Consider the following 72,089-nt stretch of genomic DNA (forward strand, 5'->3'; position numbering starts at 1 on the left):
GACACATGGTTGTCACATGCAGGATATCTATCACCTTGTGTCCCCAGGTCTCTTATTGCTCCTGATGTACTTACTGGGTTAACACCTATGTGGTAATTTCTGGCCATGTACTGTGTTTCCACAGGGGTTGACTATACACTATTCTGCATTTAGCTTGTTGACATGGCTGTGGCACCACTTGTGTGTTTCCATGTGTGCCTTTTGTAGGTTGCTTGTGTCAGCTGGAGGGTCCCATATGGTGGCCAGTTTGTAGTCCTCTGCAAACCTGTTCAGACAGAGTCCGTCCATGTTGGCCTGTACCTATGTGACATATATAGCATACAAGAGAGGTCCCAGGACCATGCCTTGTGGGATGCCAGTTGTACCTGGTTTGCAGTCTGCCATGGCTACAGCATGTCTGCCAGGTCAGTTCTGTCCTTGAGCTGGTTTGCAACCCATCTACTTGCATAGGGATTTATAGTTAGGCTGGTGAGCTTATCTGTATCACCAACTAGGGTATTGTATGGAAGGGTTTAGCAAGGTCCAGATAGGCTGTGTGATCAACATTCCCCACATCAATGGGCTTGGTGCACGTTTCACATGAGTCAGACATGTGTAAGGGGCAGGATCTGCCCTATGACAGCCACACTGGGTAGGGTCCAATGTCTGTAGGTACCCAATCTCGTTATTCATGGGATCCATGATCATCCTCTCCATTACTTTGCCAACCTAGATAGTCGGGGTTGAGGGGTGATAGTTTGCAGTATCCATTCAGGCACTCCCTTTGTGGTGTGGGACCACTGTTGTTGTACACTGCTCTTTGGGTACATATCTTGTGGTACGACTGATAGTGCGCAGTAATGCTATTTGCTGTTCCATTCTTCTTACAGTACTTGTTGGACACAACCCAGGACACCATCTGGTACTATTGATGCTGTGTACTGTGCTTTGTGGATGCTGGCTGTTACCTCAGCATCTGCAATGTCAGGGGGCCAGCACTCTCCTGGGATAGATATTTGGCAGTTAGGTGCTGGTGGGGAGGTTGGAAGGAATCTGTTCAGTAGGCTGTTGGGAATGTGTGTGGGTGTGGTGTATTGTTTGTGATATTAGAGTGCTGTAGAGCATATCTGTGGATTATCACCATGGTTCCTACCATCAGGTAGGACAGCTGTGTGATAATCCTTTGTGTCCTGCACAATTTGTATCATCATAGGTTCATACTAGGCTATCTGCCCTGGCCTTGTTTGAACATGGACAGACTGTGTGTGGGTCTCAACACCCCTTGCAATGTGCATATTATGCCCACGTAGGGTTTACTTTCCTAGATGTGACACAGGGATGGCCCCCAGTGTACACCTACTATCTCCCATGCACTTCACCGGATTTCTCTTGTTGAGTTTGTGTGTGGAGCTCAGCCTATCATGGACTTGGATTCTATTCCAGAGTGTCAGGAGCCTCTGGGTTATGGATCTGTCCCTCCAGCACATCCTATTAATCTATGTGTGGAGGTTCAGATATCTCACTGTGGTGTGTCTGCTGGATTTGGGGTTTCTGCAGTGGAGCATGTCCATTCATTCTGGATTGGACATGGCCTTGTACATCAGGCATACATCACCTCTGACTGTGCAGTATGCTTCTGAATTGGGCTGTGGTTTCTTCAGCCAGGCTGCAGATGTCCAATGTTTGGACCCTTTATCCTGTTGGTGGGGTACATTTGGGGTCTTTCTGACTGCTGCATGTGTAAAGTAAGGTACATCCGAAATGGGGCATTGTTGTCACGTATGGGCCTGATAAGGGAAGAGTATGGGGGCACAGTGACCTCTGTAGCTCTACATGTGCATCCTTTCATATTAAGGTGGGCAATATAGCAGGTCTTCCTGGCCACCTTGGCAATGTGAGTGTCACATGACAGGTTACCATCCACTTGTGTCCCTAGGTCCATGATTACTTCTTCCATACATAATGGATTGCCACCTATGTCATACTTTGTGTGTGCCTTGTTTGGTATTTGTTGAGACATTTATACTCTGAAGTGTCTTCAGGAAGGCTGGCTGGGGTACCTGGGTTTGTGTGTGTGGTCTGTAGCAGGCTTCAAACAGGTACACAGTTTGAGACAGTGTTACTTGCCCGTGGATAGTCCATGCTGCTTCTTGCTGTGGTACCAACCTGGGGTGTGGTTATTCTTGATAATTACTGGTAGCCACACTCCTATTGTCATGTGTTCCATGTTTTGGAGCTGTAGAGCATGGTATGAGGCATAACCTGGTAGTATTAGGGTGTTCTTCTGGGCCTTGCCCAGGTTTCTGTTACAGAACACATATTACCATTCTCCATGCTGTGGTGTGTTTGGTCTGCATGCACCTTGCAGGTTAGACTTCTGGCATTGGGTAGCATTACGTCCAGGTTATTATCCCTTGTGCTACCTATGGTGGTGGGTTTGTGTTTCCAGACTTACCTATTCCAGGCACAGTGGGGGTGACAACAGCCTTTGCCAGTATCTACACAGCCAGGTGTGCTGGGTGCATACCATCCCTAGCAGGTGGGGCATCATGTTTTGCTCGGCATGTCAGCCCAGGCTGTCAGCCATGTGTTCCCCCTTGCTAACAGCAATACCTCAGCCAATTATTGTACTTGATCTTGTTGTCTTCATAGTGTGGCATCATGCTTGGTGAGGGTGAGATGTTAGGTTGGGTCTTCATGTTTGCATATACTAGATGGTGTTACATTGCTTAACACATGGCAATCATGCCTCAGGTGGTGCTGCAGGGCTGCCTCTGTCAGATGCACATACTACACTCCCTGTACATGTTTGAGAGCAGGTTGTGTCATGTTAGGCATCCCTGCTACTATATGAGTGAGTCAGAGAGGGGTATCATTCCCAGGGTTCCTACTGAGCCAGTGTATGTGCTATGCGTTGCCTCTTTGCCAAGGCCAGGGCATACTGGGCATGCCTCCTTCTGCCTACTGGGGCAGGCTCAGGTTGTTCCTCCTCCGAGTCACGCTCTGCCTGTGATGGCCTTGGCAATGGTGGGGGGCTGTTTGTCCCGGCCCTATGCTGGTCCTGCTGCAGCTGTTTTCGCAGGATCATATTATGTAGCATAGCACATACCATGACAATTTGGGTACATGTAGTTGGTGAGTACTGCAAGGCTCCACCAGATGTGTCCAGGCACTGTTACCGTGACTTGAGCAGCCCAAACACATGCTCTATTACATTACATGCTTGTGCATGTGCCTCATTATGGCGTTCCTGTTCAGGTGTGTGTGTGTTTCTGATGGGTGTCATCAGCCACGGCTCCAGTGCATAACCTGCATCCCCCACTAGGTGACCATGTGGGATGTCCCCATTGGCAAATGTCTGGTACAGCTGTGTCAAATGCCAGATATGGGAATCATGGTAGCTCCCAGGGCAGCCAGCACACACATTCATTATTATGCCCTGGGCATCACACATGACCTGGCAGTTGATGGAGGGGAAGCCCTTGCAGTTAATGTAGGCCCTACCCTGCTCACCAGCTGGTGCTTTTATGCGTATGTGCGTGCAGTCTATTGCACCCACTACCTCAGGGTATTCCGCTATTTGCTGGAAGAGATGCATATTGCTGGCCAATACCTCACGGGCATTGGGGAAATATACATGCTCACTGACATGTGCTGACATGGCATCCAGGAACTGGTGCAGTACCCTGGAGGCTGATGCCTGTGATATCCCCATCATATCACCAGTTGGTCTCTGGAAGGTACCTGTTGCTAGTATTCTTAGGCCAACACATACCTTGGTTTCCACTGGGATGGGTTCCCCTCTGTTGGTTCTGTGTGTGAGGTGTGGCCTGCACAGCTCAACAATTTGCTGCAGGAGGTCTCTGTCCACTCTATAGCGCTCCACTATCTCCAGCTCATGTAACCTCTGGTAGGTGACCCTGGGCCTGTACACTCTTCTCTGTCTCCTCACTGTGGGTTGTCTGGCAGCATTTCCATTGTCACCACCCTCAGCAAGTCTCCTATGTTTCCTTATAACAGCTATGGCAGCCCCTAGCATGTTTGGTCTGAGTGCAGCTTTTTCAGTTTTCACTTCTACTAGCTTACTCCTGTCTTGCAGTGTCTCTTGAGAGAAACATACTGCAATGCTGTTTGCAGTGATTTAAGTGCTGGGCTGGGCTTGTATTTTGCCTGTGTAATTGCCTGCTTCTAATTGTTTTCACCTGCTACTTCTACAAGTATTCCCTGCTAGTTTCCTACTATTTCTTCTGCTTCCTTTTTCCTCTTTGTTTCCTCAGGGGGGAGCAGTGCGCATACCAGCAAAAACACGCTCACAGTGGCTACGACGCGCGCACACATGCTTACATGGGCTAGAATCTGCTTATTCGGGTTAACACGCGTGCACACCAGCGCAAACAGGTTTACAGATCTTTAAACAGGCTCCTAGATGCTTACTCTGCCTTACACGCGCGCACTCTGTCTTACTTGCGGCTCCCAGCGCGCACACACGCGCATGCACGCACAGCAAGAAACGTTGGTGTTGGCCACAGTGTACACCTTCCATTTCTTGACTTTCCCATGCTTATCTGTTGACACTCCTCTTTTTATGCTGTGTGATTGACATCTTTCACATACCACTTTGCTCCAATGAGCTTGATTTCTTCCTGACATTCCCCCCTGTGATGTCACCTATCTCCTACTCTGTTACTCCCCCTTATCTAACTCTTACACTACGCGGAATGTGTTCATTTGCTATGTGACAGTGTGATTCACTATCCTACCACTCATTTACATAGGATTGCCTACTAATGCTTAGTTACATGTCTTACACTCAGCTTCCCCCCTTAGCAACCACTAGACGGTGGCCATATTGTTTTTGGTCTGCTAGTCCCTGCATTGCAAATCCATGCATTACATAAAACCCACATTTGTGGGTTTCAAACCTTTATTTTTCTGTTTTATATAGCGCAGCCCATTTGCGCGGGGCTGCGCTGTGTTAAACATCGCCGATCTCCGAAAAAAAAAAAAATTATTTAATGTTTGCATCGGGTTAACATGCCAATGGCCACATATTTGGCCATTGGCATGCTGACTGCAACATTTCCACACTTTATTTGGAGCTGTCATGGCTCCGTTGTATTATTTGCAGTAACGTACTCAGTTGTCAACTGAGTACATTTCTGCACCTAACACAACTCTTACACGGGCTGGTTTCAGCTTTGTGGATCGCTAATCTACCTCATTTGCATGCCTTTCGGCTGCAAGTGGGGTGATTAGCATATCCACGCCCTGCCTGTGTAAGAGTCATTTTAGCTGTCTCTTACACAGGATTTCGGGCTGTTCCTGGATCGCGATGGCTGCATAGAGTCTTACACGACTCTCAGACTCCATGCAAGCCATCGTGAATCCTGCCCTCAGTCTTGAGTAATTTTTTTTTTTTTTTTTTTTTTTTACAAATTGAATAAAAGTTTGCAGCACAGTCAAATTGACAGGTCTTCCAGCTGTTATGTTGTTGATCACAATTGAGATCCATGTAACAGAAGACACGTAGTTGTATCTTCATTTTTACATTTTATAGGAAGAATGAGAGATCAAAACTGGGTCTGGATTAATTATCGGAAGTTGGGGTAGTTGATTTCTACAAAGGCGCGAACACGAACTGAAGTAGTTAAAGGATCAGTCGGTAATACGTTTTGGTGGTTATTTATTTTTTTTTTTGGCTTTTATATAGATAGACATACACTTAACTGCACTGTCGATTACTGGCATTCTAAAACTGAAGGACAAAAGTTTTGTATGTCAAAGTTCTGTACATGTACCTGCTTTTGGGTCCGCTACTACCAATAACCTGGTAAGCAACAATATATTAATCATTTATTAGGTTTTGTCTGTGTTTTTTTGCCGAGTATTCCTGTGGAAGGCAGTGGTCTGTTGTGTCAAGCCTGTTGTATCTTTTTTATTTATTTATTTTTTTAATTATTATTCCTGATTTCTGTTTGGAATTAACTAGTGCTGTCAGTGAAGCAAGGTGTGCCGGCCTGGTATCGGGAAGCAGGTGCTAACACTAGTGAGCTGTGAGCGGCAGATGTCTTCTGTGCATGGTCCTCCTGAAAGATCAGGCTGGGAATGGATGGTTGGGAAGCGTTAAGTGCTGTGACATATTTTATTTAGTGTATCTTTAGGGAAAAAAAAACATGTATGTATGTGCATATACATGAAAGAAGAAATGGTGTGTTATACTAGCTAAACACAAAATTCTAATGGCAAAGCAAAACGATATTTAGACTGACGTGAAAGGTGTCGCTAACAACCAACAGTAATGAGGAGGGTTTACGAACAGATAATCTTTGGCTTGGTGGCTAAATTATTAGTGGCATAGATGCATTGCATTTTATTAGCAGTGTGCACTGGTTTTATGCAGTAAAGTTTTTTTGTGGGACTTTTTTTAAATTGAGAACCTATGTTTAATTCTGCATTTCTGTACACCATTGACTAAGCTGTGCAAATCCCACAAGCAAAGGCTGGTAGGAGCTTGGAAGGCATACTGCTCTGTGTGGTTTTACTGGTAAATTTTGCTATGAGCTCAAGCACCTCATGTCTTGCCTTTTATCATTGCTGGTGATTGGCGAATGCTTGATTCTGACAGTTCTTCCAGCCTGCAGCAGCTTCTGCATGCTTGAGTGACAGTGGGCAATTACACTCATCATTTCCAACTGGCTAAGTAAATAATGAAAAGCTCCCCTCTAAGTGTGCAGAGCTTCGTTTGATTTAGCTTGGCTTGAGTTCCTGATCTGCCCTATGACCTGGGCAAGACAAACGTGCTTATGCTGTTGTTTTTAAAGTTTCAGTTTTATGTATTTTTTTGGCTTTCATTTGAATGAAATGTCACCGCAAGAGTGTTACCTAGGCTTGGCCTGTGTAGTTCTCTTTCTTGTTGTACAATTTTAAGTAAACAAGTAACCTTGCGTGTGTCCATATGTGCGTGCTTATGTTAATTTATACATTATTATACTTGTTTGTTTATGATAAATTAATTTAAGTCAGGAAAAACTAGCATACCACTATCAGCCAGAGTATACATGTTCTACAAATAATATAATTTAAATCCCTGGACCATTGAGTATAGCAACATGAAGAAGAACAGTTATAATTTTAAAGCAGACAAAGCATAAACAGTGTGGTATAGCTATCTGACAGGCTTCTCTAGGCTTTCTAAAAAAAGAAGCAGGCAGTGCATTTAACAGCAGTGTCAGGTGCTAGCCATGTCTGTCGATTTCTGTATACCCACATCATTCCCTATTGCAATATTACTACCTTATTTTTTAATGCAACATAGGCAATTTATTCATCAAGAGCAACAGGCACTTTATTTGTAGATGAAACCATGAAATAAAAAGTTGTTTGCTAGCAGCTACCAATTCATTAGTTATAGATCTCTTTAATGTGGAATTATTTAGATGACTTTTACTTTTACAGAGATTATACACATTTACTGGTATTGGTGGATTGTAGAAGTTTGAGTAGACTTTTAAGATGAAAATGTTCTGAACTGGGCAGTTTTGTCATTATTGGTTCATACATTTTGTTTCATTGCTTACTTGAAAAATGTTCATCATAATAAATTTAAAACACGCTCTAACAAGCGTGCTGTATTATACAAGGCATATAATTTAATACAGTCAGGAAGGTGTATCAAAGAACACGTATGTTTTGTGTGCAAGAGCCTATGATTTGAAAACAGCCCAAAGGTAATTATCAGATGCATTTTCTTTGAATGTGGGTTTCAATGCTGTTTCAATGATTGAGTTTCAAGGGCAAAGAAATTGTAATTTTAAGTTTATTTTCATTGTGAGACTGTATTGCAGATGTCTATTAGTGTTTGCGCTATAAAATGTAAAAATAAAAGTTTTAAATGAAATGCAAATAATCATTGCAGAAGTAAAGCAGTATGCACATTAGTGTTTATAGTAAATGTGGCAAAATAGCCAAGTAATGGGACATTGGAATGCTGTGCATGGGGGGCCCCATTCGACCATGATTTTGTGAAGGGCGGCAAACTCAGAGAGGTCAGGGCGACACAAACTCTAGCTACGTCACTGATCAGTATGCCATGGAGAATGACTTTAAGAGGTCCTACTAGCAAACTATAATTCTTTTGCTAAGATTAGAATATTGCCTACCATTAAATGCCATACTTTTATCTCAAAACCCACATACTGTAAGCCACCAAAAACAAAATCCTAACGTTCATCAACTTCTCCCTCCCTTCTCAGTGAACATCATTGCTACACGTTTCAACAAAAAAAGTGGTTACCATTTACTACAGAGTCTGGGCCTGGGGCCATATTTTAGTTGTCTGTTTTTCAGTTTGTATTTGAAAGTTGGTATCCCACAATTCCATTGGAGTGGGTGGGATTACATAATTATGCATGCAAATTTTATGTTAATCAGCATATAGATTTGTACCTATTTTTATGGGCCTTTGTCCAGATTTTAGATGTTTCCAGGTTGAGAGGTATGACCCTGGCCTTGCAAGGCTACAATGCCTTTCATATCTTCAGACCACAAAATGAATATGTGAGAACCAAAGGAAGTGTTTCTATACATATATATATATATATATATATATATATATATATATATAGTTCCCTATCAGAAGCCTGAAACACTATAAGCCAGAAAATCAAAATCCTGAAACCAAAAGCCTGAAAATTCAAAATCCCGAAAACCCAAAATCCTGAAACTCAAAATCCTGAAAACACAAATAATGCTAATATGTCACTATAAAGACACTAATATCCACCAACTGACCCTAACCCTAACCCTAAGGTCCGTCACTATCGCACACTCACCTGACCCGAGCCCTAACCCTAACTCACTTAAACCGCCCCTAACCCCAATATTTGTCACTATTGCATACATGCCTAACCTGTGCCCTAACCCTAACTCACTTAAACCGCCCCTAACCCTAACATAAAACCAACCGCACACTTACCTGAACCCAACGCATGACCTAACACCACAGGGCTAACAATAGCAAAGCCACAATGACGTCAGTATGTCCATTTTGTGTTTTCAGGATTTTGAGTTTCAGGATTTTGGGTTTTCGGGATTTTGAATTTTCAGGCTTTTGGTTTCAGGATTTTGATTTTCAGGCTTATAGTGTTTCAGGCTTCTGATAGGGAACTATATATATATATTTATATTGGAGACAACCTCACCATCCATCTAGTTAGACTGGACAACTCCATGGAGTTACTCCAAGTACAGGTTAACCTGGGTAAAACTCCCATTCAAGTCATAGCCTTTTATAGACCCCCCCCTCCATGGATCATGATGCACATGAAGCCTACTTGACCAAACTGGAGTCAATCCAAATATTTCCAAACATGCTGTTTATGTGGGATTTCAATTATACCACCATCAACTGGGAAACCTACACTAGCCATACCTCTAAACCGTCCCGAATTACTCATTTTTTACCGAGTTTTGGGGTCCCAATAATGGGGTGCCACGATTTCCGAGTGGCACCCCTTTATTTCTGATTTTTTAATCTATTCTTTTTTAGAATTCGTGCTTTCAGAGCCGATGTCATCATGTGCGCGATTACATCAGCTCCATCAGCATTAGCCGCGCATCTGTTTGAGGGCGCAGGATTTTGAATATTAAGCCGTGGGTCCTCTAAGTGCAGGATTTCTGTTTGCTGTAATTGCCACGCATCTGTTTGAATATTAAGCTGCGGATCCGCTGTTAGGCCGCGGATAATTTAAAGCAGGATTTCTGTTCTGGGAGGACGACTGCCTGCCTTGTAAGTCAGAACGACGAACGCGGTCGATAAGGTACCTAATAGAGCTAGCTGAAGGAATGTGTGTGTGTGTGTGTGTGTGTGTGTGTGTGTGTGTGTGTGTGTGTGTGTGTGTGTGTGTGTGTGTACCAACCCCATGGTCACACTTACTCGAAGGGAGAAAAATCTGTAAAACGTGAATTACTGCCAGAGTACATTTAGAAGTTGCTCTGGCAATGTTTTGGAGAAAAGTATTTGGCCTTATGCTGTTTGACTTCTTTTTCTTTGAGCTTCTGAAGGTCGTAGAGTTTCCTTCAAGACTGTGTAGGAAAATCAAGTTTCAAATATTGAATTTTAGTTCATTATTATATAAAATTCCTGCAGAGCCATTTTCAATAATTTTTCTCATTTTGAAACCATCACTTGTTATGGTACATGCAAATGCCTGTGTATAATTCACTATGATGCTGTCCATATCAAATAAAGCTGTATTTTTTGACTCCTCAACAAAGCGGGTACAACATGGTCAACAATGTATTTACAAAAGATTCCTTATAACCTCTTTAAACGAGCCACTTTATCAGAATGTACTTCATTTAGAAATACCTATTTTATATATGTCACTTTGACCCTTGGAAAAAAAGACTCTGTCATGTTTTTTTTGTACTAAGAGATGAGAGCTAGTACTGTTCACATAATTGTTCACAAATATAGCCTTCTTAAAATATTGACTGCTTATATTTTGTTTTTGTACACATCTTCCTAACATCTGATTGTGCACCTTTAGACTTTGCCCAGAACCTATAGCCATGTTCATGCACACAGATTTACCTTGCAGTTAATAGACTCCTTTTTGAATGTAGATTCTAACATTATATTATCCAATATCTAATTTATACACAACAGTGTTGACATTTTCCTGTAATTCCCTAGTCCATTCAGTTAGTGAGTTGCTTGGCATTTGTTACACTTTGTGCCCTCTGCTTCTACATTTAGTTAATTTTGCATAATATTCACAAAATGCACTTCTGCTGAACTGAAAGACATCTGTTTTTGGCTACTTATTTAGTTCCATGTTATTTATATATATATATATATATATATATATATATATATATATATTGTGTGTGTAGAAGTAGACTGTTATCATGGAAATGTTCTGAATAGGACAGTTTTGTCATTATTGGTTTATGCATTTTCTTTCATTGCCCACTGGAAACATGTTAAAAAAATAAATTTAAAATGCAATTGTGTGTGGAAGTAGACTTTTATGATGGAAATGTTCTGAATAGGGCAGTTTTGTCATTTTTGGTTCATGCATTTTGTTTCATTGCTTACTGGAAAAATGTTAAAACAATAAATTTAAAATGCAAGGGAAGTCTCTGTGTATATCAGTGGCAGTGATAAACATTGAGCAGCCTGCCTGCCCCTGTGGGAGTGGTTACTGCCTTGAAACTGTAGTTTTATTGGCCATTTTGGGTCAAATCCAAACTCCTTGATCTCCCTCTCTTAAAACCCGATTGCATCGTGGTTTTGGCGTTGTTTCGGACTTGTTGGCTGTTGGAGAAGCACCCACCAAGAGGAGAAAATGCTGAGTGAAGAAAGGAGCCACTTTTGAGATTTTAAGTATTTTGCTTCAGATTATTTGTTAAGTTTTTCTGCATTGTCGCCTACTTTTGAGCATTTTCTGGCTTGTTAAACTTGATTTCTGTGTTGATAACTGTATTTAGAACACAACCTAAAGCTGATTACTGAATTTCCTGCCTGCACTTATTTTTAAAATCGTTTTTTTTCTTAAAACTTGCATTTTATCTGTCTCTGGCCTAGCACTCAGGTGTGGGGTCATTTACTGCACTGTTCTAACTTGTTGATACTTGTGAACCTCTGCTTTCCTTAAAAAAAAAAAACAAAAAAAAAAAAAAATCTTGCTTTTTCCCACTTTTCTGAGATTTAAAAAAGTTCAGTTACAGATTTGCTGTTCTGAACTGTTTGTAAGTTTCTTGGAGGCCATTGTTTGCTTGGGCTAAAGGGAAGTCTCTGTGTTCATCAGTGGTAGTGATAAACATTGAGCAGCCTGCCTGCCCCTGTGGAAGTGGTTACTGCCTTGAAACTGTAGTTTTATTGGCCATTTTGGGTCAATTCCAAACTCCTTGATCTCCCTCTCTTAAAACCCTCTTTTGCGCGTTTTTGCGCATAGCGCAACATCGGGCAGCGCCACCTAATTGGGTTTAAACTATTCCTGGCTCCACAAAGTCTGCTCTTCACTTTTTCCCTTAGAACTGCTCTATCTCAGAAAATTAAACACCATATTCTCATTCTAAGGCCCCCCCCCACTGGTCCAAATAAATAATCTTACACGTTAGCACTAATAAACTATAAGCACTACTTACTCTTATACTCTCTACGATTACCTTGTCCCCTATTGGTCCTTTTTAAATCAGTTCCCTAGATTTCTCTAGCATGTCCAAAGGTCAGTCAATGGTTTCCTCTCCAGTCCAGCTGGTGAATCTGGGAATTTTGAGGCAATGTTACAACTGTCTCATGTACACGGACAACCCTCTCCTCCTCCAAACAGGTTCAAATATATGTGAGAAATGCAACCATATAGCCAAACTGGAGGCTGAGCTCTCTCATCTCAAAACTGGTGTAACCAGTCAGGAGGAGAAGGTAACCTCACACAACACAATTCCAGTATCACATAGTCCCACCACAACAGTGAACCAAACACATAAAAACACAAAAACATACTCGGAGGCTCTAAATAAAAATCTACCTAAGCAACAGAGACCTCCAAAGCAGACATCCAAGCAAATGCTACCCAAAAACAAAACACGTACAACACATAGCACACAAAGTCAGTGTGCCAAGCAGTCACAGCCCTTAAGGCTGAATAACACACCTGATACTCTTGTAATAGGTGACTCTATTGTCAGACACACTGACGTCCCGCTCACCAGGATGAATAAAGAGAAGGTCACAGTGAGCTGCCTGTCAGGCGCTAGGATCCGCCACATAACACAAGCACTCAGGTCACTCCAAAGCAAATAAAAATATGACTCAGTCATTGTACATGCTGGCATGAATGACCTGAGAAGTACCTCCCTCGACTACATGAAAAGAGACATAGAGGAGCTCTCTAATCATGTAGCCCAGGCCGGTATGACCCCGACCTTGAGCAGCATCTTACCCTCACCTAGAATGATGCCACAGTATAAAGACAAAATGATCGATTTTAACAATTGGCTAAAATTTTGGTGTCATTCAAAGGGGATCCAGTATCTGTCAGCCTGGGATGACATGCTTGACAAGCCATGTTGCCTCATTAGGGACAGCTTTCCCCTGTCACCCCTGGGCTTTCGGATATTGGCAAAGGCTCTTGCCACCCCCATAGTGCCTTTTTTAGGCAAGGCTCAAAAGTCAAACCCACCTCCATAGACAGCACAAGGAACAAGAAACTAAGGGTAATGCTGCTAAACGCCAGAAGTCTTAACCTCAAGATGCATGCACTCGAAGCTCTCCTCAGTATGGAGAACATCGATATCTGTGCAGTGACAGAAACCTGGTTCAAGGCTCCAGAGAGCACCCCAGCACTACCAGCTTATACCTCATATCATGCTTTTCGGCCCCAAAACCCGGACCGAACCACAAAAGGAGGGGGAGTTTCCATATTTATCAAGGATATCCACACCTCCAGGTTAGTGGCATTGCACGAAGTATCGGAGACCATCCATGTGCAACTGACAGTGGGCAAGATTGCTTTTCAGTTTATAGCATCCTACAGACCACCGTCTCAAAGTCAGGAATCCCACTCGGCTTTCCTGAAAACATTGGAGAACATGAAGATCTCTCTGAACACCATTATATTGGGCGACCTCAACTACCCAAACATAGACTGGGAGCATTACTCAAGCCCCAGCACCTTAGCCCAAAGGTTCCTGGAATTTATAAACTCAAATGATATGGAACAACTAGTCACCACTCCCACAAGAGGGGAAAACATACTAGACCTGATCATTACCAACATGGGGACTCTATGCTCCATACCAGAAGTATATCCCTCATTGGTAAGATCAGACCATAAATTAATTTCACTGGATATCCACATCCAGACCCCACCCCCAGCCCAGAAAACCACAGTGAAAAACTTCTCAAAAGCGAATTTCACACTTCTCAAAACCAAAGTGGAATCCTTCAAGGCCCCAGGGCCAGTGGAAACTATGGCCCAAACTGCAGAATCCTATATAAATGCATTCTACGGACATCTCCAGGAATGTATGGATCATGCTATCCCAAACAAAATCAAGACCCAATCATCCAAAGGCAGGCGTCCAGTCTGGTGGACCCCAGCCATAAATAGACTGTACAACAGAAGGAGGAAGCTACTACATGATAGAACAAAATCCCTAATAGGGAAGGCATCTCTGATCAGTACTAGCAAAAAATTACGATCCCTCATAAAATCCTCCAAGGCCATCTTCGAGAGAAAAATTGCACAGGACACTAAAGACAATCATAAGGCTTTTTTCAGTTATGCTAGGAACCGACTTGTTCTGAGTTTGTTTTTAAATGACAAAAAATACACTGAACCCACAGACATCGCCAATATTCTGGCAGACAGGTTCAGTGCAAACTTCTCCACCCCCCGCCAAAAGAGCAAGTATCTATCCCGGCAGAGTGCAGCCTCCCAAACATCTCTGATGCTCAGGTGAAGGCCGCCCTCTCCAAAGCAAAAAAACACTGCTTCCATGGGACCAGATGGCGTCCCGGGTGGCGTCCTACATGAACTCCAAGAAGAAATAATCCCTCAAGTAAAACTGCTGTACAATCTCAGCCTCACTACAGGATATGTGCCCAAAGAATGGTGTACAGCAACAGTGGACCCACTCCACAAAGGTGGTGCCTCTGCGGACCCTGGAAACTATTGCCCCATAAACCTGACTAGCCTAGTCTGCAAGGCTATGGAGAGGATCATCATGGAACTCATAAAAAAAGATATTGGGGACCTACAGACACTAGATCCTACCCAATTTGGCTTCATCAAGGGCAGATCCTGCCTTTTGAACCTGGTCGACTTCTTTGAAACAGTCACCAAGGCCATAGATGAAGGGAAGGTAGCCCACACAGCCTATCTGGACCTTGCAAAGGCATTTAACACAATACCCCACTCAGGCATCATAGATAAGCTATCCAGCCTAAATATAAACCCCTATGTCACAAGATGGGTAGCAAACTGGCTCAAAGACAGAACCACAGAGTCAGAGTGGCTGGTGCCATGTCAGACTCTAAACCGGTCACAAGTGGCATCCCACATGGTTCTGTCCTGGGACCTCTCTTGTTTGGTATTTACTTTTCTGAGGTACAGGCCAATGTGGGAGGACTATGGCTCACCAAGTTCACAGATGACTGCAAACTGGGCACCATAATCGTCTCTCCAGCTGACACAAACATCCTTCAAAAAGGTCTCGCAGAGATGGATAACTGGTGCCAGAACCATGGTCTAAAGCTAAATGCCAAAAAGTGTATAGTCATCCCCTTTGGCAAAAACAATGTGCCCACAAATTACCACATAGGTGGTAACCCATTAAGTACAGAGAAAGTAATTAGGGATCTGGGGACCCAAGTTGACAGCAATCTCTCCTTTGACAACCACATTGCCAAAGTGGTTAGAAAGACCTTCTACATAGCCCACCTCATCATGAAAGGATTCACATCTAGATCAAGAGAGGTAATCATGCCCCTTTATTCATCCCTCATCAGGCCCATCATAGAATACAATGCCCCCTTTGGGATGTACCTTACCCGACACCTGCAGCAATTAGAAAGACCCCAAAAGTACCTCACCAGGAGGATGAAGGGACTCAAACAGATGCCATATGCTGCTTGGTTAAAAAAACTCCAGCTCTACTCAGTTGCATACCGCCTACTTCGAGGCGATCTATGCCTGACATATAAAGCTATGTCCAACCCAGAATTAATGGACATGCTCCACCTCAGTAAATCTAAATCCCTTAGAGCCACGCGTTTGAGGGACTTGAACCTCAGCACAGAAATAAATAGAACATGCTGGAGGGACAGATTCATAACCCAGAGGCTCCCTTCGCTCTGGAATAGAACTCCAATTCATGTTAGGCAGTGCACCTCACTGACTCTCTTCAAGAAGAATCTTGATGAGTGGATGGGGGATCATAGGTTTGTCCCGGGGATTACTTCCGTGTCACTATTAGACAGAGGCACAGTAAACTAAACTTTAAAAAGGGCACAGTATACTCAAATCAAGGGGTGGCGTAAGCCAAACACAATCGGGCTAGGCTTATAAATGCCCCAGGGCAGATAGCCTAGTATGAACCTATGAACTGTGTGTGGAAGTAGACTTTTATGATGGAAATGTTCTGAATAGGGCAGTTTTGTCATTATTGGTTCCTGCATTTTTGTTTCATTGTCTACTGGGAAAATGTTTAAACAATAAATATAAAATGCACTCTAACTTAAGTCTAACAAGTGTGCCGTGTTATACAAGGAATATAATTTAATAAAGTCAGGACGGTGTATCAATGAATGCAAGTATGTTTCTTGTTTTGTGTGCAAGGGGCCTCTGATTTGAAAACAGGCCAAAGGTAATCTTTATCCACCACCGGCCAGATGCATTTTCTTTGGATGTGGTGTGGATTTCAATGCTGTTTCAATGAATGAGTTTCAAGGGCAGAGAAGTTTTAATGCCAAGTCTATTTTCATTGTGAGACAGTATTGCTTTATTTTAGCAGATATCTATTAGTGTTTCTTGATTGTGCTATAAAATGTAAAAAAATAAAATCCAAATAATCATTGTAGAAGTAAAGCAGTATGCACACATTAGTGTTTATGGTAAATGGGGTGAAATAGCCAGGTAATGGGACATTTGAATGGCTGCAGAGGGAATTTAGTGCTATATTTTGGTTCTGTCCTTCAGTTTGCGTTTAAAAGTTGGTATCGCACAATTCCATTGGAGTGGGTGGGGCTGTGTAATTATGTATGCAAATGTTATGTTAATCAGTATACAGATTTGTACCTATTTTTCATGGGCCATGTCCAGATTTTTGATGTTTCCAGGTTGAGAGGTATGACACTAGCCCTAACTCGCTAGTGTAAAATTTACTTGACTTTCGTGATCTGGTCCTCACCAGCATTTCAAACAGATGCACTGTCGCAACTGTTGGACCCTCATTAGTAAACTCTGACCACAAATCACTCACCTTCGAGCTGGCACTAACACCAAAACTCACAAAGGGCAAAATCAGACCAAAAAACTTCATCAAGGCATATTATACCCTCCTAGGTGACAGTATAAATGCATTCCAAGCTCCACCTTCAGCTAGAAGTGGTAACTACACCGAAGTGTACATTAAAGCCCTGTACAATCACTTGCATAAGTGTATACACTGGACTGTACCAGAAAGAATCAAAGCCAGGGCCTCAAATAAAAACAAGCCACCATGGTGGACATCCAGCATCAGCAAACTTTATAATAAATGCAAAAAGTTGCTGTCCAAGAAAACAAAGGCGAGGTCCAAACAATAGAAAAGAACCATCCTCAGCCTCAACAGGCTAATAATACAACATGTGAAGTTTTCTAAGGGCTCCTTTGAAAAATCCTAGCAAGCACAGCCAAAGATGGGTCTATATTATAAGTTTGAAGTTTGAAAACTTTGAATCTCATATGATCGACATCATATGAGCTAAGTTTTCAAACATCGAACATTTCAACGGAGATCGCCGTAGGGAATATTTCCCTTCACTTCAATGTAGTGCGATCTCAGAGTTATTATATTTAAGTAGCAGGGGGTGTGGGGGTGCAGGGAGGGCTTTCCCCCCTGCATAGAGCATTCAGGTAGGTTTTCTTATTTTTAGTTTGTTTATATTTTATGTTGGATGTTTGAAAACTTCACTCATATGGAGTCGATCATATGAAATTTGAAGTTTTCAGACTTCGAACCTATAATATAGACCCCCAAGGATAATCATAAGACCTGTTACAGCTACATATGTAGCCTAAAAGGTAGGCCCAAGCATGTGTAGAACTAGTGACTAATGGCATCACACACACTGACCCCGAAGAGATAGCAAACCTGCTAGTGGATAGGTTTGGCAAACATTTCACTCCCTTATCCCCTCCAAACTTATCATAAACATTTTCCCAGCCCCACACCTACATATCTGAAGAACAGGTCATTAAAGCCTTGTCCAAGGCAAAAACACAGCCTCTATGGGACCAGACAGCATCCCAGACTGTCTTCTAAACAGGCCAAAACATGAACTAACATCACCATTATGTACCCTTTTCAATCATAGCCTAACCACAGGCTTTGTTCTTGCGGAATGGAGAACAGCAACAGGTATTCCCCTCCACCAAAGTGGCCTAGTAACAGACACAGGGTATTACAGATCCATAACTCTGACCAGACATATCTATAAGGACACAAAATGTATCATTATGGACCTCATAAATAAAGACATAGGTGACCTCCAAACCCTGGATCCAACCCAATTCAGCTTCATCAAGTGCAGATCCTGATTATTAGATCTGGTGGATTTCTTCGAAAATGTGACAAGGGCCATTGACGAGGGAAAATCTGTGAACATGGCATACCTTGACTTGGCAAAGGCTTTTGACACAATCCAACACTTAAGCATTACTGATAAGCTTCACAAACTGAATGTAAACCCCTTTGTTGTAAGATGGGTTGCCAACTGTCTCACAAACCAGATGCACACAATCAATCTGGGTGACTCCACATCAACCAACAGACATGTCACCAGTGTGGTGTCACAGGGGTCAGTGCTGGGCCCCCTACTATTTGGTATATACTTCTCAGAAGTTCAGGCCAAAAGTAAGGGGTTGTGGCTGGCCACGTTTGTGGATGACTGCAAACTGGGTGCAATTATTGAATCCCTACATTATGTCAGTATACTCCAGGAGGGTCTTACACAGACCAACGACTGGTGTCTTAGTCATGGTCTCAAAATGAATGCAGAGAAATACATCATCATTCCCTTCAGCAAAAATAATGTCCCTTCACACTTTCAAATCAACAACAATACCCTAAGTACCCAAGAAGTGGTAAGGGATCTGGAATCACAAGTAGATTATGACCCTAACATTGACCACCATGTGTCTACTAAAGTAAGGAAGGCTTTCTACATAGCACACTTGACTAGTAAAGGCATCGCCTCAAGAGCACAGGAGGTTATAACTCCTCTATACGCAGCACGAATCTGGCCCATAGTTGAGTATAACGCCCCATTCGGCATGTACCATACAAAGCATTTGCAGAAATTGGAGAGACTTCAAAGGTTTCTAACAAAGAAGATCAAGGGACTCCAGCATGTGCCGTACACAGACCGGCTAAAGTCCCTGTCACTATACTCTGTGTCATATAGACTTTTAAGGGGAGACTTACAATGGCTTATAGAGCAATCTCAGATCAAACCTAATGAACTTGTTGCATGTCCATAAATCAAAGGGGACTAGAGCTACCCATTCCAGGGACCTAACTATGGCCTACAACTTAAATAGCACATGCTGGAGGGACAGAGTTGTTTTCCAGAGACTGATGCATCTTTGGAATAGGCTACCAATTCATGTGAAGGAGAGCACCTCTGTGACATTGTTCAAGAGGAATCTGGATGAGTGGATAGAGCACCGTAAATTCTTACTGGGCATAGTGCCCACAACCCTCCTGGACAAGGCAGTCATCATTAAATGCAATCCTGTGTATTGGCTGGCAAAACTATGGTATTACATTAGGATGAATCAGCTAGGCTTGAAATGACCTCCGGGCCGATAGCCTAGTAAACTCCTATGATATGATAAACTCCTATGATCCTATGATAGCAATCCCATTTAAAACAGAGCACTTACAGTCCGTGGTTTTGCACAGACTGCCACAATGATCACCCGGGCTTCACAGATAGTTCTCAATTTTTTAATTCAACACATCTGCACAAATACCAACATAATGCAGGGACAATGACCCAGAAATAGGGACATATTTCACATAGATGCCTTATAGAAATGTGGTAGATATACATGTTCTGAAGGATCTGAAGTATGAAACTCAAATATGCATCTCACTTCTTACAGCAAGAAATCAGGACAAAGCCATAAATAATGGGGGGACAAAGGCCCAAAAACTGGGACAGATTTTTAATATTGCTCAACAAACTGAGACAGTTGAGAGAATAATAGGTCTTCCATTAGCATGAATTTTCTGAAGAGCATCGATTGAAACACAAATGTCTGTCATCATTTTCTGACTTCAGTCCACAATAACATGCCAATGATTTGCCAGAAAAAAAATTATGAGGAAAAGATAATAAATATGAGACAAGAATCTGGACATTCTGAAAATATATGGACAGTTGAGTGGTATGAACTCAAATGTATGTAATATTGAGTCACATTACTCCTGAGATTATCCCAGTGATATGGCAGAAAACCACAAAATTGATATTGAACACGTCTGGATATCCTGTGAATATCTGAACAGTTAAGAGGTATGAATGCAACGTTTATGGTCCAAATACAGGACAGTGTCTCTCCAGTGCAGAGTACTGTGATATCCCATTCCTGGAATTCTGTATTGAAGCCTTGTATATGATCTGTAACAGTACATGGACTGCCATGTAAAAGAAACACTCAGGGGAAGTATGTGTATTGAACAGGGACACAGATGAATTGCAGGAATGAACACAGGGAAAGAGGACTGATGAAACAACCTAATGTACTGCACATGTGGGCATGTCAAAGGAAGATGGTTGTACCAGCAACACCAATCACATATCTATAGGGTACAGTAGGGACTGCACAGTGAAAATGTGTTTTATGTAACTGTCACTCAAGGTGACATAACAATGAGGAGGATGTCTGTGTGAGATAAGCATCCTTACATGAATAATGCAGAGGACATCTATCAGGGATCTGACATGCAACTGGGGCAGGGTGCATATTGTAAAGCTGCTCAAACTGATTTGCCTGAATATGAGTGTAATCTCAGCAGAGGTCTACAGCAAAGTGGGGCACAGTAAAGGCTCATGAAAAACATTAAAAGAGCCAACCACAACCATGGACAATATCAAAATAATACCAGCAGTAATCCCATGCCTCTGACGTAACATATGTGATTTAGAGTGATAAGAGATGATTCTGCAGAAACACACTTGAACAACTATTATGATACTTCCACACTCTATGAGGGTAACCATGCACACTGTCCTGGCACTGTAACATCTGTTGGAGGTATTAGAGACACTGCTATACCTGTATTCAACATTATGAGCAATACAGGGTAGTTGACTGGTGCGCATGGTGTGTGTGTGTGTGTGTGTGTGTGTGTAATATATATATATATATATATATATATATATATATATATATATATATATATATATGGGTTCATGTCAGACGGTCGACAAGTCATAACATCGACATTACCATGTTCGAGACAAAATTAACGACAAGTCAGATGAACGACAGTTGAAATTACCGACTTTCACTTCTTCGACAACTGAAAATGAAGAGTCCGACAACAGTGCGCTATGCAATGCACTATGGTTATGTTAGCACTTCGCCGTATAACGTAAACACAAAACACTTTCTACAAACGGTAACTCACCAGGACATTAAGTAAGCATTACAAATTGAAAAGCAACCATTTGTAAGTGCTATAATCTACTCAGTTTAAAGGTGGTGTGCAGGTCACACAAGGCTGTCCTTCGTAATCATTTTCAGTTGTCGAAGAAGTGAAAGTCGGTAATTTCAACTGTCGTTCATCTGATTTGTCATTCATTTCATCTCGAACATGGTAATGACGATGTTATGACTAGTCGACCGTCTGACATGAAACCATATAAATAAATAAATATATATATATATATATATATATATATTTATTTATTTTGTCTGTGTGTGTGTGTGTGTGTGTGTGTGTGTGTGTGTGTGTGTGTGTGTGTATATATATATATATATATATATATATATATATGGTTCTACCTGACATAGCCGAAACCACACAACACCGACAACCACATCACCGACACCACATATTCGACAGTCCATAAACACGAAACCACACATAACCGACAACGAAATAACCGACGGTACACAAACACGAAACCCCATACACTGCACACACCACAATAACAATTATTAAAAACAAAACACATCCCCATTCCACAAACCACACACACAACACAAGCACACCAAAATCCTTACAAGCCCACACTAAACCTTACCTAACCCTAAGGTCCGTCACTATCGCACTTACCTACCGCTCCCTAACCTAACTCACTTAACCGCCTATCGCCCCTAACCCTAACTCACTTAACCCACCCTCCCTAACCCTAACTCACTTAACCCACCCCTAACCTAACTCACTTAACCCACCCCTAACCTAACTCACTTAACCCACCCCTATCCCCACAGACCGTCAATCTCACACTTACCTGCATACTCACACAGCCTTTCCCCATGTCGGCATCCTCGGCGTTGGTGTTGTCATCCGTCGTGTCGGTCTTCTGCATTGTCGATGTTCTGCCACTCGCGATACGCGTCGGTCTTCTTCGCTTTCGATCTTCTGGAGCTCCGGATTCCGATGTCGGTCTTCTGCGCTGTCGACGAAGTCAGGTAGAACCATATATATATATATATATATATATATATATGGGTCTACGTTGAATGATCGAAATTATAAAACTTTGAACTCATATGGTCGGGACTGTATGATTAAAGTTTTGTAATTCCGAACATTTAAAAAAAGAAAAAAACAAATTAAAACACATATATGCAGGGGGGCAAGCCCCCCTGCACCCCTCACCCCCCTGCTATTAAAATATACCAACTCCGAGATTGCACTACAGCTAGGAAAAAGGAATATTCATGTTCCGCAATGTACGGAGATCTCCGTTTACATGTTTGAAGTTTTAGAACGCCGATCATATGGTTTTGGCCATATGAAATTCAAAGTTCTGAACTTCGATCATTTAACTAGGATTCATATATATATTAATATATATGGCTCTACTTTACAGTCTCAAACAATGGAAAGCGTGACCCTCTAAATGTCACCGAAATGTTACAATCTTGATACTTCATATTATCACCAGTTAGTTTTTCAAATAGTAGTGGTTTGAACAGTTAATATTTCTTTAAGAAGTTGTACATTATGTAAAAACAAAAAACATGGCGGATGTATAGTTATGCAGTGTAGGTACAATTGTATAACTGTGGAATAGTTGCCTGTGTTTAGACAGTAAACTTGTTTTCTTTTTAGTAGTTTGTCCATTTTTTTAAGGTAGTGCGATCTCAGAGTTGGTATATGCAATTTACAGGGGTGTGGGGGTTGCCCCCCTGCAAAAGCGATGGAAAAAGTTGAAGTGTTTTTTGTAGCAGGAGACAGTTGTTGCAGTTATGTATTATTTAGAGATGTTTTACTTTTGTATATAAGTTTGTGCTTTTTTTTGAGTGGGATTCAGACTGTAGAAGCTTGCATTGATTGTGTAAGGTTTTGGAAAGAGATAGTGTTGTAAATGCTCTGTTTAATATAATATTTTCAGTGTTTTGAAATTTCGATGTTTTGCATGTCGTGCTTTTAAACTTTTATTATAAACAGTAGTTTTTTTTTGTCTCTGTATTTAGTGGTTCGCAATTTTGGTTGTTCAGTATTGTGCAGTGGATCCATATATATATATATATATATATATATATATATATATATATATATATATATATTACAATCCACACTGTCACGAGTGATACCCATGATACCCATGCCATTAATGTTGTCAAACACCTATGTATGTACAGTGTGCATCAGCAGAACAGGTAGTACACATGCATCTGCTGTAACAGCTTGATTGGTGTTCAGCACCATCAGACAGTCATGTACATGCCACAAAAAGAATACATTGGTATGGACATTAAGCTGTGTGACAGCTCACTGTGACAAAAGTGGTACACTTCAGTTACACATCACTGGAAGATGTGTAGAGAGGTGCATTGTACTCAGTTATTGGTGTGAGGAAGGCTGGAAACTATGAAGGTGTTATGGCCTCTGATGTAGATGTTCTTCACAAACTCAGTACTCATGTTATATACAAGGCAGTAGTCAGCAATGTCGCCACATGCTGGTTGATGTCCCATTTACCATCTACCCCAGGACATAGATCATATACCTATTGGTCTAATTATAGGGTGTGATGTCCATATTATACTTGGGTTGTGTGTTTCTTTCCCTGACTTAACAAATCCCACCAAGTTTTCTTGTCATTGCAGGTGTTGTCATGGCTGTGGCAACAATCTTTGGTATGTGTTGATATGTCTGTATTATACTAATATCACAGCTAGAGTCAATGATTGCCCATAATCTGTAGCCCTTCAGGCAGCTGTTTGGACACAGGATGTGTATGTCATCTGTGATGTCCATCACTTATATAATGGACAGGAAAGGGCCTAGCAGACAGCTGTGATGTACGGAATTGATCTCTGGACCTGAGATACAAGTCACTTCACACATATCAACATAGTGAGATGCCACGTATGTGATATACTGGTCTACCCACTTGGTGATATAGCTGTTTATGGCCACATATGACAGTGTAGATTGAATACCTCTGTGTAGATTTGTGTCAAATACCTTAACCTGGTCAAGTTCCACAAAATGATAATGTCATTATACATGCCCTTGATGCCCTCTTTGAAGACATCTCTCAGATGTAACAGACATGATGTAGCATTAACAACTGACACAGGTCTGTTGCACACAGCCAGAATATTACTAATGTACATTTGGAAAAGGTCCATGTTGACATGTTGGTCTACCTCACAACTGAGGAGAGTCAGGATGTTTCTATACATGCATGCATCAGGTGCTGTCCCCCCCAAATCAGATGGATGCATGTTGATGTACACTCTTCTACGGGAGCATAGCCTGTGTGGAAGGCATTTTGAAGTATGGATTCAACTTTATCTGGAAGGAGTATGTGCTGAGTCATGCCACAGACAATATGTGATGTTGTCACAGCCTATTGATTCCATGTGATAGGGCTGGATGAAGGTAAGACAGTGCATACTGCCTATCATGATCTGGCCTAGGTTTTGACACAATCCCCCATGCAGGTATTATTGTGAAACCCTTCCAGCTGGGGAAATAACCCTTACATCAATAGATGAGTAACCAGTTGGCTCATCAACAGTACATGTACTGTGAAAGTTGGCAAATCAATCTGTACCAGTAGAGCTGTCACCATTGGCAAACCCCAGGGGTCTGTGCTTGGCCCTACACTGTTTGGACTCTATTTCTCGACAGTTCAGGCTAAGGTGTATGGCTTTTAGCTAACCAAGTTTGATGATTCTTGCATATTGGGTGCAATCATTAAGTCCATCAATAATGATAACATAGTACAGGAGGCACTAACACAGACAGATGATTACTGACAAAGTGACACGATCTACAAATAAATGCAGAAATGTGTCTTTTTTATGTTGTCTATCTGAAAAGTGGAATTCCATGTTAATCACAGGATTGACAACAGTCCCGCTATGCTGAAACCCAGTGATACAAGCACTGGGAACACATATGGATAGCAATCTGAGGTTTGACCACCAAGTGTTCACAATGGTATTGAAAGTCTATGTTTTGCAAATCATAAGTCACACCATTATATTCAGATGTTAGGATAGTGTGACAGCACTGTACTCAAACCTCATCAGAACACTAATACAGTATAATGCTCTCTTTTACACGTACCTCACCAGACACATGTAGCAGCTAATGAAATCACAGGGCTTTCTCATCAGGAAAACATATGGCCTACAAACCATGCAATGATGAATGCGGATAGATTAAGAGCCATTTCACTGTATTCTGTCTTGTATATAATAAGGTGACTTCTGCCTGGCCTCCAGGCCAGTCTCTGACCCTGCCTTGGTGGAAGTACAGCATATCCACAAATCTGATATAACTGATGACATCAGTAATGTTTGTTGAGAAGAATATGATAATAACAGTGTCACATATGCTGGCGTAAAATGCTCTCTGTAATGTTAAGCAGGAGTGAGCATGCACGTGAGTGCATACACACACACACACACACACACACACACACACACACACACACACACACACACACACAGCTGATTGTAGTGAGAAGAGAACCTCTACCTAAGTAGAAAGACTACAGAACTCAGTACTTTACACAAGCACCACAGCACAAGTCTGACTTTTACAAGAGTGTAGGTCAGCTTATAGTGGATGATGTCAGCAGGCCATGTGGGAGAGCAGATGTTTGGAGGTCTACATAAGTTCATAGCTTCATAGAGTCATAGGAGATTACTAGCCTAATGGCCCTAGGGTGTTTACAAGCTTGGCTGTATAAAAACACAAGTACCTTATTGAGCATAGCAGAGCGATTTTTGACCATCTGTCCCCCAGAGGTGACTTTACAGTCACCCATCGAGTTATCAAGGTTGTGCCTGAACAGGGTAATTGATTAGCACTGCTTCACATGCAGTGGGAGCCTATTACAGAGGAGTGTCAATTGCTAGGGAGATATATCTGTCTCTCTGCATGTTCTGTTTATGTCACAGGCTAATTTCAGAACCATGGAGCAAGTTAATCTTGTGCCATTTGATTTGAGGATGTCCAGCACTTCCAGTAGGGCAGGGGCTGAGTCTGCTCTATAGAACAAGCATAGTTCACCTCTCAGCAGCCTATATGATACTGAGTACAGCAACAGGTCTATCACTCTTTCCATGCATGTCATGCTTTGGAGGCACTGGATTCTCCTAGTCACAATCTTTTGTGTTTTCTCCAGTTGCTGTAGGTGTCTGGAGAGGTACAGACAGAAGGGAGCATTGTACTCAATTAGTGGTCTGATAAGGGCAGTGTACATCAGAGGCATGACCTCCCTGGTCCTGGATGTGATGTTCATATGTATGAGGTGTGCAATGCAAAATGTGTGTCTCACCACTGTGGACACACAGTGATTAAAGTGTAAATTGCTATCAAGATATGTTCCCTAGTCCCACAGCATTGTCTTTGAGCTTAGAGGGGTGCTAAGTATATCATAACTAGCAGGGGTACTTCATTGCCAAAGGGAACAATGTGGTATTGTTTCTTTTAGGCTTCAGTCCATGTGTTTGGCACCAATCATTTGTCTGTGTCAGCCCTTTCTGGAATATGTTACCATTGTTGTGGGACTCTATTAAAGTGCGTCCATTTAACAGTCATCTGGAAACTTGGTAAACTACAAGCCATCTACTGTTGCTTGAGCTTCAGAGAAATAATTTCCAAATAGTTGAGGCCCAGCACAGATCCTTGTATTATTCACTGGTAAATGGGTTAGTGGTGGAGGTGCAGTCCCCAACTTTGACAATGTGTGTGCTGTCAGTGAGCCAGTTGGCTATCCATCTAGTAATGTATGGCTTAAATCTCAGATGGGAGATTTTCTCTATGAGATATGAATGGGGGATAATGTTGAAGGCCTTGGATAACTCAACATAGGTGGTATGTCCTGTTATCCCTCATCCAGGTCTTTGGGGTCAATATTAAAGAAGTCCGCTAGGTTGAAAAAGCAAGCTCTACCCTTGACAAAAACAAAATGGCTCAGGTCAAGTGTGTTAAAGGTCAATTATGTCCCTGTGGATAAGGTCCATGCTGATTTCTTCCTTAGCCTTGCAGATAGTACTTGTAGGCTTATGGGTCAATAGTTCTAGTTTTGCATGTTACCAGATTGATGTGCATTGCATATCATGCAACATTTTATATTACTTTCTGTAGTGTAGGTGATATATGTGTGGAAAAGTACTGAGACACCAGAGTTGCAATGCTTGGGGGAAGCAACATATGGCTGTATTGTAAATATGTGACATATTGTTAGATAGGGCCTTCAGTTTATGTTTCCACATGTAATTTTATGTCATAGACAGGAAATGGACAGCAAACAGGAGTAATACATAATATTTACTTTTCCATAGTGTAGTGAGCAGTGGGTTTGCCTGATGGTTGGCAAAGTGTTCGCGCATGCAAGATACACTTTTCCAATACTATTCATGTTTGCGCATAACTAAGCAGTGCGCAAACGCAATCTGCATTGCTAAAGTCTGAGAGTTAATATTGACTCTACGAAACACACCTGGTGCTTAAGTGTCCCTGTGGCAGCTCATGTTAAAGCACTGGTAAGTATCTTTTTTTTTGTTAATAAACATTGATAATGCAACAAAATGAATTATTTGCAGTACATGTGTAATTGTGTGTTGGCATAGCACAGCAGGATTAAATGGCATTGTGTGGAGGTAACAGCAACAGTTTACCACCACTCATCATTGCTCTGTGATGTGCATCTCCGAGTAAACATGGACCCCAAAAATTGAAGGGATCCATTGCCACTGCTACGTATGTGTGTTGTGTGTGATTCTATTTTTTTATTAGATTAAAGTTGTGAAAATTGAGTAGATACAAAAGGGGAGAAATGAGGAGTAAACAGGGGAAGAAAAAGGGAAAGCAGTACAGGAATGTGCAGGAGGGAGGTAGGAAAGAAACATAGCTATCCATTTCTTTAAGAGTTTAAAATGAAAATCTGTGCAGAATATTAACTGAATTTGGAGTGTCACTTCCATGAAGAGGGGTGACTACAATGCAATCACATTGTATAGCCAATTGGACCAAATCAAGTGTATCAGATGACATGTGTGCAAAATAGAGAGCTATGTATGGGATGATTTTTTTGGTGGGGGCAGGTGCCCATTTGATTTTTATTTGAGAGAGAGAGAGAGAGGAATGCTGGGGCATGGAAGTAGGTATATCTGGGTCAGGTAAGTTGGGAAGGTGAGGAAGCAATTGGAGACAAGACAAACAAGACAAAAGACAGGGACAGTGATGGACACAAAAGGTAGGGGGACACCATGATTTGAGTGAGGGCTGGAACAACCCAGGTCAATGGCCATCAAGCTAGGAGACGGTGAGAGTTGAGTCCTCACCCACTGGACTGTCATCACTGTCACCTTGCTCCACTTGTGGCTGGAGTGCTTGACATCTCCTCCTCCTTTTCCTACAGAACATGAGGGAGAGCAATCTTTCAATCCAGTGTAGGCATGCACCAGTGGTGTGGTGCATGACACTATGCACAATCCCTGGGAACTAGTTGCAGGTGATGTCACCACCTCTGACACTGCTCCCAGAGGTTACCACTGGACCAGCCTCCGGAGCAGGACTATCTGAGAGTGCAGGTAGTGTAGAGGCAGCAGAGGCAGTGCTGCCAGGTTGGCTCCCAGATGTGCTGAACATCGATGCTGGAGCTGGTCAAGTGGGGGCAGGTTACTCCACTGGAGTTGGCATACCTCTGTGTGCCATGGAGCATTTAGTGATGTGGTACACATGGATGACATGGACATATTTTGGTGACACAATATAAATTAAAAAAAAAAATAAAAAAAATAAAACAAAAAAATATTTTTAAAAATAAAACAAAATAAAGAAAATAAAAAAGAGAGATATGGGTTGGGGTGAGAAAAAAGAGATAAAATTAGTACCATCATATGTGACATACAGTGCATCAATACAATTATACAACTCTATTATCCTAAGTTTTACATTTAAATATACGTCCTAACAGATACATACTATACTACAGATTTTTGCAAGTAATCCATGAAATTTGCATATATTGGCCCTATGGGTGCTCCAATTAATCAGATTACAGTTTACAGCAGGGTATTTGTGCCACTGGTATAGAGTTTTTCATTGAATGTAAATATTATTGAAGAAATAACAATATTGTATGGATGGGAATTGTGGAAATTGAACCCTCAATCTCTGAGTACAGTATAATATTGGACTCTTACAAATGGTTTGTGCTACAGACTAATGCATGCATACTTGCTTTTACAGTTGGGATATGCATGCTCAATTTGATGCAACTCTATAAAATACCAAAAACACTATAATCAACTTTTAATGCTACAGTAACACTTCTCTTTTGTTGCTTAAATACCACTTGCTTCCCTCACTCTCTGAAGTCTAGCCTCATGGTGACAGACATTGAACTCCTGATCTGTGGCAGCTGGGGAAAGAACAGAAAAGAATAGAAAAGCATTATGCATAGGAGTCTTGCCTATATTAAGTTTTCTAAGTCTTACAAGTTGTGACGTCCCTCATCTGGGCCAGTAACCAAGGAGCCTGTCCTCACCACTGAAACCTGTGAGGGACATTCACTCGGAACAGAAATAGATATACACAGTATTTCCAGATGCAGCTTTGTGCATCAAGTACAATTTCCCTTACAATCATATAGGGAACACACTCAGTCCTGGGGCTGGGTTTCCCCTCTCTCTCTCCAGGCCCCAAATAAGACACCCCGCTGATGCAGCTGTAGAGTTGAGTCCTCAGCAGACTGTTCCAAGTCCTCCACCACCCTCTCTGTGAAATCTATGCACTATGTTCCTGCTCCAAGTAGCTGACAGACACACACTCACACACAGACACACAGACACACAGACACACAGGCACACAGACACCTGGGAAAGGCTGGCACAGATTTACCAGCTATGCCCAGACTATGAGGTAGTTCCACCACCACCAGCCAGCTATTCTAAGGCTCTTACAAAGGGCACCCAATTATACTGAGTGAAATTAATACGAATACCAATGGTAATGTTGACCAAACAGCAAGGCTTTCAAGAGCGGCCATAATGTCACCAAATAAATATAAGTACTCTCAAAGGTTAAAATATTCTCTAAAAAACTGGTTACATTGAAAAGTTTAAATATATTTAATAATAAATAATAAAAGAACATGAAAATACTGAATATCTATTTACAATAAACAGCAGAGTTTCAATCACAGGAAATATTAACAATAACACCAATGGAAAGATTCACACAGATATAGAAAAACAATACTTAACAAATCTCACTATATTTTCCTGGCTGATCTAAAGAATTACTATTCCCTAGTTCACTTACTAGAGCAAGGCAAGATGAAATGGGTAAGGGGTCCTTCTTTATCAGGTTTCACAAGCAGACTACTCTGAGACTTCTGTCTCATCTAGTATTAAAGCATCATTTCAGTGCTGACTTACAGAATGACATCACACACATCTGATCATCTGACTTCTGGCTCCAACACTACCCTCTTTACTAGAAACTGAATCAGAATCTAGCACATATATGTCATTTTACAACACATAGTGCTTTGCTAAGATGTGTTACAACATTTGGAAGCTAAACCTTGAATTAAACAATGAACCTCATCAGTCTCAACAAAAAGCTGAGATCCCTTATCAAATCCTATAAAGCCAGCTATGAAGGCAGAATCGCAGCTGACACCGAAAACAACCACAAAGCCTTCTATAGCTATATCAAAAACCTTAAAGGCAATACCCAGATTTGCTCTGAGTTATTGCACAATGGCACCTCCTATACTGAACCAAAACCACACAAACAAGACCACAGTGCTCAAAACTAAATTGCCAATGTACTACACAATAAGAGCACTTGGATAAAGCCCACAACACTCCTCAGTATATAATCCACAGTTCATTAAGCACTCCACACACACTGTAATCTAGCCTTTTCAGGCTACCTCCTATATTGAGCCAGCAGATATATCCAACATAATGGCCGAGAGATTCAGTGCCAATTTTACCCCCCCCCCAAGGGCCCTATCACAATACCAGAAGAAAGCCTGGTACCCACCATTTCTGTGGCACAGGTAAAAGCTGCATTGTCCAAAGCCAAGAATACAGCATCCATGGGACCCAATAATATCCCTGGTTGTGTCCTACATGAGCTACAAAATGAACTGTCACCACATCTGTGTGCCCTGTTTAATCACAGCCTTACCTCAGGCTATGTCCCCAATGAATGGTGCACTGCTACAGTCATCCTGCTCCATAAAGGGGGATCAACTACAGACCCTGGGAACTATCACCCCATTAGCCTGATGAGTCTAGTATGCAAAGCTATGAAGCGGATCATCATGGACCTGCTTAACAAAGACGTAGGCAATCTCCAAACTCTTGACCCCCCTAGTTTTGCTTTGTCAAGGGAAGATCCTGCCTGCTGAACCTGGTTGACTTCTTCAAGGCAGTCACCAAGGCTGAGGATGAGGGTAAGACAGTGCATACAGCCTATCTCAACCTGGCCAAGGCCTTTGATACCATTTCCCACTCAGGTATCATTGATAAACTCACAAAACTAGGCATAAATCCTTATATCACTAGGTGGTTTGCAAATTGGCTCACAGACAGGACTCAGAGAGTGAAAGTTGTGGATTCCAAGTCAGACTGTTAACCAGTCATGAGTGGAATCCCACAGGGCTCGGTCCTGGGCCCTCTCCTGTTTGACATCTATTTCTCAGAAGTCCAGGCCAACACAGAAGGAATCTGGCTGACCAAGTTCATTGATGACTGCAAGCTAGAAGTCATTATCAACTCCCCAAGTGATGCAGGCATCCTACAAAAGGGCCTCTCTGAGACCAATGACTGGTGTTGGAACTATGGCCTGAAGCTTAATGCCAAAAAATGCGTTATCATCCCTTTGGAAAAAATCAGTTCCCATGAATTACCATATTGATGGCAGCCCACTGAAAACTGAAGGGGCCATAAGATATCTGGGCACTGAGGTCAACAGCCACCTCACCTTCGACCAACAGATTGCCACTGTGGTCAGAAAGTCCATCTACGTGGCACATCTTATAACCAAAGGTTTTGCATCCAGGAAGAAAGAGGTCATCATCCCTCTCTACTCATCCCTCATTAGACCAATCATCAAATATAATGCCCCATTTGGCATGTACATGACCCGGCACCTACAACAGTTGGAGAGGCCACATAAGTTCCTCAAAAAAAGGATACTAGGCCTTAAACACATGTCCTATATGGACATACTCAAGAAACTTCAGCTGTTCTCAGTCTCTTATCACCTACTTAGAGGTGATCTCTGCTTGACTTACAAAGCCATGTCTGACCCAGCCATACTTGAAATGCTACACCTAAAGAAATCCCAATCCCCCCATGCCACATGCTCCAGAGATCACAACCTCATTACCACAATTAACAGAACATATTGGAGGGAAAGGTTCATCTTGCAAAGACTGCCCATACTCTGGAATAAGCTTCCCATTCATGTCAAGCAGAGCACCTCGCTGGCCCTCTTCAAAAGAAATCTTGACGAATGGATGGGTAACAGAAAGTTCACTCCAGGGATCATTCCAGTTGCCCTACTGGATAGAGGCACTGTGAACTAACACTGGGTGACATGGTGCCTGGGCAATTTTTGGGGGGCTAGTCTTGTAAAGGCTCCAGGGCCATTAGCCTAGTATACACCTATAAACCAATGAACCATTTCAAAAACTTCTACCCTTCCAGGGTAGCAATTAGTTCACCCCTAAGGACAATACAGTAGGGTTCCTAGTCCTGGTTTTCACAGACATTTTGTCTCTGGTTGTAATCAGAACTGTAAGATACAATCTTTTATGGCATAAGCCAAGTAATTTAATTTCAGACTATTTTCTAAAGTTAGCTGGACTGAGATTAATCTGTTCTCTTCCAGTATTCTCTGTTGCAATATATTCTTTCAACAGTTACAATACAGTCTGACATACAGCTGTATTTCTTTTCTGTCCAGCAGGACCCAATGTTGGTACATTTTTTTAACACAAGCAGCTTTATACATTTTCAACACAAGCATCTGTACAAATCAGTTTGATATACAAATGAGATAAAATGCTTTACAAACTCCAGCTTGTTGTGCTGGTATATGTTACATGGCCACTGCCTTACTTTTTCTGGCATAGCTGGCAATACCTCACATCATCACACAAGTACTCCCTTTAGTTGATACTTAGGTTCATAGGCTCATAGGTAGGTACTAGGCTATTGGCCCTAGGGCCTATATAAGCCTAGCCAAAGGTACCCTGGCTTTCGCCACCCAAGAAAATTATTTTCCTGTGCCACTGTCGAGCAGAGCCACAGAAGTGATCCCCGGGGTGAATTTCCTATCTCCCATCCAGTCATCAAGATTTTTCTTGAAGAGTGCTAATGAGGAGCTTTGTTTGATATAGATAGGTAGTTTGTTCCAGAGTATGAGAAGTCTCTGGGACAGGAATCTATCCCTCCAGCATGTTCTGTTTATTGTGGTGACGAGGTTTAGGTCCCTAGAGTGTGTAGCTCATAGGGATTGGGATTTCTTTAAGTGGAGCATGTCTATAAGCTCTGGGTTTGACATAGCTTTGTGTGTCAGGCAGAGATCGCCTCTGAGTAGGCGATATGCAACGGAGTAAAGCTGCAGTTTTTTGAGACGGTCTACGTAGGGCATCTCTTTGAGGCCGGTAATCCTCTTTGTGAGGTATTTCTGTGGCCTTTCCAGTTGTTGTAGATGTCTTGTGAGGTACATACCAAAAGGGGCATTGTATTCTATAATGCGTCTAATGAGTGACGAGTAGAGGGGAACAATGACCTCTTTTTTCCTGGATGAGAAACCTTTTGTGATGAGGTGTGCCATGTAGAAGGATTTCCTGACTACTGTGGCAATGTGATTATCAAAGGAGAGACTACTGTCCACCTGTGTCCCACTGTCTCTTATCACACTTTCTGTGTTAAGTAAACTACCACCTATGTGATATTCATGGGTACTGAGTTTTTACCAAAAGGGATGACAATGCACTTTTTGGCATTGAGCTTGAGGCCATGGCTATAACACCAGGCATCTGTCTCAGCGAGGCCCTTTTGTAGGATGTCCACATCTTTTGAAGTTTTGATTATGGCTCCTAGTTTGCAGTCATCTGCGAACTTCATTAGCTAAAGACCTTCTGTGTTGGCCTGTACTTCAGAGAAGTAGATACCAAACAGGAGAGGACTCAGGACTGATCCCTGTGGTACTCAACGTGTCACTGGTCTGAAGTTGGATTTGGAGTCTGCTACTTTCACAGTGTGGGTTCTGTCAGTGAGCCAGTTGGCAACCCATCTTGTGACATAGGGATTTATACCTAGTTTAGTGAGTTTATCTATAATTCCAGAGTGGGGGATGGTGTCGAAAGCCTTGGCGAGATCTAGATAGGCTGTGTGAACCACCTTACCCTCAACTATGGCTTTGGTGACTGCTTCAAAGAAGTCTATCAGGTTTAGGAGACATGATCTGCCTTTTACAAACCCAAACTGGGTGGGGTCCTGAGTTTGGAGATTACCAATGTCATTGTTTGTAAGTTCCATGATGATACATTCCATAGCCTTGCAGACCAGGCTTGTTAGGCTAATGGGGTGGTAGTTTCCGGGGTCTGTGGTGGCTCCCGCTTTGTGGAGTGGGATAACTGTCGCTGTGTGCCATTCAGTGGGCACATAGCCTGAGGTGAGGCTATGATTGAACATGGTACTTAGGTGGGGTGCCAGTTCGTTCTGTAGTTCATGTAGAACACAGCCTGGGATGTTGTCAGGTCCCATGGATGCTGTGTTCCTGGCTTTGGATAGTGTGTTTTTTACCTGTGAAGCCATGATTACAGGAACTTTGCATTCTTCTTGTACAGAGATGGGCCCTTTAGGGGATGACAGGGGGTAAAGTTAGCACTGAACCTATCTGCCAGGATGTTGGCAATATTAGTTGGTTCTGTATATTTAGTGCCATTGTGCTGTAACTCAGAGCAGATCTGAGCATTGCCATTGAGATTCTTGACATAGCTATAGAATGCTTTGTGGTTGTCTTTAGGGTCAGTGGCAATTTTGTTTTCATAACTAGCTTTGGAGGATTTTATGAGGGATCTCAGCGTCTTACTGAGGCTGACCAGGGAGTTTCTCCAATCATGGGATTTTACTCTTTTTTGCAACAGTTTCTTTCTTCTGTTGTAGAGTTTGTTTATGGCAGGGGACCACCAGATTGGCTTCCTTTTTTTGGAGGATAGCATCTTGGTTTTGTTAGGTATCGCTCGATACATGCACTTGTGTAAGTGCTTATAAAGTGCATTTGTGTAGGATTCAGCAGTCATACCTCTATTGTCTGTCAGCATGGGTGTCGTGAAATTTTTTACTGTGGTTTCCCTAATGGGGGGTGGGGGAGGGATGTGGATGTCTAGGGTGATTAGCTTGTGGTCGGATCTGACCAATGAGGAATTGACCTCTGGTGTGGAGCACCGGTTTCCCATGTTGGTAATAACCAGGTCTAGGATATTGCTGCCCTTGGTGGGGGTGTGGATAAGTTGATCCATGGCATTGGAATTTATGAATTCCAGAAAATGTTGAGCACAAGAGTTGGTACATGAGTAGTTTTCCCAGTTAATGGTAGGGTAGTTGAAATCGCCCATTATTAGGGTGTTAGGTTGTACCCTAATATTTTCCAGTGTATTAAGAAATGAGGAGTGGGAATCCTGGGGCATGGTGGGGGATTTGTAGCAAGCTACAATTTGGATTGTGGTCTTGCCCAGAGTTAGTTGCACTTGAATAATGTCAGATGCATTATGCTGAGCAACTAGCCTGGAGGTATAGATATCCTTAATGAATATGGACACACCTTCACCTTTAATGCTTTGGTCCAGGTTAGGTGGCCAAAAAGTGTGGTATGAATTATAGCCTGGTAATGCAAGGGTACTCTCTGGAATCTTGAACCAGGTCTCTGTCACTGCACAGATGTCAATGTTCTCCATTTTAAGGAGTTCCTCGAGAGAGCGCATTTTGAGGTTTAGACTTCTAGCATTGAGTAGCAATACCCTCAGATTCTTCTTGCCTGTACCTGTTAGGGTGGTGAATTTGTCATTTGAAACTTGCCTAAAAAAGGCACTATAGGGGTGGCTAGAGCCTTAGCCAGTATCCAGAATCCCAGGGGGCGACAGGTGCAGGCCATCTCTGGCAAAGCATCGTGGCTTGTCGATCATGTCATCCCAGGCAGACAGATACTGGATCCCCTTAGAATGACACCAGAAGCTTAGCCAATTGTTGAAGTCAATCATTTTGTCCTTGTACTGTGGTATCATTCTGGGTGATGGCAGGATGCTACTCAGGGTTAGGGTCATACCTGCCTGGGCTACAAGATCAGACAGCTCCTCCATGTCCCTTTTCATGTAGTCCAAGGAGGTATGTCTCAGGTCATTCACACCAACTTGGACAATGACAGAGTCATATTTGTACTTGTTGTGGAGTGACCTGAGTGCATGCGTTATGTGGTGGATCCTGGCACCCGACAGGCAGCTGACAGTAACTTTCTCCTTGTTTAGCCTGCTGAGTGGAACATCAGTGTGCCTGACTATAAAGTCACCTATGACTAGAGTGTTGGGTACGTTGTTATGCCTTATGGGCTGTGGTTGAGTGGTACACTGAGTTTGTGGGCTATGTGTCATTTGGGTTGTGTTGGGGGGTGGAGGTTGCTTACACAGCTGGGGGATGTCCACAGTCCTAAATTCCTCCAACCAATGGTTGAGAGTATCCCTTTTTCTACTATGTACGCCATTAAAATGATCCCTACATTGCTCTCCAGTGTGCGGGATACCAGTGGCACTGGAGACAGCCTGGGCTAAACTATTCCATGCCTCAGACTTGTACTGGGAGCCAGAATAGACTCCCTGCAGAAGCCTTTGGCTGTGGTGCTTTACCAGGAGTCCAATAAATATCCTGGACACCCCACCACTGTGCCCTAAACCTGGCACCTTCCCCACTAACACCAGCCATGTCTACCAGCAGACCTAGAGCAATGGAGACCAATGCTTTTCCAACAATTCCAGTAATTGTGTTTACTGGGTGTGCACACACCTAAGCAATGCATTTCTGTGATGATAAGTGGAGAACAGCAGTGCTAAGCAGTGAGGAATTAAATAATTGCAATTGGAAGGTTAATATGACACTTGGCCTTAGTTTGAGGGGTGTCTACTGGTGTAGGCTGAACATATATATTGGAAACTGGAAGGAGTGAGTTAGGTTTGCAGACATGCACTGGGGCATAAATGTAATGACCTGACACATTTGGTTTTACCTTTATAAACTGAGAAAATTAATTTTTGCACTGTGGGATTGAAACCTAGGCATATGGGCCAAAACATTTTCTTCCACAGTGTTAATTTTCTGTCCTTGCCACAGAAGAAGTTCTCCTCAGATATAGTCAGGAATCATGCATAACACAGGTGACAGTTTGAACTGTTATACATATATATGTGTGACCTGACAAGGTTATTAGATATAGATCCAGTTGTGTATGTGTCTTGGGTAAATGTGAAGGCCATGCAAGTCCAGAAAGCAGAATTATACTTACAGAAATATAGTACACAGTATACCTTTAGTCATAAATCTAATAACACAATAATGGTGTATCATCCCTCATACATATTCTTAATATCAGCTGCACTATTTAAAGTGTTATAAGTGAAAGTGAATATAATGGGAAGTGAACAACAGGAACAGTGTATGGAATATCTTGTCTTAGGACCAAAGATCATGTGTATGGCAGTCCTACACTTACACTTGTTGCCACAAGAAAGTTGAAATAACACTTGTCTATGTTTCAGTTAATTGCTATAAACTGCAATGTCACAACAGTAAAAAAAAAAGGTTGCACACCATGTACTAGAACCTAGGACCATTTGTACACCAGCCCTACACTGCTACAACAGCTGCTGCCACAGGACTAGTTACATGACATTCCCTAATTTACTAATCATTCTTAAGGTCTCTGTATTAACTGCTGTGCAGTGCCACTAAGTAGGTTTGTGTGGTAACCAACAGAATTAATTGAATGTATTTGGTTTCTATTTTTGGCTGTCTGGTTCCTGTCTGCTTTCTGGGTGGTCCACTTTACACAATGCCACCCTTCGTGCAAACAAGATAAGCACAGCCAAACCTGCCATTCATTTCCTCCATTCCTGTGAGTGTGCTAAGTGGTACATTGCACAAACACTGCCCCCTCCCCAAAAAAAATTAACAAGACAAAAAATGGAAAAAAGACAAAGGGAAGAGGAGTTGAAATTAGGTAAACCAGTCTATGACATACACACTACAGAATGATGGTTCACATGAGATATTTCCAGATAGATCTGGATTTAAACTCCACTCCAATGAAGCTTCAGAACACAGGTTGGGCACTTTGTCCCTCTTTGCCACACAAACAGCTTTGCAGCAAAGAACTGGACCATTCTGCACACAAGCAACTGCAACATCATCTACAGTAGTATGAAACCATACAACTGTTATTTTTGCATTTATTATTTTTGGATGTAGTGCACTTAGTGGTCGCACAACCTGTTATGATTGTTGCTTGCAAATATACAGCTCTGTCTTACCTCTTTGTGTTTGTTGGCCATTCTTCAGTTACCTGACCAGTAATCTGAGACATACAACCTGTAAGCCATTCTATATCATTGGCCTTACAATGTGTGAAGATATTAAATCAAAATAATGTCATATGCAGTTGCCAACAAATGAAGGGCAGGTTGGATGCTAATGAACACAAAATGTGAATTGTGTGCTGCTTACTTACATTTCTAGCCTTACATCTAACACTTTGTAGATCTAACCTGACACACCATCTGGATATATGGCAGCCTGCAGTGCTGATGTATTTTCCTTCTCCCAAGTAATCATTCACAGTTGCAATCCATTAAAATAAACACTGAGGGAGTGCCTGCACTACATGGAGCCAAGTATTTGGGATTCAGCAATTCTAATCAGTTCATACCTCATTTGCATATTCACCATGCTAACAACCCTGAATCTACACCATATAAAGGCAACCATGTAGCTAGGCAAATTGATTGTGAGACCTGTTTATGTGGAGAAGACTGAACATACGCTATTACCTTGGGATATATCTGCACAGAGGATCACTGAAATTCAGAAGGTATGCTTGCATTTTGTCTGCTACATACTACATATGCTGGAATATAATTAGGAAAAATCTGAATCAAAGGCCTTTACACTTTTATCTGTATGTATTAGTTAGAAGTGTACTGATGCCATGGGCATGTTTGCCAAGACATTTCACAGGTATACATGATTGCCAATACCTTCAAATGTAATGCTGTGTGATAAATATGTACAAATGTTTCAGGAACAGTTCATTTGATAACACTTTTAACATTTCAAAGATGGTTTGTTAGCAAAATGTGTCATTTGCCTATTCTTTTGGGGGGAGCAAACCTGCATTACTGTTATGGCACAAAGAAGGATATGTTGCTATTGTTACTCTCCATTTTTTGCATCCAGCCTGTTATTCATATTTCACATCTCTAGGCTGTTTTATGTTTCTCCAGTAGGTAATACTGAGATGCTACCTTTTCTGTTTTATTTGGGAACAGTTATTTTGTAGTTATGTGATACTTATGTGTATTACCCTTCTGTAGTCTTTTAGGACACCTAGGATTATGACACGCAGGCATGTCAGTTCTTGGAGACCACCCTTCACTGATGCTGAAAACCAAGTGATAGTGGATGCCTTTAGGCAACATGGTGCCTTCCTGCTTGAAAGGGGACGGTTAGATATGGCATGCAGAATGCAAATTTGGCAGCATATTGTGGATGATGTGAATGCCATGGGTGGCCATGGCAGGACATATGAGCAGGTGCACCATAGGGCTAGTGACATGATCACATCTGCACACAAGACAGTAGCTGCAGTGGGCCATGATCAAATGTGTGCTGGGGAGGCCACCATTAACACCAATTGAAGAGTTCTTATCCACTGTCAGGGATCCAGAGAGCTCCCAGGAAAGTGCAGAACAGCATGTACTGTATGTCAGTGCAACAGTTTCAGGGACAGCTAGCATGTCCCAGGAAGAGCTTCTAGGTAGGCTCTGGTATCTCAATAGCTGAATACTGTTGTATAATAAAACAATTGAAATCAATACATTACTTCTGTGTTACAAGATTTCTTTTGGGGGGGGGGTTAGAAATTGCTGCAGTTAACACATTCTGATTGATTAGCTTAGGTTGGAGTTGTCATCCAACTTCTTGATGAAAGTATAGTTAATGGACATATAAAGGGGTAAAAGTATTACCCCCTGTGTTACTGTTAATTGCGATTATGTTGCCCTTGCCTTTTGCTTAAATTATTCCAAGACCATCTGGCATACAGAGGAGAACCTCATCTGTAGATGGGAAGCCAAACATTTTTATGCAGTACTGCTGTGCAATGTAGTGTATGATATGGGTGTTATGACTGTTGTGTGTATTGCTGTTTTGTCTGTAATAGTGGCACCACTGTTAGTTTGTTAACATATATTGGACTATAGTAGTATAGGTATTAATTTTTTTTGTGTTTGTTGCTTTTTGTCTCAGGTGATCCTGACAGTGGAAGTATGGGCCCAGTACCACCTGCTGTCAGTGTACAAGCAGACTCCGATGATGATGGTGGCCAAAGAGATGCACAGACAGGGAATGCAGAGGTTGAGTCTGGCACTGAGGTTGACATATAGCCATGCCCTTCAGTTCCATTGGACACAGCCAGTAGGCCTACGCCTACCCATTCCAGTGAGCCCTCAGATATTGGACAGGTGGAGGGTGAGGCCATTGATCAGGGAAGTTTGGTTACTGCAGCTTCAGTTCCTGTTGAGTCTGGATGTAGCCAAAGTGTGGGCAAGATGCCATGTGGGAGGGTTGTTAGGGATCCTCAGAGGATGCCTGCTGTCCCGCCTCCACCTGGTCCAGGTGTCTCTTCCCATGTCACTCAATGTACGTTTACAGCTGTCATGGAGGCACAGGTACATTCCCATAGTTGCTCCAGACAAATGCTTAGGGTTATAGATGTGGCACAGGCTGATATGCGTGACTGCCTTCACCACATTGCCAACTGAATGGAGTGAATGAATGACATGTTGGAATGAGGGGTGTCTATGATGAACATTTGCTGGGAGGGGAACATCATCCTCATGGGTGTAGGTCAGCCACATCATCTGCTGTTACCAATGTGGCCATGCCCTATCACGCTGCCATAGCAGTACTACTTCCACTGATCTGTCAGTGAGTGAGCTGTCTCTACACCCAGACATGACAGGTCATGGGATCATGGTCTTGGGATACCCTGTGAAGGCAGCTCATCCAACAGACATCAGTCGCATTGAGGAAGCAGCAGTGCATCTGATCGTGGGCATGGACATGCCACTGCAACTCCTGGCAGAACCAATTCTCATGGTCTGGGATGAACTGCCACCTCTGCCATGCACGGCTCACACCTGTCCAACATACTAAGATGTAGAGCTAGCACAGAGCTTGGCTGTGCTCACCCCCCCCCCCCACACACACACAGCATCCTGTACAAGGGTACATAAGCTTTGTGTCTGATGCTCAGGGTGCATAGCTGACTTAGTGTTTAGTATATCTGCATTTGTGGTGTTAAACTGCTAATTGTACCTTTTATTTATATTGGCCTTAGGAAGTTATACAGTTGATAGCATCAGCATTTCCCAACTTTATTGTGAATGATCTTGTGAGGGTTGTGAAGTCTGAAACTGAAATATGTATAATTGCTTTCTAATTTCTCTCTGTAATGATTTTCCAGTACAAACATATGGTGCTAAACTGAGAGCATGCAGTGATCATCAGCACTTTTGAGAGGTGTGACTGTGTGAATCTTTGATGCCTGAGGCCTACTACTTAATAACGGACACATATACTTCAGATAAGTCCCTGCTGTCACATGTTAAGGTCATTTCTATACAAATTTCCCACCTTTTACTTGCTTACTGGACCAAGTAATGAAATACAAGGCTATGCCACTCATTCATATCATTACACAATGCACTCCAGGTTCAGGACTTACCTTGTAAATGCAGCAGTTGCCACAGTTTTAGTTCAGGGCTGACTCTGTCTGATGCTAGCAGTACACAGCCAATACATGGGGAGGTAAAGGTTGTGAGAGTTGCCTGGCATCAATGTTAATATATGTATGTGGGTAGGATGAAGGTTTTAAGCCCTTAGGTGATGAATGAGTGTGCTACACATTGTCTCTTAGCCATTGTGAGGGCATATTGAGCATGCCTGCATCTGCCAACACTCACAGCAGCTGCTGGTTCCCCCACTGACTCCTCAGCTGCATGTGGCTGTGGTGACCTTGCCATTGGTGGTGGGATGTGTGCTGCTCCTCCCCCTTGCTGGTTCTGCTGAATCTGTTTTCTCAGAATAATGTTGTATAGCATGGCACATATTTCAGTACATGTCCTTGGATTGGATTGCAGGGCTCCCCTAGATGTAGCTAGGCACCAGAACTGTGACTTCAGCAGCCTTAACACATGCTCTATGATATTTCTGGCTTGAGCGTGTGTCTCATTATGGCACTCTTCAGCAGGTATGTTGGCATTTCTGATAGTTGTCATCAGCCACAATTCCAGGGGTCTATATCATAATGTTGAATACGGACAAGTTCAAAGCACTAAACTTCGAACTTGAAAGTTCGAAGTGTAAAAATGTCGAAACGTATAACAGAGATTGACAGAGTGTGCGGGAAAGGAAGATTTCCCTTTACTGCACTGTAGTGTGATCTTGGAGTTGGTATATTTAAGTAGCGGGGTGTGGGGGTGCAGGGGGGCTTGCCCCCCTGCATAGAGCATTTTTTTTTTGGTTTGGGTTTTGAGTGTTTTTTTTTTTTTTTTTTTTTTTTACATTCGACATTTTTAGACTTTGAACTTTGAAAGTTGTCAGCATTCGGCAATCTGATATAGACCCCAATTCCAGTGCATAACCTGCATCCCCCAGTAAATGACACTATGGGATATGTCCCCCAACAGACATCTGATTCAGTTGGGAGACATGCCAGACATACCTCTCAACTATCCAGATTTTCTCAGAATGTCCAGATTTTTTCCGCATATTTTTGAACTGTTCCTCATAAAATGTATGGTAATCTGGCAAATCGTTGATGATTGAAATGACTAAATAATACTAAATAATGACAGAGTTTCAGACTTCTTATCCTTCATAAAATACATAATAATGCAAAACCTGTTATTCTGACAACTTTCTAAGTTTATAGGAGCAATATTTTAAATCTGTCCATATTTTTGGGCCTTTTTCACCCCATTATTTCTGGCTTTGCCCAGATTTCTTGCACTGAGAAGTTGAGAAGTATGGTGCCAGATATGTGAATCATGGTAACTGCCAGGGTTGCCAGCTCACACATTCAAGATGATTCCCTTGGCATTACACATGACTTGGCAGTTAATACAGTGGAAGCTCTGTTTATGTAGAGCCTTTCCTGTTCCCCAGGTGGTGCCTTAATCTCTATATGTGTGCAATCTATGGCACCTAGTACTTCAGGGTAGTGTGCTAGAGGGTAGAACTCCTATATATTTCTGGCCCTATCCTCAGGAATATGGAGACAATATATGTGGTCACTGTCATGTTGTTGCATAGCATTCAGGAATTGGTGGAGGATCCTGAATGCTGATGCCTGTGAACCCCAGCATGCCCCCTGTTGGTCTTTGAGAGTAGCTGTGCTAAGAGTCTAAGTGCTATACATAGCTTTGTCTCCACTGGGATGGGTTCCCCTAGGCTTGCCCTGGCTCTGAGTGGAGGACGACAGAGGTTGCTGAGTTCCTGTAGTGTGTCTCTATCCAACCTGTAGCGCTCTACAATTTCTATATCATGTAGGTTGCGATATGGTAAATGGGGCTCGAAAACTCTTCTCCTTCTTGGCCTTGGTCTGTTGGCAGCAACAGCAACACCATCGATTTTAGCCTGTTGCACATACACATGAATTAAAGCAGCAGCGGCCCCTAATATTCTTCCCGTGTAGACTTCATTCTGTGGCTGTATTCCAATAGGTTTTGGAATTCGCAGGGTAAACCAGCACTGAGTCAACATAGTTGCTTTATAGCTTTTTGAATAGCTCCTCCATGTTGGCTTGGTTGATTAGCATACAGTTCAGCTGCTTATGCTGTAATTAGCATACCACTGTGTTTACCTTGTTTGTGTTGTGGTGCACATCTCTACACCAGCGCTCACGGAATGTAAAACAAAGTGGTACCGTATGTGTCACGAAATGAACCATGTAGGTTTTATTGAATTTGGCTGAAAGACAAATCAAACAAGAGTAATTTTGTTTTAAAGTGTTGACATGACTGCTTGCAGAGTAACCAGTTCCAAGAAAAAGTTTACAAATGTTACTTTGTGCATACATAGTGGAGGTTACAGGAATATAAATGTGTGCATGCATGTGTGATTTATTTGTGTTGACTTGAGTTCAAGATGTGAATGTTATAATATTGTGGTGTCCTTTTCTCTACTACCAAATTATTTTGTTTATTGTTTAAATTGTACATCCAAAAAGAAGTGATTTATGTGAAGTTATATTTACAAAAAAAAAATTCAAATAGTTAAGGTATTAATTTTCAATACAAATATTTACAAGGGATAAAGCTGTAGAAATAAATGAGAAATAAATATCTTTAGTCACACAATATGCCCTGCTTTATTTTAAGGGTTACTGCATATCATTTCATACCTGTTTCTCCAATGTACCTATTTTAAATAATCTTTTGGATGTACAGTTAATCAATAACAAATGTGTGTTAATTAAATGTGCAGCTGACTAATGAAAGCCAAATGCATTGCAAAAGTAATGTACTGCTTCACGTTTTAGTTTCAAGTATACTGTGTGTAATTAAAATAATTCAACTCCCTCTACAGTATTGGAGCAACTAATGAAAAAATATTTGCTTTACTAACATTTGAAAAAAAAATAATTGTGAACAAAAGCACACCTGATTTATAGTAGCCAGCTAAACCTGCTTGGACAAATGATTTCCAGATGTAAATGCAGTACACAATAGCATTGTACCTTCAGTTTAAAATGTAATTATACAAATGGTAGGCATGGTGCATAAAAATATTGACTTTTAATCCAGTGGTGGTTTTGTTTCCCTAAAAGCTAAATTCCCACTGAGGTTGTAATAGTGCAACTAATAAGAAAGAAACATGTATGATCACATTTATGACCGTTGATATGCAGCAAAAAATGTGTACGCTTATGTCAAGAAACAAATATACCAGTGAATTTTAGCAGTGTACCATGTACATAAAAAAGTATCCTGTTTCATGTCGAAGAGGTGTGTGTATATATATCTGCATAATGTCATACAGAAATTATCTTCTAGCAAAACTATGAAAATATGAAACACTGTTAAACTGGTAACAAGGGTCAAAACACTGTACACATCATGCATGTTTCTATATTAATGTAGTTGACCAAGGGCCTCAAATATATTTAATCAGTTGTATATTGATTGATCTAAATGGAATTAATCTGAACACAACTGATAAAAAAGAGTGACCAAGTACAATCTTATGTAAACCTACCCTACAATGTATAGAGAGAAACATTTAGAAACTTTCAAACTTACTTAAAACTTAACTAGTATTGACTGGGGAGTGAACCTCTGGCTTACTTAAAAATCTATACAAAAACTATCATCAGTGATAACAAGCATTCTTTATTATATTTATGTAAGTTTACACACGTGTTGTAGATGAGGATTAGATAAAGTTTGTATTAGATCACCTTTTTATCAGTTATGTTTAAATAAGTGAGTATTAGATAAACTGAATAGCACCCATTTAATCATATCTGTCGTCAGGGCTGGCCTTATGCATAGGCAAAATACGCAACTGCCTAGGGCCCTGAGATTTTAAGGATGCTTTTCCCCATGTATTTATTAATTTTTAGAACAATATTTCTTTGCTTTAAAACACAAATAAATAAATAAAGCACACTACTAAACAAATAAAAATGCGCCTGTGGCACAATGCTGTAGGAGAGGTGCTCTGGTGCAGTACACTTGATGTACACGTCATGTCAAGTTTAGCGTTGCAAGGTCATGGGAATACAAACTTGGCATGAATTTGTTTGAAGGGAGTTGTTAAACTGAAATGTGAAAACAGAACAAAACTGCAGACATGTAGAGCTTGATGAATGATGAGGTGAGTTTTATTACTGTTTTGTGAGATAACGCTGGCAGTGATTAACCAGACACTTTCTGGCAATATTTTTTGGAGTCATGGTTTGTTCTGAAAGCTGATGTGAGGAATGGCATTATGAGATATGTTATTACTTTATATTTTTATGATGACAGTAATTAGCAGATGTACTTGTTCATTCTGTTATCCTAATCATGCTCTGTTCAAGATTGTACCAAGATTAGTGTCTCTTCTCTGCTTGGCCAGTACTTAGTGGTCTGTATTTTGGCTGTTTTTCAGAACTAGAGTCAAAACTAGCCTTCACTGCCCCTTATTTTCCCCTCTCATTCCCTCTTTAATTATTAGCTACACTTTACTCTTGCTGGCAGCCTGTACTTTTTTAATTGATCTTACCAGCTATTGTTTTTGTGAGTCTCTCACTTTGTCTGTATAGGCAGTTCTATGTTGCTTTGCTTTTTCCCCCTTTTCCATGCCCTGAAGTTTCACTGATAACTAATGAAAAAACAAATTGTAATTTGAGCTAAATATAACCTCTCACCTATAAGGTCCAAGTTGGTATAGTTATTTAACAGCTTACATATTCTTTCTGAATAATGACTGTAGCATCTACTGTGGATCACCTCCCCCATCATTTTTCTTTGTTTTACAATGTTGTAGCACCTTCCTTCTAAACTACCTTTGTATTTAAACTGCTCAGAAAATCTACCTTTCAAAGAAAACTCCACATTAGAACTAAAAACATCTATTTTTTTCACTCTTTGTTTTCTGAGCCATTTTAACACCTCAAAAATCACTCTGCTTCTTATAGAATTTTAATGTCTTCTGCAAAATGGCTGCCAGTGGGGCTTGACAGATCAATCTGATCTTATTTTTCTTCATACCTTTCTCTTTCCCACAATTCATTTCAAGTCTACTTTATATGAGTCATACTAGACATAAGGAAGCAGTGGTGTATTCCAACACCATTGACATATAATGGGATTAGTATCAATCACTGTCATCTTCTGTAATAGTTCTACTTCTTTTATTTCTTGACTGGTCCTCATTTGTGTACGTCTCAGGGCTTGTATTACAGTACACTAAAGAGTTATACAGCTGCAACAGAAAAAGTAGTTAATTGCAAGCCTTTATTCAAAGTATCTTTTTGTAGTCCAAGATGAACTAACAGTCCCCTCCCTCTACACTTTGGTAAATGTGCTGATACTTTACAAGAATTACAAGAAAAATATTTTCTGGCTTTTCTGTAAATGTCACAGATATCTTTGATACTACATTCAAGTCATGTTAAAATGTAAATAGTATAAACAGCAAACATTTAAAATGTAAAGCTTAACATTTCAATACTGTGCTACTGTTTATGTAAATTTGTCAAAAGTGGTGACAACAGGCTTTGACTGAACTAATTGCTCTGCTTTTCTATGAAAGGCATGGCTACATCGGGAACAGCTGTGAGTCAGTGTAAGTTCTCTTCCTGTTTGCAATAAGCACAATAGAAAACAGTTTTACACCTCTCTGTCTTTTTTACAGCAGCCTGAGCTCCTAACATCAGCAGAAAGTACAGTTTTGTACCTACCATAAATGTAGATGTTCGAGTGCTAATACAGCTGCAGTAATCACAGATGGGTTCTCTGCCGTCAGGCGGTCCCTCGGTTGGCCGAATTCCAAAGTCTAGGTCCGGCGTCGGTTGTTGTCGCTTTCTCTCCTGACGTCAGCGAGGCCGGAGTATATAAGACACAGCCGACGCCATGTTCTTCAGTCTTTCTTGCCCCAGATGTCAGGTGCCCCCAGAAGGAAGGCAATACATAAATTATGTTTATATGCATATACAAGCAATGCAATATAATCCAAAATCAGTAGTTGCAAGCAAATAAACCATAGAAGGATAACCCAGTCAGGTTGTATGAAGAGGGTGTTAGGCCCCATGCCTTTACCAAGTGGGGAAGGAGGGAGGGAAACCTGTACTGCAGCTGTATTAGCACTCGAACATCTACATTTATGGTAGGTACAAAACTGTACTATGTTCATCGTGCATACAGCTGCAGTAATCACAGATGGGTAGAGTCCCAAAGCTACGCACAGGGTGGTAGGTACTAGGAGGAACTGGGTTGAGCCAGAATGCCCTGCAACACAGCAGTGGCAAAGCCTGCTCTAGTTCTGGAATATAAAGGCAGATGGTAGTGTTTTGTGAAGGTATGTACAGAACTCCAAGTGGCTGCCTCCAAAATATCTTTGGTAGGAACTCCTCTGAGGAAGGCTGTAGAGGTAGCTGTGGCCCTGGTGGAGTGTGATCTGATACCTGTAGGGACAGATTTCCCATGATAGGAATAACAAAACCGTATGCAGTGGCCTATCCACTTGGAAATAGTCTGCTTGGTAACTGGCTTCCCTTGAGCGCCTACAGCATAGGACACAAAGAGTTGTTCTGATTTCCTGAAGGACTTTGTTCTGTCCAAATAGTAATGTAGCTGCCTATGGATGTCTAAAGAATGTAGCAGCCTTTCCCCTTTTTTTGAGGATTGGGGTAAAAGGTAGGTAGGTGTATGGCTTGATTTAAAGCTACCCTGGATACCACTTTAGGCATAAATGACGGGTTGGTACGAAGGGAAACCCTGTCCTGATGAAAGATGAGAAAGGGCTGCACCGCCATGAGGGCCTGTAGTTCCGAAACTCTATGAGCTGAAGTGATAGCCAGAAGGAAGGCTGTTTTCCAGGACAAATATTGCAAATCTGTTGAAGCAGCTGGTTCAAAAGGAGGCAATGTTAATTTTTCTAGTATGTAATTAAGATCCCAGGCTGATATTGGTTGTTTCCTTGGTGGTCTTATATTCTTAGCCCCTCTGAGGAACTGTCGTAAGAGTGGGTGAGAAAATAAAGGAGGATCCGTATTGAATTCTGCAGAAATGGCTGAGGCATGGATTTTTATGGAAGAAAATGAAAGTCCACTGTTCAGCAGCTCAGCTAGATACTGTAATACCTGAGGCAAGTTCAGTTTTCTAGGGTCCTGGCCTTTTTTCTCATTCCAAGAGCAAAACCGCTTCCATTTTGCAGAGTAAGCTTTTCTAGTAGATGGCCTTCTGGCCTCCAAAATGACATCCTGCACCTCCTTGGAGAGTAGGGTCTGTTGTGGTGTTAAGGAATTTTCCATGCAGCGAGATTGAGTGTTTTCAGCTGACTGTGAAGAGTTTTGTAGCTGTGCTGAGTCAGCAGAAGAGGCATTAGAGGCAAGGACCAGGGAGGAGTATGTGTTAGGCTCCTCAGGAGTGGGTACCAGTGTTGCCTTGGCCAATCTGGAGCAATCAGTATCATCTTCGGTCTGTCTGCTCTTGCTTTCAAAAGCACCTTGGGCAGAAGAGGCAGAGGTGGGAATGCGTAAACTGTCCATGCTGTCCAACTGAATGAAAGGGCGTCCACTCTCCAGGCCTTTGGATGAAAGATCCTTGAACAAAACTTTTCCAATTGATGATTCCTGTGGGAGGCAAAAAGATCTATGTCTGGCCTCCCCCACGCTTGGATTATTTCTGTAAACACCTGAGGATGTAACTTCCATTCATGTGGATCTGTCATATTTCTGCTTAGATGGTCTGCCAGTGTGTTTTCCAATCCTGGCAAGTACTGTGCTTGAAGTTCGATTTGCCATTCCAGAGCCAAGTTCCAAAGAGTCATGGCTAGTCTGCACAAGGGGTATGAATGTGTTCCTCCTTGTTTGTTTATGTACCACATTACTGTGGTGTTGTCTGTTCTTATCAGTAATTGTCCTGGATGCAGGAAGTCCTTGAAAGCTGTAATTGCATTTATTACTGCTAGCATTTCTTTTTGATTGATGTGAAGGTGCTTTTCCTTTTGGTACCATTTGCCCTGAATGCACCTGTCCGTCATGTGCGCCCCCCAGGCGTAATCTGAGGCATCTGTTGTGATGACTTGCTTTGCTTGAGGCTTGCAGAATGGGAGGCCTGTGTTTGCTTGACATGCTTGGGCCCACCATAGAAATTCCTTTTTCCAACATGGAATTATTGGTATTATTGTTTCCAAACTGTGACTGTGTTGAGACCATAGGTTTTTTAGGTACCATTGAAGTTTCCTCATATGCAGCTTTGCACATGGGATTAAAAGAATGCAAGATGCCATGAATCCCAGAGCCTGCAGGATTGTCCTTGCAGTAAGCCTGGTACATTTTGCTAGTATTTTGAAGTACTGAGTTAGTTGCCCCTGTTTTTCTGGCGTAAGGTAGGCCATCTGGGTGTTTGTGTCCAAGTTGGCACCCAGGAAAGTTATTTTCTGAGATGGTGTTAGCCTTGATTTCTCTTTGTTGATTGTGTATCCCAGAGAATGCAGTAACCGTGTCACATATGCCAGATGTTCCAGAAGTATGTGCTTGCTGTCCGCTTGGATCAGGCAGTCGTCCAAATAAGGGTACATTTGTATCCCTTGAAGTCTGCAGTAGGCAATCACTGATGCCAGGCACTTTGTGAATACTCTGGGCGCAGTAGATAAGCCAAAGGGCAATGCAGAGAATTGATAGTGGATTGAACCTGCAAGAAATCTGAGGTATCTTCTGCAGCTTTGTCTGATTGGGACATGCAGGTATGCCTCCTTGAGGTCCAATGTTACCAGCCAAAACTCCTTGCCCAGCATGGGAAGAAGCTGCTGTAATGTGAGCATCTTGAATTTTGGTACGAGTAGAAATGTGTTTAGGATGGATAAGTCCAAAATGGGTCTCCAGTCGGTTCCTTTCCTTGGTACCAGAAAAAGTCTTGAATAAAAACCTTGACCTTGTTCGCGAGTAGGAACCTCTTGAATAGCTCTCATGCTTATGAGCTTTGAAATTTGTAGTTGTGCCTCTGCCCTTTGATTTTGTGGCAGGTTTGGCATGCCTCTCATTTTTGGAAGAGTGTGGAATTGAAATTTGTAGCCTCTGTTTCTAATGTCCAGGATCCATTTGTCTGTTGTGACAATATGCCAGTTGCTTGCAAATAATGCTAGCTTTCCTCCCAAAGGTGCTGCCAGCTGAGACATGCTTGGCATGGAAATGAGGGAGTCATTGGGTTTGTTTCCTGTATTGTTGTGCACTGTCTTCGCCACCTCTTGGTGCTGGAGTTTGCCATTGTCGGCCTCTATATGATCCTTGTGATTGTCCTCTGCCCCTTGTGCGTCTGTATCTACCTCTTTGGGGCTTGTCAGTGGCTGGAAAGGACCAGTTTTTTGAAGGCCAATTTCTGCTAAAACGTGCTGGTTGTACCTGTAAAAAAGCTTTGACAGTTTGCATAGATTTGGCTTTTTCTTCCATTTTCCGTAGTATCTCCTCAGCATTAGTACCAAACAGCACATCCTTTTGTAAAGGAGCATCTAGAAGTTTAGCTTTCACATGGTCAGGCAAGTTTTGTTCCCTAAGCCAGGCATGTCTGCGAATGACTGATCCTGTAGCAGCCGCTCTACTTGAGGCCTCTAGGGCATCATAACCACATTGTAAGGTGTGTTTACCCACCTGCTCTGCACTATGCATCATATCCTGTAACTCCTTCAAATCTGGTTGTTCAGGTTGAGACATTTTATTCCTTAATTGTGATAACAGGAACTGTTGATATTTAAGCATGTGAAACTGACAATTTAAGGCCCTCATGGCTAGGGTGGCCGAGGTATATACCTTTTTTCCCCACCTTTCTAAAGATCTTGACTCTCTTTCTGCAGGAAGTGGATTCTTGGCAGTGGAGGCCTTCAATCCCTTGGGGCCTTGTGAAATGGTTTCAGGGTCAGCATTATGGCTTTTGAAGAGAAATTGGTGAGAGTTAGGTACTCTGTAGTACCTATCAGGTTTGACTGGTGCAGGAGGCAGAGAATCCGGGTTAAGGCAAGCCTCCGAGTAAACATCATCAAGTATGTCCAAAACAGGAGGTATAGCCAGAGGTCTGTGTTGAGGTAACAAAAGAAATTCCCTAAGTCTTTTCTTGGAATCTGAAAAGTCTTGGCCTTCCCAATGGAAGTGTTCCCTCAAAGTGTGCAAGGTTTCCCCAAAGGAAAAATCCTCAGGAGGAGATGCAGAAGGAATGGACTGCTCTGCATCCAAATCCTCAAAAGGGGAGTAAGAGTGTTCCTCTACATCAGAATGTTCTGATAAAATGGATCCCTGATCAGAAGAGGGAGAATCTTCCTCCACTCTGGGTCTCTTGTCTGGAGGGGGTTGAGAACCCCTGATAAGAGTAATTAAATCCTCAGCCATCTTAAGCATCTGTTTTTTAGGCATGGGGCCTGGAGATGGGCCCTGTGCAACAGGCCTCTTGGGATGCCTGGCTGCTTTGGATTTAGTAAAGGCCTTAATAGAAAAAGAAGAAGAGGGTCTAAAGACACCATGGGTGGAAGTGGACCTGTCCACATTAGTAGGCTCAACATTAGCAAAGGCTTCGGTGGTTGTTGTCTGGGAAAGGGCCGAGGTACCAGCGGTCTCAGGTACAGAGGACACCGCCAAAGGAGTGTCGTCGGTAGTCAGGGACTGCAAAGGCGTCTCGCTGAGAACCAGACCACGTGTAGCCTGTTTTGGCGTGGTGTCGGCGGGGACCGCGGGCCTCGCGTGTCGGTCCTTGTCCTTGTGTTTTTTGGACAAAACGGTAGTCGGAGTATCCGACGACATTTTATAATCAAAGGCTTTACCAAAATAGTGTTGGGCGAACTCCGCCCGACGCTTAATAGTGCACTTATTGAAGGTAGCGCAAAAGCGACAGCCCAAGACGTCGTGGTCTGGGCCTAAACAAGGTATGCAGAGGGAATGGAAATCCTTATGCGGTATTTGCTTCCCACAAGAAATACAATTATTAACTTTTTCTGACATCGGTCTGAGGCAAGAAAAGTTTCCCCAACGGGGTACTTAGCTTTAATGAAGACTTCGGTTTCCAATATTTCCGTAATTCAGGAGCTGGCCGACCGACACTTGCTAACTGCTTCTGCTTCGGGCACCGCGCGGCAAAAAAGACTGAAGAACATGGCGTTGGCTGTGTCTTATATACTCCGACCTCGCTGACGTCAGGAGAGAAAGCGACAACAACCGACGCCGGACCTAGACTTTGGAATTCGGCCGACCGAGGGACCGCCTGACGGCAGAGAACCCATCTGTGATTACTGCAGCTGTATGCACGATGAACATCTAATTACCTGTACAAGATTGTCATCAGTACCTGACTACAGATTTCTCTGTGTCTGTGGTATATCATGCAGGCATAGACCAGTTCCTGTGCAAATTATGTGAGAAGTTAAGCTTAAAAAAGTTGGTAGTCTTTCCTTTCCTTTCTTTCCAAGGCAAGGAAATGAACATTTTATAAATAAAGTACACAGGTTTAAGGTACATACCCTACTGGAACAATATCGTAGGGATAAAAGTAACCTAAGACTTGAGTTAAACTGTACAAGAAGGTGGAGTTTTCCTTTAATTTGTTTGGAGAGTTAGCCCCCAACTGTCCATTCTCAACCACTTGCACTAGTTACGTAGTGTGTGGGACTTTGTTTCATTTCCTTTAATATGTCTCAGCATTGTCTTAATTCTGTAGGTAATATACTCTGCTGATTGATTTTTAACTGTGTTCACTGACAATATCGGTTCATCTCATCAGTCTTGAATTTGTTTAACTCCTTGAATATTTTTAAATGTTTATGCTTTAATAATGTTAGAACTGATATTTTCTGCTCAATATAATTTTTTTAACTGTGCTTGAGTGGTATTATTTGTTCTTCTCATCAGCCTTAAAACCAAAGTAGTGACTTAAGAGTAGACTCCACATATGTCTTCTGGAACTATTTGCTTTCAAATTATGCCTATTTTGAGTTTTTAACAATGTGTACTGTTTTTGTTATCTGCTCCCACCAACACACTTTCCACTATTAGTAGCCCTATTTCTATACTTGCAGTTTAATTTTGTACTGCATAGCATTACTGTCTTACTGAGGATCAAACACTAATGTCACATTGTTGCCTATATCTAAGTAGGGCTATTACTGAGAAGCTGACACACTTGTTGCTTGATTGATAAACTGTTTTTACAATTTTTGTAAGCAATCATTACTTTCTGAGAACTACTGCATTGCTTACTGTTAACACTTATTTTGGACTCTGCCACTTTTGCTTATCTACTTATTTTTTCTGTAAACAGCTGCTTGGGCTATTACTATTGCCTTGCTACTCTAGATCACCTTGCTGGAAGTCACCTGTTGCTAATTTAACCTGAGAACATTCAGAAAATACCCCATGTGTCCTTTTCTGTGCCTGTCTCTCTTGTTCTTAAACTACTCTCCTGTCTTATCAGTGTACTGCAACTCTAATTTCAATTATCCTTATTAATGTTAACTATTTCTTTAGCTCTAGTTCTCTGCATACATACTATGTCTTCTTGCCACTATGCTGCTCTGTTTTGCTACCTTTAGTTTTATACATCTTTCTTGAACAGTTAACCATAGGATTTTGTCATATTCTAGATAGTTATGGACTGCGGCCTTCTCTCAAAGACTGCAACTGAGTAAATACAACATCCAACCCTGAAAAAGCTCACATACTTGTCTTTTTACTCAGTGTAAGGGAAAATTGCTTGTTCATTCTGTTATCCTAATCATGCTCTGTTCAAAATGATACCAAGACTGATGGCTGTTCTCTGCTTGGCCAGCACTTGGTCTACTTTTTGGCTGTTTTACCGAAATAGTATTAAAAATATCCTCCACCCCCCCTTAATTTTCCCCTACCTTGCATTCACTGATTAATGAGCTATACCATACTCTTGCTGGAAGCCTGCACTTTAATTGCTTTTTCCAGCTACTGCTTTGTGAATCACCTTCTGTGAACATGTAGACAGTCCAGGCTGCTTTGCTTTTTCCCTTTTGCATGCCCTGAAGTTAAACTGATAACTACTTGTTGTTATTACTATTGTCTTTCTGCACTTATTGGTTCATCTATTACTTTTAATACTACATAGTCAAAGATTTACATTTGTATTTACACTAGTAGGCACCCTTAGTTAATTACATTGAAACTCTAGCAGTGCCAACTCCATTGATTGTTTTTGTCCCTGAACTGGCCATAAGGGTCTGGAACCTGCTCTTTTCACCCTCCCCTATTTTGGGCCGACTTCACTCCCCTCCCCAGGTTCCCACCCACCCCCTACTATGACTGCATTTATACTTCCCTAAGCCCACCCACCAACTCCATGCAGACAACCAGTCATGCACATTACAACCACCCTATTTGATTTTTCCTCATATACATAGCAGTATTACATCATACTACCTTTCTTTTTGTCTTTCCCTCCTCATGCTACCCTTTCTCCTGCTGTTGCTTTTCCATCCACCCACCGCAATTTAAATAGTAATACCATAATTTATTCGACTGATCGCCCCTTATTAATCTCTTCAGACTTACTTTTCTCTACTATACCTACACTATGTTGCCCTTTCACTTACTATCTCTACTTCTATCTGTACTTGCCCATGCCACATCTTATCACACTTCATTGTTACCCAACCTCAATATCACCTCCACAGTACTACACCAGAATTCTAAATCATCCCCTTCCTATAGCACCTAGCCTATACTCTATCATATTCCATACTATTTATTTACAAATACACTTAACAAGAATTTACAATCTACACATAGAATTTAAAGGTGAAAACTAAATATAAACAATTATTTCATTACACAAACACACACCTCTCATCCAAGCTTACTCTTGATAGTAATATACATCCTAATCCTGGACCCTCTCTACACACTTGCAACTCTGCCATCTCAGCTCCCCCAGTACTCCTCTTCCACTGAACCAAGGTAATAGTCTCCTTATAATGAACTTAAACCTTAGGAGCATCTACAATAAACTACCACAGTTGCATGCCTATATAGCCTCATACACTCCTGACATACTAATAGCCACAAAAACCTGGCTAAAACCAGGTACTAAAGACCAGGAAATTGTCCCCATGGCAACAACATCATTAGAAATGACAGACAGTTTAAGAAAGCTAGTGGCATGGCTATGATATACAAAAATACCTTGAAATCACTTCTTACCCTTTCAGTCATCCTAGCTTTCCCAATGCTGAAATAATTATCTCACTCCTGTAAATCAACAAAAACAAGACTATATGCATCATTGCCATTTATAGCCCTCTTGGAAACAACATCCCATTACTAGACAATATCCTTTATTAGATCTCTTATAATATCAACAAGAAAACCATTATCATAGGTGATGTTAATATAGACTACCTTGTTATTAACTGTGACTCTTCCACACTCTCCATCACTCTCTTTGGTTTTACCCAAATTATCACTACTGTTACTCAAATAGGCAGATTCAGTAATAGAGAGTCTACATTAGACTGGATCATAAATATCAACCTCTTACAGCAATAAATCTGGAAAAAGCCATAAATAATGTAGAGACAAAGGCCCAATAATAGGGACACTTTTAAAATATTGCTCTTGCAAACTTAGAAAGTTGCTAGAAAACAGGTTTTGCATTAGCATGAATTTTCTGAAGGGTATGAAGTCTGAAACTCAAATGTCTCTTTATTTTCTGACTTCAACCCTCAGTGATTTGTCAGAACAATTTTGTGAGAAACAAACCAAAATATGAGGCAAAAATCTGGACATTCTGCAAAAATCTGTACAATTGAGAGGTATGGGCTGGATCATCACCACCGTCCTTAAGAAAATTAACATTGCTGGCTGTCTACCCAACACCATCAGTGACCATCTACTGTCTTTTACTGTGAGACAATCTAATCATGCATATAAACACATAATCTATCCTTCAATGATTACACCTTCATTAGCTACCTCAACAAATACAACTGGGATATTTTAAAATAATTACCCCTGGGTAACACTGTAACTCACTTTAACAACACATTCCTTAACATACTAAATGAGCTAGCTTCCATCAGACCAAAACAAATCAAGTCCAGCCCCACTCTATGGCTCAAAAGAGAAACCAGGCAGCTCTAGTGAAACAGAGGTAAAGCTTGGAAAACATGGTCTGCTGACAAAATGCCACAGAAGTTGCAATATTTAGACAGCTTAGGAAGCGTTCTTAACAAAAAGTCAGATTGAACAAAACTAAATACTTTTCCAAGGTCCAAGACAACTGATAACAGAACCCTAAGATTTTCTGGAACACAATCAAAAGACCATTATACCCAGGCCAAACTAGGACTCCTTCACCAACTACCAACAGCACCTCAGTCTCCATAGCTACCTAATTCAATACACATTTCATACACTCTGTCCTTTCCCTACTTAACAACAAACCACCCAGCAGCCTCACCATCCCAAACAGTACTAATCACCAACAAAATCACTTTTCCCTCCAAACAGTATCTACCTTTTATATCAAACAATACCTCCTAAAACTAAGAAAAATCCACACCAGCGGCCACCAGAACATCTCAGAATTGCTGCAGATACTATAGCATACCCTGTATCTGTACTCATGGGAAATCTGTTCCACAGCAGTAGTGTCCTCTGTAATATATACCTGACCTTTCAAACTGTTCTGTTGATGTTGCAGAAACAGTTTAGATCCCTAGACTATTTCTAATGCCATTTGACTTGCTGATGAGCAATAAATCCATCAGTAATGGTTTGGAGAATGCTGTATGTCAGATACAGACCACCTCTTAGTAGTCTGTAGGATACCGGGTATAGTGACAGGACTTTGAGGTGGTCCATGTAGGACATGTTGTTTAGGTCTTGTATTCTTTTAGTAAGGTATCTCTGTGGCTTTCCAATTGTTGTATATGTATGGACAGATACATGCCAAAGAGGGCATTATATTCAATGACTGGACTAATGAGGGCTGATCTAGACACAATCCCTTTGTAAGTTGTACATTATAGAATGACTTTCTTACAACAATAGCCACATGTTGGTCAAAAGTTAGGTCACTGCACAACTGTGTCAACTCTTAAGGGCATATTCTCAATGCGGTATTTCCCTGAGGTAGATGACATCCAAAAGGATACAGTAATGGATTTTTTGGCATTCAGTTTCAGACCATGATTTGGCACCAGTTATTTATTTGAGACAAATCTTCCTGCAGGATGGCTAAGTCATTTGGGATTCAATGACTGCTCCTAGCTTACTGTCATCTGAAGACTTAGTCAGCCAGACCCCTTGGTATTGGCTCTTCAGAAAAGTAGATGCCAAACAGGAGAGGTCCTAGCACAGAACCCTGGAGAACTCCACACTGGTGAATGGTCTCTTTGTGGAGGTAATTTCCCCTATTTTGATTATCTGCATCTGATCAGTGAGCCAATTGGCAATCCAATGGGTGACATAAGGGTTTATTCCTAGTTTATCTAGCTTTTCTACTATACCTGAGTGGGGAATTGTGTCAAAAGCTATGGCCAGGTCATGGTATGGGGTATGTAGGATTTTGTCTTTATCAACTGCTTTGGTGACATTTTCAAAAAAAAAAAAAAATCCACCAGGCTGAGTAATAATGATCTGCCCTTGAGGAATCCAAACTGAGATGGGTCCATTGTTTGGAAGTTCCCTATGTCTTGATTGATTAATTCCATGATAAGTCTTTCCTGGCTTTGCATTGCGTTGGTCAGATCAGACCATAAGCTAATCCCCCTTGACCTCCACATTCCCCCCCCCCTTTAAGGAAACCTCTGTAAAAAACTTCTCCAAAGCCAACTTCATGTTTCTCAAGTCAGAAGTAACAAACTTCACGACAACCATGCAGATGGGAACTGGAAGTTCAACTGCTGAATCCTACACTAAGGTGCTGTATGAGCACATTCGCTCGTGCATGGACCAAGCCATCTCAAATGGAACCAAGACGCTGTCCTCTAAAAACAGTAAGCCAATCTGCTGGTCCCCTGCCATAAACAAGCTGTACAACAGGAAGAAAAAACTGTTGCAGAAAAGAGGAAGAATCCAGGATTCAAAAAACTCCCTCACCAGCCTCAGTAGAAAGCTGAGATCCCTCATAAAATCTTCCAAAGCTAGTTACGAAAACAAAATTGCCAAAGATTCCAAAGACAACCACAAGGCATTCTATAGCTATTTCAAGAATCTAAATAGCAATACTCGGATCTGCTCTGAGCTACAGCAGAATGTCACTGATGATATACTGATCCCAAGGATATTGCCAATATCCTGGCAGATAGATTCAGTGCCAACTTCACCTCCTCTCACCCCCTAAAGGGCCCATTTCAATACCAAAAGAATGCCAAATTCTGGTAATCACGGCCACTCAGGTAAAAAACGCACTCTCCAAAGCCAAGAATACAGCATCCATGGGACCAGATGACATCCCGAGCTGTGTACTGCATGAACTACAAAATGAACTGGCACCTCACTTATGTGTCATGTTTAATCATAGCCTTACCTCAGGCTTTGTGCCCACAGAGTGGCGCACAGCTACAGTTATCCCACTCCACAAGGGGGGATCCACTTTGGATTATGGGAACTACCATTCCATCAGTCTGACAAGCCTGATCTGCAAGGCCATGGAACGTATTATCATGGAACTTATAAACAAAGACATTGTCAAACCTTCAGACACTGGACCCCCCCAGTTTAGGTTCATGAAGGGATGATCTTGCCTCCTGAACCTGATTAACTTCTTCAAATCAGTCTCCAGAGCCATGGACGAGGATAAGGTGGTTCACACAGCCTACTTGGACCTTGCCAAGGCTTTCGACACTATCCCCCACTCCAGAATCATAGATAAACTTACTAAGCTGGTCATTAATGTCTACATCACTTGATGGGTTGCAAACTGGCTTACTGACAGAACCCAGACTGTAAATGTGGCTGACTCCAAATCCAGCTCCAGACAAGTGACAAGTGGTGTACCACAGGGTTCTGTCCTAGGACCACTCTTGTTTGGCATCTACTTCTCTGAAGTACAGGCCAACACTAAGGGACTCTGGCTTACAAAGTTCGCAGATGACTGCAAGCTGGGAGTCATTAATGAATCCCCAAATGATGTGGATATACTAAAAAAAAGGCCTTACCGAAACAGATGCCTGGTGCCAGAGCCATGGGCTCAAGCTAAATGCCAAAAAATGTATAGTTGTCCCCTTTGGGAAAAACTATGTACCTGTGAACTACCACATAGGTCACAATACACTAAACACCAAAAGTGTGATAAGAGACCTAGGGACACAGGTGGACAGTGGTCTCACCTTTGATAACCACATAGCCACAACAGTTAGAAAATCCTTCTACGTGCCACACCTTATCACTAAGGGCTTTTCATCCAGAAAAAAGGAGGTCATTGTCCCTCTGTACTCATCCCTCATTAGACCCATTATAGAATACAATGCCCCATTTAGTATGTACCTCACAAGACATCTGCAACAACTAGAAAGGCCACAGAAATACTTCACAAAAAGAATCTCAGGCCTAAAGCAGATGCCTTATGCTGACCGTCTAAAGAAACTCCAGCTATACTCTATCACATATCGCCTACTTAGAGGTGATCTCTGCCTAACATACAAGGCCATGTCAAACCCAGAGTTGTTGGACATGTTAAAGAATCCCCATCCCTCCGAGCCACACGCTCCAGGGATCTTAACCTTGTCAACACGATGAATAGAACATGCTGGGGGGATAGGTTCCTGACTCAGATACTCCCCATACTTTGGAATAGGCTGCCCATACATAACAGGCACAGCACTTCAATGGCCCTCTTCAAGAGGAACCTTGATGATTGGATGGGAGATAGGAAATTCACACCAGGGATCACATCAGTAGTCCTGCTAGACAGGGGTCCAGGAAAGTAAATATTTGTGGGAAGCAATAGCCAGGGAATTGTTATGGCTAGGCTTGTATAGGCCCTAGGGCTGATAGCCTAGTACCTACCCATGAACCTATGAGGCTGGCTAGACTTATGGGTATGCAATTGCCTGGGTCTGTGGAAGGTCCTATCTTATGCAGGGGAATGACTGTAACTGTTCTCCATTTGCTTGGTACAAAACCTGTATGGAGGCTGAGATTGAACAGTGCTGTTAAGGATGTGACTAACACTTGCTTCATGCTATTTAACATGCATTCATGGATATTGTCAGGACCCATTGATACAGCATTTTTAGCTTTGGATAGCTCTTTTAGGACTTGGCCTTTTGTGATAGCTGGAGATGAGCCAATTTTAGCTACACCTTGATGGACAGATCAAGGGGAGAGAAGAGTAAATTTAGAGCTACATTTATCAGCCAGTAGGTTCACTATATCTTCAGCCTCAGTATAGGTAGCATTATTCACAATCAGCTCAGTGCATTGCTGCATTGTGCTTTTGAGATTAGAAATATAACTAAAAATGACTTGTGATTATCTTTGGCTTGGATAGCTATTTTAACCTCAAACATGGCTTTGGTGGATTTTATTAAGCTCCTGGGCTGTTTGTTTATTTCTGTGACAATGGCTCTAACATTCTGGGAATAACACTTCTTACTTTTGGTCAAAATTAGTTTCTTTTTATTATAAAGTATGTTGCTGTTATGGTTTCACCATGTGGGTTTGTTTCTGGGGTTTCCCTGTGCTTGTTCCTATAGGGTACAGCAGCATTTATGCAGCTGTTTACATGCTGGTATAGTGTGGTAGTCTACATTTCAGTGTATTCAGTGGGGTTAACTGGGTTTGGCAAGGATTTGAAGCTTTCCAAAGTAACACTTAGGAGTAGGTAGTTTGTCTTAAATACATTTCTAAAGGTTCCCTGGGTGGAAGGGGATCTCTGGTTTCAATTTTATTTTAAAGGAGACTACTTTGTGATCAGACCTAACAAGTGATGAAGATAAGCAAGGGATGGTGCAAGATGCTCCCATATTAGTAAGGACAAGATCCAAGATGTTATTCTCCCTAGTGGATACTCTGACTAATTGTTCCAGGGAATTTGTATTGTGGTGGTATAATTTTCTAAGTCTATAGTTGTGTGGTTTAGCGCACCCAGGAAAATGGTCTTGGGTTTAATACTAAGTGATTCTAATTCCTGTAGATAAGTGTTGTGGATTTCTTTTATCATAGATGGAGTTCTTTAGCTAGCTAATATATGATACAGGACCTTTCTGATGGTTATTTGGACTTGGAGAAGCTGTAGTGCATCATGCTGCTTTACCAGCCTTGATGTGAATGTCTTCTGGATGTAGATTGATACACCTCCACCTTTATTCCCTCCTGCACAGTAGCTGGGCTAAATGTGTGGAAAGCATTATAGCCCTGCACAGTTAGAGTGCTCTCTGCTATTTTAAACCATGTCTCATTTACTACACAGATGTCAATGTCTTCAAGGGTGAGAAGGGCTTGTAGGGAATGGAGTTTCTTGTTCAGGCTCCTAGCATTGGTCAGTAAAACCTTCATATTTTCCTATGCTTGTTTCATTATGTTGGTAGGTTTATCAGGCTGGAATTGCCTAAAAAAGGCAGTATGGAGTGGACAATGCTTTTGCCAATAATGGAAATCCTAGACAGAATAGATGCAGACCATCCCTGGCAAACCAGCATGGTCAGTTGATCATACCTTCCCAGGCTGACACATATTGGACCCCCTTTGAATGACACCAAAAACTAAGTCAATTATTTAAGGCAATTATTTTATGCTCCTATCATGGCATCATCTCATATGATTTGAGTTGTACCTCCCTGGATTATATGCGAGGCATGATGGAGCTCTCAGACTGTATGTCCAAGGCAGGTATTACCCTCTCCAGTAGACTGCTGCTCATTACTAAGCTCATACCTACATTGAATACACAATCTGATAGCTCCATCATGTCTCTTATATAATCCAGGGAGGTACACCTCAAGTCATTGAAACTGGCATGAATTATGAGAGAGTCACACTGGTATTTTTTGTTCAAGGACCTGATTGCATGCATGATCAGATTGGTATTCACTAATAATCTTCACAAAGCTACCAAAGAACCCTCCAGAATACAATACACAGATGATGCCATGCTCATATGCTCTGCACCAAGTCTACTGCTACTCCACAAGATGACCCAAGATTCCTTTTCCTTAGTTGAAGCCTGGCCAGATGAATACCAGCTACTTTTAAGTGCTAAAAAAAACAATTTGATGTTGTTTTACTCAAATCTCTGTCAGCACAGAAACAATATTTCAACATTACATCAGCAAATAATACCTCAATTGAAACGGTTTCCAACATAAAGCTTCTTGGTGTCTTAACTAATGATGACTTAACTATGATTAACACATCATTCAAGCCATCAAGAAAAGATGGGTTTCATCTACAGAAACAAACTTGTTCTCCCTGACAATTCTCTAGGAATTCTTTAATAGTATCTCATCTACACGCTTCACTTCTTTATGCAGCACCCATCCTAACTAAACTTCACTCCACCTTAAAAATATACTAGATGTTTGATACAATAAAATAGCTAAGTTTGCATCCAATTTACTAAACTGTTCACACTACTTCCTAGCAATGAAGCACCTACACTGGCTTGAACTACCTAATTACCTTACCTACTGTCTGGTGAACTACCTAATTATCTTACCTACTCTCAGCTGCTTAGTTGACACAAAATAATACACAAACCTAATCTGACATCCTTGCTCTGGGCCAGTAATCAAGAAGACTTAATCCTCACTACTGATACTGGAGAAAGATGTTCATTTCGAGCAAAAATAGATTCACACAGTATTTCCCGATGCAGCTCTCTGCTCCAAGTGCAATTTCCCTTAAGAGCACACAGGGAAAATGCCCACTCCAGGGGCTGGGTTTCCCTCTGTCTCTCCAGGCCCCTAATAAGACTCCCCACTGGCACAGTTGTAGAGTTGAGTCCTCAGCCGAGTGTTCCAAGTCAAGTCCTCCATCACCCTGTCTGTAAAACTAGTACTCTGTCCTTGCAAGTAGCTGACACACACTCTTTGAGATTTGATTTTCACATAAACGCACACACATACACCTGGGAAAGGCTGGCACAGATTTACCAGTTATGCCCAGACTATACGGTAGTTCCACTTCCACCAGAACACTCCAAGGCCAGCTACTTTAAGGCTCTTAGAACAGTACCCAATTATACTGAGTAAAATTAATACTAATACAAATGGTAGTCTTTGACTAATGTAGCAAGGCTTTCAGGAGAGGCCACAGTGTCAACAAATAAAATATAAGTACTCTCAAAGATTAAAATATTTTCTAAAAGACCACCACAATGAAAAGTTTAAATCTATTTAATAATAAATAATAAAAGAACATGAAAATACTAAATATCTATTTACAATAAACACCAGAGTTTCAGCCACAGGAATTAAAAATAACATTGATGGATAGATTCACACAGATACATAAAAACAGTACTTAACTAATCTCACTATATTTTCCTGACCGATTTAAAGAATTAGTATTCCCTGGTTACTTACTAAAGCAAGGCAAGATGAAGTTGGTAAGGGATCCTTCTTTGTCAGGTTTCAAAAACAGACTGCACTGAGAGTTCTGTCTCATCTAGTATTAAAATAACATTTCAGTGCTGGATTACAGAATGACATAACTTATATCTGGTCACCTGACTTTGGTTCCCACACTACCCCCGTTGCTAGAAACTGAACCAGAATTTAGCACATATGTGTTAGTATACACACAGATATAACTGTGATGAGATGTGTTATAGCATCTAGAAGCTATAAAACCATTTCAAAACTTCCACCCTTCCAGGGTAGCAATTAGTTCATCCCTAAGGACAATACAGTAGAATGCCTAGTCCTGGTTTTCAAAGACAGTTTGTCTCTGGCTGCAATAAGAACAGTAAAATACAATTTTTATGGTCTAAACCAGGTAATTTAATTTCAGACTATTTTCCAAAGTTAGCTGGACTGAGATTAACCTCTTCTCTTCTAGTATCCTCTGTTACAATATATTCATTTCAACGGTTACAATACAGGTGTATTTCTTTTCTGTCCAGCAGGACCCATTGTTGGTACATTGTTAACACAAGCAGCTTTACAAATGCATTTTCAACACAAGCACCTGCACAAATCAATTTAATATACAAATGACATATAATTCTTTCCAAAACTCCAGCTAGCTATGCTGATATATGTTATACATCCACTGCTCTACTTCTCCTGGCATAACTGGTAGTAACTCACATCATCACACCTGATGCCTGCCCATCATTACAAAACATACTCAAACATTACTTCCTTCCTTGGAATCTCCACTCACAGAACAAATACATCCTGACTAGGACCAAGTCTCATAACAGTGTAGGCTACTCATTTTACTCAACCTATGCTTCCAAACAATGGAACGCCATCCCAACCACCCTAAAACAAGACAACATTACCTCACATTTCAAACACAACCTAAAACAACACCTAACTCCCTCATGGCTATGCTCATGCTCCCATCCTGACTAAACTGAACTTTCTGTTTCTCTTCCATTGCCAGTCTCTCTCTATCAATCATTCTGGCTCACACCTTTCTTATCCATGCCACTTTCTCTTTTACCCCCACTACTGTTCTTCTAACTAAACTATATCCTTAATCCTGTCCAACTAATAACCCCTCCTTACCCACCTCATCATCTTACCTATCTACTCTTATCTCATACTTATTGCTAACAGAACTTTTTCTACTTATGTCTTTATTTATTATTTCTGCTTATCCCCTTCCTCCTCCTCTATTTTCAGTTCCTGCTGTAGTGATATCCTACCTCATTAATGTCAATATATATATATATATATATATATATATATATATATATATATATATATATTTTTTTTTTTTTTTTTAACCTATGTGCATTATCATTGTTCTTGTATCTCCAGGTTAACATGTCTTTGACTTATGTCTGCCAAAAAAGATGATAGCAGCCAGGAAAGTCCACCACAAGGTTTTATTCAAGTTCCAAATACAAAATTAAGCACTTTCGTTTCCCAATCGAAACTTCATCAGAATCTGATTCTGATGAAGTTTCGATTGGGAAACGAAAGCACTTAATTTTGTATTTGGAACTTGAATAAAACCTTGTGGTAGACTTTCCTGGCTGCTATCATCTTTTTTGGTGGACATTTGTGGTTTGGACTGTGTTTTTTCCTAATGTCTTTGACTTATGTAAAATAATGTAACTTATAAAGTATATGATAAATGTATTTACTGTCTGTCTCAATACTACCTGCAAAGCAATGCTTAAAATGTGTAATTTTTATGTTGTTCATTATAAATACTATTCTATGTGGAGCTTTTCTCCCTGGGCCTCCTCTGAAAATGGGACTTATACACAGTCGGATTTTCTCTGTAAACAAAAGATAAATAAATAAATATTTATTTATGTGGCTTTGTGATTTGTGTGAAGCAACTTGATTGGAATACTTTAGCCTGTGTGGCAACTTGTTTGTGTGAACTGTGGAGCATGTTATTAATGTTTTTTACAATAATGTTGGCGGTGATCAATCAGATATTTTTGATTATTTCTCTGGCTTTGTGATTTTTGGGTGGAGAGATGAACATTCCTATTTTTAAGCCTGATTTATCCTTATACAGTATGTCTTATTTTTGGAGGTAGACTATTTTGATCAACATACTGTAGTGACAACAATAAAAAAAGAGGGCATGCATCCCGCATTTCTTTTTCTGAAGCAAAAATAAATGACCCTCTAGGGTTTCAATTATTGGCAAAGACATTGTCCACTCCATTGTGCCTTGCTATATGGTTCACTAAAGTTGACAGATTTTACATTGTCTCTATGATAATGTGCTTGCTTTTTCCATCATTTTATCACTCTTTTTTGAACATGTTTATCAACAGTATCCACATTCCTACTCGAAACAGAAACAGTTATATGCTGTGTGATATTCAGATTTAGTGCTAATTATATTCCAGGCATTTACCTGGATGTACCTACATTCCAGGGGCCTTTGTTTCTTTATTCAATGTCTGCAGGTTAAGGGGTATGCTGTGGAGGTGAAATAATATTATATAACTATCAGATGTCATGGCTATAACTCTTTGGCTGAAGTGAGGATGGCTGGGTGAAAGTAACTTACCTGCTTTTTGTCATTTGCTCAGTTTAAACAGTCACCGTTTGGCTTTGTAGGACTAGTGTGCACTTGTAAGAAGTAAGATGGGCTACCTAACTGGACAATTGATATGCACAGGCAGATTAGGCATATCTGCTGTGGCTATCTTCTGTGAAGGAATAGAAAGTAGGACTGAATTTCTTTACCACAAGCATGATTTTTGTTCAGGCCATCATTATTTTAAAAGGTTTGGGAAAAAAGCTCTAAAATTCACCTCAGAAAATCTATAATCCCGTGGCTTCTGGGTACCTAGAAGTCCCCAAACTCCTAGCTGGATTTAGTTATTACAGAGTAGTTTTGGTCAGTTAGGATGTACTAAAAGGATGCAGGAAAAAAATTGAATGATAAGACTACATTTCTTTTTTTGGACATAGTTTTGACTATCACTGGATGAAAAGTTGTTTAAAAATCTCTAAAATGCACCTCCGAGCAACTAAAACCATATGGCTTCCTGGGGACCGCCACTGCAAGATCCCCAGTTGACCGTCTTAATACAGTTATTTAAAGTATACTTATTACAATGCAGTCTTGGTCAGTTTAGGATGTGTTGCAAGGGGCAGGAAAAAAACAAAGTTGAAGGATTAGACTAGATTTTTTTCCTTTGATAATGGTTTTTGTTTAGGCGAGCATGGGATGAAAAAGGTTGTTTAAAAAAAATCTAAAATGCACCTCAGATCATCTAGAACCCCATGACTTCTGGGAGCCTAGAAGCCCCCAGAGTCCAAGCTTAACACAGTTATTTCCACTGCAGTTATTACAGTGCTGTCTTGGTTATAGGGTTGCCACCTTTTCAAATGCCCAAAGTGGGACATTTTTGGTATAATCATCAGATGTAGTAGGCCGAAACATACCCACAGCCAGTAGAAAGGACAAAACTTCAATTCTTTTCCTAAATAAAAGCTTATTCTTGTAGCATTTTAGTTGCTTATTCTGTTTCTTATAACATTTAGGTATTTCAGATACAGAATAACGGTTTTATGCAGCTATTACATAAAATAGAGGAAATAATTTTGTCCTAAAATCTCAGGACATTTGCCATTTTTACAATTTTTTTGCAGGACACAACTACCCAAAGAGGGACTGTCCCTCACAAAGTGGGACAGGTGGTAACCCTACTTGGTTAGGATGTGCTAAAAGGATCAGCAAAAAAAAAAAAAAAAAAAAAAAAAACAAAGTGGAAGAGTAAGAGTAAATGTCTTCCCTTGATCATAGTTTTTCTTTAGGCAATCACTGGATGACAAAGGTTGTTTAGAAAACTCTAAAATGCACCTCAGAGCACCTAAAATCCTTATGGTTTAAAGCATTTGTTTTCTACACACATATTAGAGTGCAGTCTTGCTTAGAAGATACCCATTTGATGAATGAATGAATAACTGCAGGGAAAAACTGAAGAGTAAGACACACTAAGGAAAAGGGTGAAAAAAGTAATCTGGAGAGTGAGTAGGCCAAAATGGCTTGGGAGGTGGTCACGGAGCCTTTCCACCTTGGTATAAATGTTGGCACCCACCAAAAAATGTTATATCTTGGGACCATATGTCATGTGATTTTAATGCAAGGCCATTTAACATGTACATGAAAGAAAATTAATATTTTTAGATCTTGTTACTGACTAAGGCTGTTGTCACAAAAAAGTCAGTTAAGGAGTCATACCTAGCATAAATTGATTTTTTTAATGTTTACCCACAACAAAATGGCTAAAAAAAATAAAATGTATCTCGTAGATATACTGATTGCTGTTTGCTGGCATTACTTGAAACTGAGAAAGAAATGTCCTGTTTTGCTCGAGTATCACTGAAGTGTTGTGCACAGGTCAAGGGGAGATGCAGAACTAGCTAACAAGCAAATATTACTATCTTCAATGTGAGATCTCCTTTCTCATTTATTAGCCATATAAAATTGTTCTAATTTTAGTTAATATATAATTATTTCCCTTTCTACACACATTACTCAGATTATGCAGTGTGTACTAAAATGATACTTCTACAGATGGGTTAAGTTTCTGTGTAAAGCAGAGCTTTGTCAAGAAACATTCTGAAAATGTTTCAATTAAGCATTGTTTCACCATTTTAACTACTGAGCATCACATAGACCTACCACGACAGCAAACCAAACACATAAACACACAAAAACATACTCGGAGGCTCTAAATAAAAATCTGCCTAAGCAGCAGAGACCTCCAAAGCAGACATCCAAGCAACCGCTACCCCAAAACAAAACACGTGCAACACATAGCTCACAAAGCCAGTGTGCCGAACAGTCACAGCCCTTAAGGCTAAACAACACACCTGATACACTTGTAATAGGTGACTCTATCGTCAGGCACACTGATGTCTCGCTCACCAGGCTGAACAAGGAGAAGGTCACGGTGAGCTGCATAACACAAGCACTCAGGTCACTCCAAGGCAAGTACAAATATGACTCAGTCATTGTCCATGCTGGTGTGAATGACCTGAGACGTACCTCCCTGGACTACATGAAAAGAGACATAGAGGAGCTCTCTGAGCATGTAGCCCAGGCTGGTATGACCCTGACCTTGAGTAGCATCTTACCCTCACCAAGAATGATGCCACAATATGAAGACAAGATGATCAATTTCAACAATTGGCTTAAGTATTGGTGTCATTCAAAGGGGATCCAATGCCTGTCAGCCTGGGATGACATGCTCGACAAGCCACGATGCTTCGCTAGGGACGGCTTGCATCTGTCACCCTGGGCTTTCGGATATTGGCAAAGGCTCTTGCTACCCCCATAGTGCCTTTTTTAGGCAAGGCTCAAAAGACAAACCCACCTCCATAGGTATCACAAGGGATAAGAAACTAAGAGTAATGCTACTCAACGCCAGAAGTCTAAACCTCAAGATGCATGCACTCGAAACTCTCCTTAGCATGGAGAACATCGATATCTGTGCAGTAACAGAAACCTGGTTCAAGGCACCTGAGAGCACCCCAGCACTACCAGGTTATACCTCATACCATGCTTTTCGGCCCCAAAACTTGGACCGAACCACAAAAGGAGGGGGAGTATCAATATTCGTCAAAGATACCCACACTTCCAGGTTGGTGGCACAGCACGAAGCATCAGAGACTATACATGTGCAACTAACAGTGGGTAAAACTGTCTTCCAGTTTATAGCCTGCTACAGACCACCCTCCCAAACCCAGGAACCCCACTTGGCCTTCCTGAGAACACTGGAAAATATGAAGGTCTCTCCAAACACCATTATATTGGGCGACTTCAACTACCCAAACATAGACTGGGAGCATTAATCTAGCTCCAACACCCTAGCCCAAAGGTTCCTAGAATTTATAAACTCAAATGCTATGGAACAACTTGTTACCACTCCCACAAGAGGGGAAAACATACTGGACCTGATCATCACTAACATGGGGACTCTATGCTCCAGACCAGAAGTGTATCCCTCACTGGTAAGATCAGATCATAAACTAATCTCACTGGATATTCACATCCTGACTCCACCCCTGCCCTGAAAACCACAGTGAAAAACTTCTCTAAAGCAAATTTCACACTCCTCAAAACTGAGGTGGAATCCTTCAAAGCCCCAGGGCCTGTGGAAAATATGGCCCAGACCGTAGAATCCTTTATAAACGCATTCTATGAACACCTTCAGGAATGCATGGATCATGCAATCCCAAATAAAACCAAGACCCAATCCTCCAAAGGCAGACGTCCTGTCTGGTGGACCCCAGCCATAAACAAACTATACAATAGAATGAGGAAGCTACTACATGATAGAGCAAAATCCCAAAAAGAGAAGACATCTCTGATCAGTATTAGCAAAAAACTACAGGCACTCATAAAATCGTCTAAGGCCAGCTTCGAGAGAAAAATTGCACAGGACACTAAGGATAATCACAAGGCTTTCTTTAGTTATGTTAGGAACCTGGGTGGGAATTCCCAGATATGCTCAGAATTAGTCCAAAATGACAAAAAATACACCGAACCCACAGACATTGCCAACATCCTAGCTGACAGGTTCAGTGCAAACTCCCCCCCCCTCCCCATCAAAAGGGCAAATATCTATCCCAGCAGAGTGCTACCCCCCTGACATCTCAGATGCTCAGGTAAGAGCTGCCCTCTCCAAAGCAAAAAACACAGCATCAATGGGACCAGACAGTGTCCCAGGCTGTGTCCTACATGAACTCCAAGAAGAGCTAAACCCAAACATAAAACTACTGTTCAATCTCAGCCTTACTACAGGATACGTACCCAAAGAGTGGCGTACAGCAACAGTGGTCCCTCTCCACAAAGGTGGTGCCTCAATGGATCCTGGAAACTATCGCCCCATAAGCCTGACTAGCTTGGTCTGCAAAGCTATGGAAAGGATCATCATGGACCTCATAAATAAAGATATTGGGGACCTACAGACACTGGATCCTACAATTCGGCTTTGTTAAGGG

This window comes from Protopterus annectens, chromosome 3.part1, assembly GCF_019279795.1.
Source record: "Protopterus annectens isolate FY-2018-M chromosome 3.part1, PAN1.0, whole genome shotgun sequence".
Taxonomy (NCBI): domain Eukaryota; kingdom Metazoa; phylum Chordata; order Ceratodontiformes; family Protopteridae; genus Protopterus; species Protopterus annectens.